The 72,089-nt window shown below is 45.3% G+C and overlaps 1 protein-coding gene across 12 annotated transcripts; it reads right to left on the bottom strand.

Moving 5' to 3' along the window:
- Positions 1-33,773: 33,773 nt before the first annotated feature.
- Positions 33,774-57,997, bottom strand: macroh2a1 (macroH2A.1 histone). 12 transcript variants are annotated; one of them, XM_014198265.2, is made up of 9 exons: positions 57,708-57,997; positions 55,763-55,957; positions 54,454-54,560; positions 53,986-54,180; positions 51,357-51,467; positions 43,821-43,920; positions 41,724-41,813; positions 35,946-36,120; positions 33,774-35,445 (listed from the first exon to the last, which is right to left on the bottom strand). In XM_014198265.2, exons 2-9 carry the CDS (start codon positions 55,932-55,934, stop codon positions 35,280-35,282), a joined length of 1,116 nt encoding a protein of 371 aa, XP_014053740.1. In that variant the 5' UTR covers positions 55,935-55,957; positions 57,708-57,997; the 3' UTR covers positions 33,774-35,279. The 12 variants fall into 12 exon arrangements, 8 of the variants coding, with proteins under 8 accessions (XP_014053740.1, XP_014053746.1, XP_014053741.1 ...); XM_014198271.2 differs by lacking the exon at positions 43,821-43,920 and adding an exon at positions 43,285-43,375 and having other exon boundaries at positions 51,357-51,464; XM_014198266.2 differs by having other exon boundaries at positions 55,763-55,960; positions 57,708-57,871.
- Positions 57,998-72,089: the final 14,092 nt, after the last annotated feature.

The raw sequence follows: 72,089 nt of genomic DNA, 5'->3' as shown, positions 1-72,089 counted from the left end.
TACACTCTAACCACTAGGCTACCTACCCCCCCACACTCTAACCACTAGACTACCTACCCCCCTACACTCTAACCACTAGGCTACCTACCCCCCCTACACTCTAACCACTAGACTACCTACCACCCCTACACTCTAACCACTAGGCTACCTACACTCTAACCACTAGACTACCTACCCCCCCTACACTCTAACCACTAGGCTACCTCCACACTCTAACCACTAGACTACCTGCCCCCCCTACACTCTAACCACTAGGCTACCTGCCCCCCTACACTCTAACCACTAGGCTACCTACCCCCCCTACACTCTAACCACTAGACTACCTACCCCCCCCACACTCTAACCACTAGACTACCTACCCCCCCTACACTCTAACCACTAGACTACCTGCCCCCCCTACACTCTAACCACTAGACTACCTGCCCCCCCTACACTCTAACCACTAGACTACCTGCCCCCTACACTCTAACCAGTAGACTACCTACCCCCCCTACACTCTAACCACTAGACTACCTGCCCCCCATACACTCTAACCACTAGGCTACCTACCCCCCTACACTCTAACCACTAGACTACCTGCCCCCCCTACACTCTAACCACTAGACTACCTACACTCTAACCACTAGACTACCTACCACCCCTACACTCTAACCACTAGACTACCTACCCCCCTACACTCTAACCACTAGACTACCTACCCCCCCTACACTCTAACCACTAGGCTACCCACCCCCCCCTACACTCTAACCACTAGACTACCTACCCCCCCTACACTCTAACCACTAGACTACCTGACCCCCCTACACTCTAACCACTAGGCTACCTACACTCTAACCACTAGACTACCTACCCCCCCTACACTCTAACCACTAGACTACCTGCCCCCCTACACTCTAACCAATAGGCTACCTACCCCCCCCAACACTCTAACCACTAGACTACCTACCACCCCCCCCTACACTCTAACCACTAGGCTACCTAGCCCCCCTACACTCTAACCACTAGACTACCTACACCCCTACACTCTAACCAATAGACTACCTGCCACCTCTACACTCTAACCAATAGACTACCTGCCACCCCTACACTCTAACCACTAGGCTACCCACCCCCCCTACACTCTAACCACTAGACTACCTACCACCCCTACACTCTAACCACTAGGCTACCCCTACACTCTAACCACTAGACTACCTACCGCCCCCCCCCTACACTCTAACCACTAGGCTACCTACACTCTAACCACTAGACTACCTGCCCCCCCTACACTCTAACCACTAGGCTACCTTCCCCCCTACACTCTAACCACTAGACTACCTACCCCCCCCTACACTCTAACCACTAGACTACCTCCGCCCCCTACACTCTAACCACTAGACTACCTACCCCCCTACACTCTAACCACTAGACTACCTGCCCCCCGCACACCCTAACCACTAGACTACCTACTGCCCCTACACTCTAACCACTAGACTACCTACTGCCCCCTACACTCTAACCACTAGACTACCTACCCCCCCTACACTCTAACCACTAGACTACCTGCCCCCCCTACACTCTAACCACTAGGCTACCTACACTCTAACCACTAGGCTACCTACCCCCCCTACACTCTAACCACTAGACTACCTACCACCCCTACACTCTAACCACTAGGCTACCTCCACACTCTAACCACTAGGCTACCTGCCCCCCCTACACTCTAACCACTAGACTACCTACCCCCTACACTCTAACCACTAGACTACCTACCCCCCCTACACTCTAACCACTAGGCTACCTGCCACACTCTAACCACTAGACTACCTACCGCCCCCCTACACTCTAACCACTAGACTACCTACTGCCCCTACACTCTAACCACTAGGCTACCTACCCCCCCCTACACTCTAACCACTAGACTACCTACCACCCCTACACTCTAACCACTAGGCTACCTACACTCTAACCACTAGACTACCTACCCCCCTACACTCTAACCACTAGACTACCTACCCCCCTACACTCTAACCACTAGGCTACCTCCCCCCCCTACACTCTAACCACTAGACTACCACCCCCCCTACACTCTAACCACTAGGCTACCTACCCCCCCTACACTCTAACCACTAGGCTACCTACCCCCCCTACACTCTAACCACTAGACTACCTGCCCCCCCACACTCTAACCACTAGACTACCTGCCCCCCCTACACTCTAACCACTAGGCTACCTGCCCCCCCTACACTCTAACCACTAGACTACCCCCCCTACACTCTAACCACTAGGCTACCTGCCCCCCCACCCTCTAACCACTAGACTACCTACCCCCTACACTCTAACCACTAGGCTACCTACCCCCCCTACACTCTAACCACTAGGCTACCTACCCCCCCTACACTCTAACCACTAGACTACCTGCCCCCCCTACACTCTAACCACTAGGCTACCTACCACCCCTACACTCTAACTAACCACTAGACTACCTACCCCCCTACACTCTAACCACTAGACTACCTACCCCCCTACACTCTAACAACTAGGCTACCTGCCCCCTACACTCTAACCACTAGACTAGCTACCCCCCCTACACTCTAACCACTAGGCTACCTACCCCCCCTACACTCTAACCACTAGGCTACCTACCCCCCCTACACTCTAACCACTAGACTACCTACCCCCCCACACTCTAACCACTAGACTACCTACCCCCCCTACACTCTAACCACTAGACTACCTGCCACCCCTACACTCTAACCACTAGACTACCTGCCCCCCCCTACACTCTAACCACTAGACTACCTACCCCCCCTACACTCTAACCACTAGGCTACCTACCCCCCCTACACTCTAACCACTAGACTATCTACACTCTAACCACTAGACTACCTACCCCCCTACACTCTAACCACTAGACTACCTACCACCCCTACACTCTAACCACTAGACTACCTACCCCCCACACTCTAACCACTAGACTACCTACCCCCCTACACTCTAACCACTAGGCTACCTCCCCCCCTACACTCTAACCACTAGACTACCTACCCCCCCTACACTCTAACCACTAGACTACCTACCCCCCTACGCTCTAACCACTAGACTACCTGCCCCCCTACACTCTAACCACTAGGCTACCTACCCCCCCACACTCTAACCACTAGACTACCTGCCCCCCCTACACTCTAACCACTAGACTACCCCCCTACACTCTAACCACTAGGCTACCTGCCCCCCCACCCTCTAACCACTAGACTACCTGCCCCCCTACACTAAACCACTAGGCTACCTGCCCCCCTACACTCTAACCACTAGACTACCCCCCTACACTCTAACCACTAGGCTACCTGCCCCCCCACCCTCCAACCACTAGACTACCTACCCCCCTACACTCTAACCACTAGGCTACCTACCCCCCCTACACTCTAACCACTAGGCTACCTACCCCCCCTACACTCTAACCACTAGGCTACCTACCCCCCTACACTCTAACCACTAGACTACCTGCCCCCCCTACACTCTAACCACTAGGCTACCTACCACCCCCTACACTCTAACCCTACACTCTAACCACTAGACTACCTACCCCCCTACACTCTAACCACTAGACTACCTACCACCCCTACACTCTAACCACTAGGCTACCTACACTCTAACCACTAGACTACCTACCGCCCCCCCCCTACACTCTAACCACTAGACTACCTACTGCCCCTACACTCTAACCACTAGGCTACCTACCCCCCCTACACTCTAACCACTAGACTACCTACCACCCCTACACTCTAACCACTAGGCTACCTACACTCTAACCACTAGGCTACCTACCCCCCCCCCCTACACTCTAACCACTAGACTACCTGCCCCCCCTACACTCTAACCACTAGGCTACCTGCCCCCCCTACACTCTAAACACTAGGCTACCTGCCCCCCCCTACACTCTAACCACTGGACTACCTGCCCCCCCATATACTCTAACCACTAGACTACTTACCCCCCCTACACTCTAACCACTAGGCAACCTACCCCCTACACTCTAACCACTAGACTATCTACACTCTAACCACTAGACTACCTACCCCCCCTACACTCTAACCACTAGACTACCTACCACCCCTACACTCTAACCACTAGACTACCTACCCCCCTACACTCTAACCACTAGACTACCTACCCCCCTACACTCTAACCACTAGGCTACCACCACCCCCCCATACACTCTAACCACTAGACTACCTACCCCCCCTACACTCTAACCACTAGGCTACCTACCCCCCCAAACTCTAACCACTAGGCTACCTACCCCCCTACACTCTAACCACTAGACTACCTGCCCCCCCCTACACTCTAACCACTAGACTACCCCCCTACACTCTAACCACTAGGCTACCTGCCCCCCACCCTCTAACCACTAGACTACCTGCCCCCCTACACTCTAACCACTAGGCTACCTACCCCCTACACTCTAACCACTAGACTATCTACACTCTAACCACTAGACTACCTACCCCCCCTACACTCTAACCACTAGGCTACCTACCCCCCCTACACTCTAACCACTAGGCTACCTACCCCCCTACACTCTAACCACTAGGCTACCCCCCTACACTCTAACCACTAGGCTACCTGCCCCCCCACACTCTAACCACTAGACTACCTACCCCCCTACACTCTAACCACTAGGCTACCTACCCCCCTACACTCTAACCACTAGACTACCTACCCCCCCTACACTCTAACCACTAGGCTACCTACCACCCCACACTCTAACCTACACTCTAACCACTAGACTACCTACCCCCCCTACACTCTAACCACTAGACTACCTACCCCCCTACACTCTAACCACTAGGCTACCTACCCCCCCTACACTCTAACCACTAGACTAGCTACCCCCCCTACACTCTAACCACTAGGCTACCTACCCCCCTACACTCTAACCACTAGACTACCTGCCCCCCTACACTCTAACCACTAGGCTACATACCCCCCCTACACTCTAACCCTACACTCTAACCACTAGACTACCTACCCCCCTACACTCTAACCACTAGACTACCTACCCCCCTACACTCTAACCACTAGGCTACCCCTACACTCTAACCACTAGACTACCTACCGCCCCCACACTCTAACCACTAGACTACCTACCCCCCTACACTCTAACCACTAGGCTACCTACCCCCCCTACACTCTAACCACTAGACTACCTACCCCCCTACACTCTAACCACTAGGCTACCTACACTCTAACCACTAGACTACCTACCGCCCCCCTACACTCTAACCACTAGGCTACCTACCCCCCCTACACTCTAACCACTAGGCTACCTACCCCCCCCTACACTCTAACCACTAGACTACCTGCCCCCCCTACACTCTAACCACTAGGCTACCTGCCCCCCCTACACTCTAACCACTAGACTACCTACCCCCCCTATACTCTAACCACTAGACTACCTGCCCCCCCTACACTCCAACCACTAGGCTACCTGCCCCCCTACACTCTAACCACTAGGCTACCTACCCCCCCTACACTCTAACCACTAGGCTACCTACCACCCCCTACACTCTAACCACTAGGCTACCTGCCCCCCTACACTCTAAACACTAGGCTACCTGCCCCCCCCTACACTCTAACCACTAGACTACCTGCCCCCCCCTACACTCTAACCACTAGACTACCTACCCCCCCCTACACTCTAACCACTAGGCTACCTACCCCCCCTACACTCTAACCACTAGGCTACCCCTACACTCAAACCACTAGACTACCTACCCCCCCTACACTCTAACCACTAGACTACCTACCACCCCTACACTCTAACCACTAGGCTACCTCCCCCTACACTCTAACCACTAGACTACCTACCCCCCTACACTCTAACCACTAGGCTACCCGCCCCCCCATACACTCTAACCACTAGGCTACCTACCCACACTCAAACCACTAGACTACCTGCCCCCCTACACTCTAACCACTAGGCTACCTGCCCCCCTACACTCTAACCACTAGGCTACCCCCCCCTACACTCTAACCACTAGGCTACCTGCCCCCCCACACTCTAACCACTAGACTACCTACCCCCCCTACACTCTAACCACTAGGCTACCTACCCCCCCTACACTCTAACCACTAGGCTACCTACCCCCCCTACACTCTAACCACTAGACTACCTGCCCCCCTACACTCTAACCACTAGGCTACCTACCACCCCTACACTCTAACCACTAGACTACCTACACCCTACCACTCTACCCTCCCCCTACACTCTAACCACTAGACTACCTACCCCCCCTACACTCTAACCACTAGACTACCTACCCCCCCAACACTCTAACCACTAGGCTACCACTACACTCTAACCACTAGGCTACCTACCCCCCTACACTCTAACCACTAGACTACCTACCCCCCTACACTCTAACCACTAGGCTACCTACCCCCCCTACACTCTAACCACTAGGCTACCACCCCCCCTACACTCTAACCACTAGACTACCTGCCCCCCCTACACTCTAACCACTAGACTACCTGCCCCTACACTCTAACCACTAGGCTACCTACCCCCCCCATACACTCTAACCACTAGACTACCTACCCCCTACACTCTAACCACTAGGCTACCTACCCCCCCTACACTCTAACCACTAGGCTACCTACCCCCCTACACTCTAACCACTAGACTACCTGCCCCCCTACACTCTAACCACTAGACTACCCCCCCTACACTCTAACCACTAGGCTACCTGCCCCCCCCACACTCTAACCACTAGACTACCTGCCCCCCCCTACACTCTAACCACTAGGCTACCTACCCCCCTACACTCTAACCACTAGACTATCTACACTCTAACCACTAGACTACCTGCCCCCCTACACTCTAACCAATAGGCTACCTACCCCCTACACTCTAACCACTAGGCTACCTACCCCCCCTACACTCTAACCACTAGACTACCTGCCCCCCCCTACACTCTAACCAATAGGCTACCTACCCCCCCTACACTCTAACCACTAGGCTACCTACCCCCCCTACACTCTAACCACTAGACTACCTACCCCCCCCTACACTCTAACCACTAGACTACCTACCCCCCCTACACTCTAACCACTAGGCTACCTACCCCCCTACACTCTAACCACTAGGCTACCTACCCCCCCTACACTCTAACCACTAGACTACCTGCCCCCCCCACACTCTAACCACTAGACTACCTGCCCCCCCTACACTCTAACCACTAGGCTACCTGCCCCCCTACACTCTAACCACTAGACTACCCCCCCCTACACTCTAACCACTAGGCTACCTGCCCCCCCACACCCTCTAACCACTAGACTACCTACCCCCCCCTACACTCTAACCACTAGGCTACCTACCCCCCCTACACTCTAACCACTAGGCTACCTACCCCCCCTACACTCTAACCACTAGACTACCTGCCCCCCCTACACTCTAACCACTAGGCTACCCTACCCCCCCTACACTCTAACCACTAGACTACCTACCCCCCTACACTCTAACCACTAGACTACCTACCCCCCTACACTCTAACCACTAGACTAGCTACCCCCCCTACACTCTAACCACTAGACTAGCTACCCCCTACACTCTAACCACTAGGCTACCTACCCCCCCCTACACTCTAACCACTAGAGTACCTGCCCCCCCTACACTCTAACCACTAGGCTACCTACCACCCCTCTCTCTAACCCTACACTCTAACCACTAGACTACCTACCCCCCTACACTCTAACCACTAGACTACCTACCACCCCCTACACTCTAACCACTAGGCTACCTCCCCCTACACTCTAACCACTAGACTACCTACCCCCCCCTACACTCTAACCACTAGGCTACCTACCCCCCCTACACTCTAACCACTAGGCTACCTACCCCCCCTACACTCTAACCACTAGACTACCTACCCCCCCTACACTCTAACCACTAGACTACCACCCCCCTACACTCTAACCACTAGACTAGCTACCCCCCTACACTCTAACCACTAGGCTAGCTACCCCCCCTACACTCTAACCACTAGGCTACCTACCCCCCCTACACTCTAACCACTAGGCTACCTACCCCCCCCTACACTCTAACCACTAGACTACCTACCCCCCCCACACTCTAACCACTAGACTATCCTGCCCCCCTACACTCTAACCACTAGGCTACCTACCACCCCCTACACTCTAACCACTAGGCTACCTACCCCCCCCTACACTCTAACCACTAGACTACCTGCCCCCCTACACTCTAACCACTAGGCTACCTACCCCCCTACACTCTAACCACTAGACTACCTGCCCCCCCCTACACTCTAACCACTAGGCTAGCTACCCCCCTACACTCTAACCACTAGGCTACCTACCCCCCCCACACTCTAACCACTAGAGTACCTGCCCCCCTACACTCTAACCACTAGGCTACCTACCACCCCTCTCTCTAACCCCTACACTCTAACCACTAGACTACCTACCCCCCTACACTCTAACCACTAGGCTACCTACCCCCCCTACACTCTAACCACTAGACTACCTACCCCCCTACACTCTAACCACTAGACTACCTACCCCCCCTACACTCTAACCACTAGGCTACCTACCCCCCCTACACTCTAACCACTAGACTACCTACCCCCCCCTACACTCTAACCACTAGACTACCTACCCCCCCTACACTCTAACCACTAGGCTAGCTACCCCCCCTACACTCTAACCACTAGACTACCTACCCCCCTACACTCTAACCACTAGGCTACCTACCCCCCTACACTCTAACCACTAGGCTACCTACCCCCCCTACACTCTAACCACTAGACTAGCTACCCCCCCCTACACTCTAACCACTAGACTACCTGCCCCCCCTACACTCTAACCACTAGGCTACCTACCACCCCTACACTCTAACCACTAGGCTACCAACCCCCCCCTACACTCTAACCACTAGGCTACCTGCCCCCCCCTACACTCTAACCACTAGACTACCTACCCCCCTACACTCTAACCACTAGACTACCTGCCCCCCCCTACACTCTAACCACTAGGCTACCTACCACCCCCTACACTCTAACCACTAGACTACCTACCCCCCTACACTCTAACCACTAGGCTACCTACCCCCCCCTACACTCTAACCACTAGACTAGCTACCCCCCCTACACTCTAACCACTAGACTAGCTACCACCTCTACACTCTAACCACTAGACTACCTACCACCCCCTACACTCTAACCACTAGACTTCCTACCACCTCTACACTCTAACCACTAGGCTACCTACCCCCCCCTACACTCTAACCACTAGGCTACCTACCCCCCCCTACACTCTAACCACTAGAGTACCTGCCCCCCCTACACTCTAACCACTAGGCTACCTACCACCCCTACACCCTACACTCTAACCACTAGACTACCAACCCCCCCCTACACTCTAACCACTAGACTACCTGCCACCCCCTACACTCTAACCACTAGGCTACCACCCCCTACACTCTAACCACTAGACTACCTGCCCCCCCTACACTCTAACCACTAGGCTACCTACCGCCCCTACACTCAAGTAACCACTAGGCTACCTACCCCCCTACACTCTAACCACTAGACTACCTACCCCCCCTACACTCTAACCACTAGACTAGCTACCCCCCCTACACTCTAACCACTAGACTAGCTACCCCCCCTACACTCTAACCACTAGACTAGCTACCCCCCCCTACACTCTAACCACTAGGCTACCTACCCCCCTACACTCTAACCACTAGGCTACCTACCCCCCCTACACTCTAACCACTAGACTAGCTACCCCCCCCTACACTCTAACCACTAGACTTCCTGCCCCCCCCTACACTCTAACCACTAGGCTACCTACCACCCCTACACTCTAACCACTAGGCTACCAACCCCCCCCCTACACTCTAACCACTAGACTACCTGCCCCCCCTACACTCTAACCACTAGACTACCTACCCCCCTACACTCTAACCACTAGACTACCTGCCCCCCCCTACACTCTAACCACTAGGCTACCTACCACCCCTACACTCTAACCACTAGACTACCTACCCCCCTACACTCTAACCACTAGGCTACCTACCCCCCCCTACACTCTAACCACTAGGCTACCTACCCCCCCCCACACTGTAACCACTAGACTACCTACCACCTCTACACTCTAACCACTAGACTACCTACCACCTCTACACTCTAACCACTAGACTACCTACCACCTCTACACTCTAACCACTACGCTACCTACCCCCCCCCTGCACTCTAACCACTAGGCTACCTACCCCCCCCCTACACTCTAACCACTAGACTACCTACCGCCCCAAAATAAGGACATCATCTAATGTCCTTACAACAAGACCACCTATCACCAAAACCAATTACACTAATGGAGGGAAAGCCTTGCCCTCATCCCAACACTTCCATATATTTCCCTACTTTTCCTTTACCCGAACTGAAATCCCCAACATGTCTTCAGAGGAGTCTTCAGTCAGACAAGATCCATCAGCCCTGTGACAGGCCAGAATCCCCCTAAGCTCCTAATTGCTGTTCATTGTTCTGGTGGACTTTGAACTGTGTTGTAATAAATGACAGCCCTGGCCTGGAGTCTGGGGCCAAGCAGAGAAGCCACCGGGAACTGAGTCTCTGTGGCAACCGGAGAAAAGCCCCAGTTCCTTTTGAAGAAAAGCCCCAGTCCCTTTGTCAGGACTCGTCAGAAAAGGCCCTGGGACCCTTATCCACAGCCCTAACCTACCCTAACGTACCCTTTGATTCAGCCCTACCTCTAACCCATGCCCAGCCCAGCCCAGCCCAGCCCAGCCCAGCCCAGCCCAGCCCAGCCCAGCCCAGCCCAGCCTGGCTCAAGATCAACAGGTTTGATGCACCAGTCTGTCTGTTTGTTCCTCTTTCTGTCTGTGTCTGTCTGTCCGTTTGTTCCTCTGTCTGTCTGTCTGTCTGTCTGCCCTGTCTGTGAAGACAGACCCAGACATAATCTATCTTTTCAGCCCAACGCAGCACTGGCAGCATTTAAGCTATATGATGTCTATCAGATCAGCCTGCACCACACGTCTGTAATCATGGGCGTCAGAACAGACATTTACTGTATGACATGTGTCTGTGTTAAAGGATCAATGGCCCTGTCTTCACCAGGCTTACTTGACAATACATGACTTAAGTGCCATGCAACGTAAAGCCAAGAGACGTGGTTGCTTTATAAAAGGGACTTGGGAGGTACATTTGCTGCTGGGCTTGTGCAGACACAAGCCCTGTTGTTTGTGTGTGTGTGTGTGTGTGTGTGTGTGTGTGTGTGTGTGTGTGTGTGTGTGTGTGTGTGTGTGTGTGTGTGTGTGTGTGTGTGTGTGTGTGTGTGTGTGTGTGTGTGTGTGTGTGTGTGTGTGTGTGTGTGTGTGTGTGTGTGCGGTTGCTCAGCACAGTTTATCCCGCTGTACCATGAGGGGGTATGTGTGTAATAAATAAACACTATGATGTAAGAACAGTTCACCCATTATAGGCAGACATGTAAGCAAAATGTGTGCGTTTGCTTGGCTGGACCCTCAGATCACACACATGTTTTATTGAACCTTTATTTAACCAGGCAAGTCCGTTAAGAACAAATTCTTATTTACAATGACGACCTACCCCCGCGTGCCAAACCCGGACAATGCTGGGCCAATTCAAATCAAATCAAAGTTTATTTGTCACAGTGCGTCGAATACAACAGGTGTAGGTAGACCTTGCAGTGAAATTCTTACTTACAGGCTCTAACCAATAGTGCAAAAAAGGTGTTAGGTGAACAATAGGTAAGTAAAGAAATAAAAAAACTGTAAAAAGACAGTGAAAAACAGTAGCGAGGTTATATACAGTAGCGGGACTATATACAGTAGAGAGGCTATATACAGGAGTGAGGCTATAACAGTAGCGAGGCTATAACAGTAGCGAGGCTATATACAGTAGAGAGGCTATAACAGTAGAGATGCTATATACAGTAGTGAGGCTATAACAGTAGCGAGGCTATATACAGTAGAGAGGCTATAACAGTAGAGATGCTATATACAGTAGTGAGGCTATAACAGTAGCGAGGCTATATACAGTAGAGAGGCTATAACATTAGAGAGGCTATATACAGTAGTGAGGCTATAACAGTAGCGAGGCTATATACAGTAGAGAGGCTATAACAGTAGAGATGCTATATACAGTAGTGAGGCTATAACAGTAGAGAGGCTATAACAGTAGAGAGGATATATATACAGGAGAGGCTATATACAGTAGAGAGGCTATAACAGTAGAGAGGCTATAACAGTAGAGAGGCTATATACAGTAGAGAGGCTATAAACAGTAGAGAGGATATATACAGGAGAGGCTATAACAGTAGAGAGGCTATATACAGTAGAGAGGCTATATACAGTAGAGAGGCTATAACAGTAGAGAGGCTATAACAGTAGCGAGGCTATAACAGTAGAGAGGCTACATACAGTAGAGAGGCTACATACAGTAGAGAGGCTATAACAGTAGAGAGGCTATATACAGTAGAGAGGCTTTATACAGTAGAGAGGCTATAACAGTAGCGAGGCTATATACAGTAGAGAGGCTATAACAGTAGCGAGGCTACATACAGTAGAGAGGCTATATACAGTAGCGAGGCTACATACAGTAGCGAGGCTACATACAGTAGAGAGGCTATAACAGTAGCGAGGCTATATACAGTAGAGAGGCTATATACAGTAGAGAGGCTATATACAGTAGAGAGGCTATAACAGTAGCGAGGCTATAACAGTAGAGAGGCTACATACAGTAGAGAGGCTATAACAGTAGAGAGGATATATACAGTAGAGAGGCTATAACAGTAGAGAGGCTATATACAGTAGAGAGGCTATAACAGTAGCGAGGCTATAACAGTAGCGAGGCTATAACAGTAGAGAGGCTACATACAGTAGAGAGGCTATAACAGTAGAGAGGCTATATACAGTAGAGGGGATATATACAGTAGAGAGGCTATAACAGTAGAGAGGCTATAACAGTAGCGAGGCTATAACAGTAGCGAGGCTACATACAGTAGCGAGGCTATAACAGTAGCGAGGCTATAACAGTAGCAAAGCTACATTCAGTAGCGAGGCTATAACAGTAGCGAGGCTATAACAGTAGCGAGGCTACATACAGTAGAGAGGATATATACAGTAGAGAGGATATATACAGTAGAGGCTATATACAGTAGAGAGACTATATACAGTAGAGAGGATATATACAGTAGTGAGGCTACATACAGTAGAGAGGCTATAACAGTAGAGAGGATATATACAGTAGAGAGGCTATAACAGTAGAGAGGATATATACAGTAGAGATGCTATATACAGTAGAGGCTATATACAGTAGAGAGGCTATATACAGTAGAGAGGATATATACAGTAGTGAGGCTACATACAGTAGAGAGGCTATAACAGTAGAGAGGCTATATACAGTAGAGAGGCTATATACAGTAGAGAGGCTATAACAGTAGCGAGGCTATAACAGTAGAGAGGCTATAACAGTAGCGAGGATATATACAGTAGAGAGGCTACATACAGTAGAGAGGCTATATACAGTAGAGAGGCTATATACAGTAGAGAGGCTATAAACAGTAGAGAGGCTATATGCAGTAGAGAGGCTATATACAGTAGAGAGGCTATAAACAGTAGAGAGGCTATATACAGTAGAGAGGCTATATACAGTAGCGAGGCTATAACAGTAGCGAGGCTACATACAGTAGAGAGGCTATAACAGTAGCGAGGCTATATACAGTAGCGAGGCTACATACAGTAGAGGCTATAACAGTAGCGAGGCTACATACAGTAGCGAGGCTATATACAGTAGCGAGGCTATATACAGTAGCGGGACTATATACAGTAGCGAGGCTATAACAGTAGCGAGGCTATAACAGTAGAGGCTATAACAGTAGCGAGGCTACATACAGTAGCGAGGCTATAACAGTAGAGGCTATAACAGTAGCGAGGCTACATACAGTAGCGAGGCTATATACAATAGCGAGGCTCTAACAGTAGCGAGGCTATATACAGTAGCGAGGCTATAACAGTAGCGAGGCTATATACAATAGCGAGGCTATAAAAAGTAGCGAGGCTACATACAGTAGCGAGGCTATATACAGTAGTGAGGATATAACAGTAGGGAGGCTATATACAGACACCGGTTAGTCAGGCTGATTGAGGTAGTATGTACATGTAGATATGGTTAAAGTGACTATGCATATATGATAAACAGAGAGTAGCAGTAGCGTAAAAGAGGGGTTGGCGGGTGGTGGGCGGCAGGACACAAAGCAGATAGCCGGGTTAGCCAATGTGCGGGAGCACTGGTTGGTCGTGCCAATTGAGGTAGTATGTACATGAATGTATAGTTAAAGTGACTGTGCATATATGATAAACAGAGAGTAGCAGCAGCGTAAAAGAGGGGTTGGGTGGGGGGGCATATAATGCAAATAGTCCGGGTAGCCATTTGATTACCTGTTCAGGAGGCTTATGGCTTTGGGGTAAGAAATGTTGAGAAGCCTTTTTATCCTAGACTTGGCACTCCAGTACCGCTCTTGGCACTCTGTGCCTCGCACAATGGGACTCCCAATCACGGCCGGATGTGATACAGCCTGGATTCAAACCAGGAACTGTAGTGACGCCTCTTGCACTGAGATGCAGTGCCTTAGACCACTGCGCCACTCTGGAGCCCAATATCCCTTAGATAGTACTGTATGGATGTTGTGAATCAAACATCTCCCGTGTGATTCTCAGTCTGATCTCTGGTTCATTCTGAAGGCACAGTTCACCATTGATCCACTGTGTCAAATATATATATAAATATATATTTTTTTTTAAGAAAGGCAGGATTGAGACCACTGTTGATTTAAGATTTAATTTGCCCACTGCGTCACCGAGTCAATCTTTCAACAAATATCCTCAGCATCCTTTTTGGAATCCCTTCATATTGGCTGTGGGTGTATGAGAAGATTGGCTCTGGATAAGCCTCTGAGAATGTTAACTCTTTGCAGGTGCTCCTGTTTCATGAAGTACGTAGTACAGGTCCTATGGGACGTGGTCAAAGTACTGCACTATAATAGAATAAAGTATCATTTGTGATGCGGTTTTCTCATCATCCAGATGGTTCTCCTTACGTTGATACCGGACTCCCATCCATGGATGATGTATGGAACTTAGTGATGTTGTATGGAGTGTGGTGATGTTGTATGGAGTGTAGTGATGTTGTATGGAGTGTAGTGATGTTGTATGGAACTTAGTGATGTTGTATGGAACTTAGTGATGTTGTATGGAGTGTAGTGATGTTGTATGGAGTGTAGTGATGTTGTATGGAACTTAGTGATGTTGTATGGAACTTAGTGATGTTGTTTGGAGTGTAGTGATGTTGTATGGAACTTAGTGATGTTGTATAGAACTTAGTGATGTTGTATGGAGTGTAGTGATGTTGTATGGAACTTAGTGATGTTGTATGGAGTGTAGTGATGTTGTATGGAGTGTAGTGATGTTGTATGGAGTGTAGTGATGTTGTATGGAGTGTAGTGATGTTGTATGGAACTTAGTGATGTTGTATGGAGTGTGGTGATGTTGTATGGAGTGTAGTGATGTTGTATGGAGTGTAGTGATGTTGTATGGAACTTAGTGATGTTGTATAGAACTTAGTGATGTTGTATGGAGTGTAGTGATGTTGTATGGAACTTAGTGATGTTGTATGGAACTTAGTGATGTTGTATGGAACTTAGTGATGTTGTATGGAGTGTAGTGATGTTGTATGGAGTGTAGTGATGTTGTATGGAACTTAGTGATGTTGTATGGAACTTAGTGATGTTGTATGGAGTGTGGTGATGTTGTATGGAGTGTAGTGATGTTGTATGGAGTGTAGTGATGTTGTATGGAGTGTAGTGATGTTGTATGGAACTTAGTGATGTTGTATGGAACTTAGTGATGTTGTATGGAGTGTAGTGATGTTGTATGGAGTGTAGTGATGTTGTATGGAGTGTAGTGATGTTGTATGGAACTTAGTGATGTTGTATGGAACTTAGTGATGTTGTATGGAACTTAGTGATGTTGTATGGAACTTAGTGATGTTGTATGGAGTGTAGTGATGTTGTATGGAGTGTAGTGATGTTGTATGGAACTTAGTGATGTTGTATGGAACTTAGTGATGTTGTTTGGAGTGTAGTGATGTTGTATGGAACTTAGTGATGTTGTATGGAACTTAGTGATGTTGTATGGAGTGTAGTGATGTTGTATGGAGTGTAGTGATGTTGTATGGAACTTAGTGATGTTGTATGGAACTTAGTGATGTTGTATGGAACTTAGTGATGTTGTATGGAGTGTAGTGATGTTGTATGGAACTTAGTGATGTTGTATAGAACTTAGTGATGTTGTATGGAGTGTAGTGATGTTGTATGGAACTTAGTGATGTTGTATGGAGTGTAGTGATGTTGTATGGAGTGTAGTGATGTTGTATGGAGTGTAGTGATGTTGTATGGAGTGTAGTGATGTTGTATGGAACTTAGTGATGTTGTATGGAGTGTAGTGATGTTGTATGGAGTGTAGTGATGTTGTATGGAGTGTAGTGATGTTGTATGGAGTGTAGTGATGTTGTATGGAGTGTAGTGATGTTGTATGGAGTGTAGTGATGTTGTATGGAACTTAGTGATGTTGTATGGAGTGTAGTGATGTTATATGGAGTGTAGTGATGTTGTATGGAGTGTAGTGATGTTGTATAGAACTTAGTGATGTTGTATGGAGTGTAGTGATGTATGGAGTGTAGTGATGTTGTATGGAGTGTAGTGATGTTATATGGAGTGTAGTGATGTTGTATGGAACTTAGTGATGTTGTATGGAGTGTAGTGATGTATGGAGTGTAGTGATGTTGTATGGAGTGTAGTGATGTATGGAGTGTAGTGATGTTGTATGGAACTTAGTGGTGTTGTATGGAACTTAGTGATGTTGTATGGAGTGTAGTGATGTTGTATGGAGTGTATTGATGTTGTATGGAACTTAGTGATGTTGTATAGAACTTAGTGATGTTGTATAGAACTTAGTGATGTTGTATGGAGTGTAGTGATGTTGTATGGAACTTAGTGATGTTGTATGGAGTGTAGTGATGTTGTATGGAACTTAGTGATGTTGTATGGAACTTAGTGATGTTGTATGGAACTTAGTGATGTTGTATGGAGTGTAGTGATGTTGTATGGAACTTAGTGATGTTGTATGGAGTGTAGTGATGTTGTATGGAACTTAGTGATGTTGTATGGAGTGTAGTGATGTTGTATGGAGTGTAGTGATGTTGTATGGAGTGTAGTGATGTTGTATGGAACTTAGTGATGTTGTATGGAGTGTAGTGATGTTGTATGGAACTTAGTGATGTTGTATGGAGTGTAGTGATGTTGTATGGAGTGTAGTGATGTTGTATGGAGTGTAGTGATGTTGTATGGAGTGTAGTGATGTTGTATGGAGTGTAGTGATGTTGTATGGAGTGTAGTGATGTTGTATGGAGTGTAGTGATGTTGTATGAAGTGTAGTGATGTTGTATGGAGTGTAGTGATGTTGTATGGAACTTAGTGATGTTGTATGTAGTGTAGTGATGTTGTATGGAGTGTAGTGATGTTGTATGGAGTGTATTGATGTTGTATGGAACTTAGTGATGTTGTATGGAACTTAGTGATGTTGTATGGAGTGTATTGATGTTGTATGGAGTGTAGTGATGTTGTATGGAACTTAGTGATGTTGTATGGAGTGTAGTGATGTTGTATGGAGTGTAGTGATGTTGTATGGAGTGTAGTGATGTTGTATGGAACTTAGTGATGTTGTATGGAGTGTAGTGATGTTGTATGGAACTTAGTGATGTTGTATGGAGTGTAGTGATGTTGTATGGAGTGTAGTGATGTTGTATGGAGTGTAGTGATGTTGTATGGAGTGTAGTGATGTTGTATGGAGTGTAGTGATGTTGTATGGAGTGTAGTGATGTTGTATGGAGTGTAGTGATGTTGTATGAAGTGTAGTGATGTTGTATGGAGTGTAGTGATGTTGTATGGAACTTAGTGATGTTGTATGTAGTGTAGTGATGTTGTATGGAGTGTAGTGATGTTGTATGGAGTGTATTGATGTTGTATGGAACTTAGTGATGTTGTATGGAGTGTAGTGATGTTGTATGGAGTGTAGTGATGTTGTATGGAACTTAGTGATGTTGTATGGAGTGTAGTGATGTTGTATGGAACTTAGTGATGTTGTATGGAGTGTAGTGATGTTGTATAGAACTTAGTGATGTTGTATGGAACTTAGTGATGTTGTATGGAACTTAGTGATGTTGTATGGAGTGTAGTGATGTATGGAGTGTAGTGATGTTGTATGGAGTGTAGTGATGTTATATGGAGTGTAGTGATGTTGTATGGAGTGTAGTGATGTATGGAGTGTAGTGATGTTATATGGAGTGTAGTGATGTTGTATGGAACTTAGTGATGTTGTATGGAGTGTAGTGATGTATGGAGTGTAGTGATGTTGTATGGAGTGTAGTGATGTATGGAGTGTAGTGATGTTGTATGGAGTGTAGTGATGTTGTATGGAACTTAGTGATGTTGTATAGAACTTAGTGATGTTGTATGGAGTGTAGTGATGTTGTATGGAGTGTAGTGATGTTGTATAGAACTTAGTGATGTTGTATGGAGTGTATTGATGTTGTATAGAACTTAGTGATGTTGTATGGAGTGTAGTGATGTTGTATGGAGTGTAGTGATGTTGTATAGAACTTAGTGATGTTGTATGGAGTGTAGTGATGTTGTATAGAACTTAGTGATGTTGTATGGAACTTAGTGATGTTGTATGGAGTGTATTGATGTTGTATAGAACTTAGTGATGTTGTATGGAGTGTAGTGATGTTGTATGGAACTTGGTGATGTTGTATGGAGTGTAGTGATGTTGTATGGAACTTAGTGATGTTGTATGGAACTTAGTGATGTTGTATAGAACTTAGTGATGTTGTATAGAAATTAGTGATGTTGTATGGAGTGTAGTGATGTTGTATGGAGTGTAGTGATGTTGTATAGAACTTAGTGATGTTGTATAGAACTTAGTGATGTTGTATGGAACTTAGTGATGTTGTATGGAGTGTATTGATGTTGTATAGAACTTAGTGATGTTGTATAGAACTTAGTGATGTTGTATGGAGTGTAGTGATGTTGTATAGAACTTAGTGATGTTGTATGGAGTGTAGTGATGTTGTATGGAGTGTAGTGATGTTGTATGGAACTTAGTGATGTTGTATGGAGTGTATTGATGTTGTATAGAACTTAGTGATGTTGTATGGAACTTAGTGATGTTGTATGGAGTGTAGTGTTGTTGTATGGAGACCCCCCTACTAGCGTTTAGGTTGTGTGTAGTGCGTAGGCGGTGGCTGACTCCTCTAAGGAAAGGTGAGCTCACAATTAACTCAGGGGCATTCTCTCCCCCCTCTCCTCGGTCCCAGCATACACCTTAAACACAGGCACACAGATACACAGGTATCACCACGCATGGAGATAAATAATTTCATTCACTGACAATGATCCAAGAAGTTCAAGGGTGAGTCCCTTTTCAGTGTGTTCAATAGAAACAGCATATTTGCGGCCTACTTGTGTAAAGGGTGTTCAGCTGTCTGCTTCTTTCCCAGCAAGAGGACTGTTTTTTTTCTCTTCATGCCTACCTTCCATGCTTTGATACCCTTCATTTAGCTTGTCAACAACGATGACACGTGCAATTTATCAGTTCCTCCATATATTGTGTGAGGCGAGTTTTCCAAATCGAACAAGAACAAGCAGGTTTGTTTCGCTCATTTAAACATTTGCTGCTCGATAAAGCATAGCCATTCTTCTGCCTACTGAATATGTCAGCCTTTTGACAGTCAAAATATTATTTTTGAATCTACAAAGGTCGGAATAATCATTTGGTAGTCATAAGGCAGCAGTCCAGACCCCTTCCTGTCAGTCAGAGTACTCTTGTTATTTATCAGCCAGAGTACTCTTGTTATTTATCAGCCAGAGTACTCTTGTTATTTTATCAGCCAGAGTACTCTTGTTATTTATCAGCCAGAGTACTCTTGTTATTTATCAGCCAGAGTACTCTTGTTATTTATCAGCTAGAGTACTCTTGTTATTTATCAGTCAGAGTACTCTTGTTATTTATCAGCCAGAGTACTCTTGTTATTTTATCAGCCAGAGTACTCTTGTTATTTATCAGCCAGAGTACTCTTGTTATTTATCAGCCAGAGTACTCTTGTTATTTATCAGCCAGAGTACTCTTGTTATTTATCAGCCAGAGTACTCTTGTTATTTATCAGCCAGAGTACTCTTGTTATTTATCAGCCAGAGTACTCTTGTTATTTATCAGCCAGAGTACTCTTGTTATTTTATCAGCCAGAGTACTCTTGTTATTTATCAGCCAGAGTACTCTTGTTATTTATCAGTCAGAGTACTCTTGTTATTTATCAGCCAGAGTACTCTTGTTATTTATCAGCCAGAGTACTCTTGTTATTTATCAGCCAGAGTACTCTTGTTATTTATCAGCCAGAGTACTCTTGTTATTTATCAGCCAGAGTACTCTTGTTATTATTTATCAGCCAGAGTACTCTTGTTATTTATCAGCCAGAGTACTCTTGTTATTTATCAGCCAGGGTACTCTTGTTATTTATCAGCCAGAGTACTCGTGTTATTTATCAGCCAGAGTACTCGTGTTATTTTATCAGCCAGAGTACTCTTGTTATTTATCAGCCAGAGTACTCTTGTTATTTATCAGCCAGAGTACTCTTGTTATTTTATCAGCCAGAGTACTCTTGTTATTTATCAGCCAGAGTACTCTTGTTATTTTATCAGCCAGAGTACTCTTGTTATTTATCAGCCAGAGTACTCTTGTTATTTATCAGCCAGAGTACTCTTGTTATTTATCAGCCAGAGTACTCTTGTTATTTATCAGCCAGAGTACTCTTGTTATTTATCAGCCAGAGTACTCGTGTTATTTATCAGCCAGAGTACTCTTGTTATTTTATCAGCCAGAGTACTCTTGTTATTTATCAGCCAGAGTACTCGTGTTATTTTATCCCCTGGGTCTCCAAGTGGGACTTATTTCTGCGCTGGTGCATAGATCAGCTCCAAAGGGAGTGACAGAATAACTGTGTCTATCTGTAACTCCATCTCTGGGTGAATGACAATGAGGTTGATAGCGACGGTTTGAACAAATCCTCCCTGTCGGCTGTTGGAATCCTCTCTGGCTCCTTTGCTCTGCTACAGCCATATTGCCCCATGAATCACCTTGAGTTTAATCATCTGCAGATACGAGAGAAGAAGAAACCTCAAGGGCTGGAGTTTATCTGTGGTCCTGACCCTTTGATCTGGCCTATAGATTAACCTCAGAGACAAAGACAGGTTGGAGATAGACCGGTGAGGGTGGGGTGGAGGGGGGGGGGGGGAGAGCTCAGGAACCACAGCCTAACCCCTAAGACCCTGGCAAGTCCAATAAAAGTCCACTGGTAAACAATTTACTACCCAGCAGTGATACATTACTTGACCCGTCGTGATATTCCCATGAGGTTGAGAGAGGTGCCTGGGCTTTTTCTGTTATTTAGTAGCCAGGTACTACTGAGATCTGCTAAAACAAGCAGGGAGAGCTTTACCTTAGTCATAGGGCAAAGCTCACTAAGGCGGCGTGATGATTAAAATAAATCTCTTTTTAACTATCTTGAGAAAACATTTTTATAGCTATATAAGTTAATGGCTTTTCAGTCTTATCTGGAAAGAGATTCAAATAAACTTCAATAGACATTACACTACCTTCATAAAAAGAAACGCTGGATTTTGAGATCAACGAGTTACTGAGACACAACCCTGGTTGGTGAGATCAATACGGTACTGAGACACAACCCTGGACGGTGAGATCAACGAGTTACTGAGACACAACCCTGGACGGTGAGATCAATACGGTACTGAGACACAACCCTGGACGGTGAGATCAATACGAGTTACTGAGACACAACCCTGGACGGTGAGATCAACGAGTTACTGAGACACAACCCTGGACGGTGAGATCAATACGGTACTGAGACACAACCCTGGATGGTGAGATCAACGAGTTACTGAGACACAACCCTGGACGGTGAGATCAATACGGTACTGAGACACAACCCTGGACGGTGAGATCAAACGAGTTACTGAGACACAACCCTGGACGGTGAGATCAACTACGTTACTGAGACACAACCCTGGACGGTGAGATCAACGAGTTACTGAGACACAACCCTGGACGGTGAGATCAACGAGTTACTGAGACACAACCCTGGACGGTGAGATCAACGAGTTACTGAGACACAACCCTGGACGGTGAGATCAATACGGTACTGAGACACAACCCTGGATGGTGAGATCAACGAGTTACTGAGACACAACCCTGGACGGTGAGATCAATACCGTACTGAGACACAACCCTGGACGGTGAGATCAACGAGTTACTGAGACACAACCCTGGACGGTGAGATCAACGAGTTACTGAGACACAACCCTGGACGGTGAGATCAACGAGTTACTGAGACACAACCCTGGACGGTGAGATCAATACGGTACTGAGACAACCCTGGTTGGTGAGATCAATACGGTACTGAGACACAACCCTGGATGGTGAGATCAACGAGTTACTGAGACACAACCCTGGACGGTGAGATCAATACGGTACTGAGACACAACCCTGGACGGTGAGATCAACGAGTTACTGAGACACAACCCTGGACGGTGAGATCAACGAGTTACTGAGACACAACCCTGGACGGTGAGATCAACGAGTTACTGAGACACAACCCTGGACGGTGAGATCAACGAGTTACTGAGACACAACCCTGGACGGTGAGATCAACGAGTTACTGAGACACAACCCTGGACGGTGAGATCAACGAGTTACTGAGACACAACCCTGGACGGTGAGATCAATACGGTACTGAGACACAACCCTGGACGGTGAGATCAACGAGTTACTGAGACACAACCCTGGACGGTGAGATCAACGAGTTACTGAGACACAACCCTGGATGGTGAGATCAACGAGTTACTGAGACACAACCCTGGATGGTGAGATCAACGAGTTACTGAGACGCAACCCTGGACGGTGAGATCAACGAGTTACTGAGACACAACCCTGGACGGTGAGATCAATACGGTACTGAGACACAACCCTGGACGGTGAGATCAATACGCTACTGAGACACTACCCTGGATGGTGAGATCAACGAGTTACTGAGACACAACCCTGGACGGTGAGATCAACGAGTTACTGAGACACAACCCTGGATGGTGAGATCAACGAGTTACTGAGACACAACCCTGGATGGTGAGATCAACGAGTTACTGAGACACAACCCTGGACGGTGAGATCAATACGGTACTGAGACACTACCCTGGCCACTTAAAGTACTGCTTTATAGATATCACACTACCTTTGGAAAAAAACTTTCGAAGGTGACTCTTAATTACAATTCTTTGCAAAAGGTTGTTTGCTTACTTCAACGATTCCTATAAAAGATTCCTGAGACACAACGATGCCAATGGAATCCAACAAAACACACAAACTAAAAACAAGAGGTATATTGCCAGCTCTGCAACTCCAGAAAGACAGACACTAAATGAGGCCTAGTGTCCCTAATAAACTACGCCTGGGTAGCTTTATCTTCTGCAAATGACCAAACCCTGGATGGTGGCGCAGCGTATGGCCCCCCACCTCTGTTCATGCATTATTCACTGAGTGTGCCGTCGAGACAGACAGGGAGACAACAACACTAACAGTACTGTAACAGACAGACAGGGAGACAGCAACACTAACAGTACTGTAACAGACAGACAGGGAGACAGCAACACTAACAGTACTGTAACAGACAGGGAGACAGCAACACTAACAGTACTGTAACAGACCAGGGAGACAGCAACACTAACAGTACTGTAACAGACAGACAGGGAGACAGCAACACTAACAGTACTGTAACAGACAGACAGGGAGACAGCAACACTAACAGTACTGTAACAGACAGACAGGGAGACAGCAACACTAACAGTACTGTAACAGAGAGGGAGACAGCATCACTAACAGTACTGTAACAGACAGACAGGGAGACAGCACCACTAACAGTACTGTAACAGACAGGGAGACAGCAACACTAACAGTACTGTAACAGAGAGGGAGACAGCAACACTAACAGTACTGTAACAGACAGACAGGGAGACAGCAACACTAACAGTACTGTAACAGACAGGGAGACAGCACCACTAACAGTACTGTAACAGACAGACAGGGAGACAGCAACACTAACAGTACTGTAACAGACAGACAGGGAGACAGCAACACTAACAGTACTGTAACAGAGAGGGAGACAGCAACACTAACAGTACTGTAACAGACAGAAAGGGAGACAGCACCACTAACAGTACTGTAACAGAGAGGGAGACAGCATCACTAACAGTACTGTAACAGACAGACAGGGAGACAGCACCACTAACAGTACTGTAACAGAGAGGGAGACAGCACCACTAACAGTACTGTAACAGAGAGGGAGACAGCAACACTAACAGTACTGTAAAAGACAGACAGGGAGACAGCACCAACAACAGTACTGTAACAGACAGACAGGGAGACAGCAACACCAACAGTAGTGTAACAGACAGACGGGGAGACAGCACCACTAACAGTACTGTAACAGACAGACGGGGAGACAGCACCACTAGCAGTACTGTAACAGACAGACAGGGAGACAGCAGCACTAACAGTACTGTAACAGAGAGGGAGACAGCACTCTAACAGCACTGTAACAGACAGACAGGGAGACAGCAGCACTAACAGTACTGTAACAGACAGACAGGGAGACAGCAACACTAACAGTACTGTAACAGACAGGGAGACAGCACCACTAGCAGTACTGTAACAGACAGACAGGGAGACAGCAGCACTAACAGTACTGTAACAGAGAGGGAGACAGCACCACTAACAGTGCTGTAACAGACAGACAGGGAGACAGCACCACTAACAGTACTGTAACAGACAGACAGGGAGACAGCACCACTAACAGTACTGTAACAGACAGAGAGGGAGACAGCACCACTAACAGTACTGTAACAGACAGACAGGGAGACAGCACCAACAACAGTACTGTAACAGACAGACAGGGAGACAGCACCACTAACAGTGCTGTAACAGACAGACAGGGAGACAGCACCACTAACAGTACTGTAACAGACAGACAGGGAGACAGCACCACTAACAGTACTGTAACAGACAGAGAGGGAGACAGCACCACTAACAGTACTGTAACAGACAGACAGGGAGACAGCAACACTAACAGTGCTGTAACAGACAGACAGGGAGACAGCAACACTAACAGTACTGTAACAGACAGACGGGGAGACAGCACCACTAACAGTACTGTAACAGACAGGGAGACAGCAACACTAACAGTACTGTAACAGACAGACAGGGAGACAGCAACACTAACAGTGCTGTAACAGAAAGCCGTAAAGCCATAAAGCCGTTAAGCCGTAAACACGGGCACCCTCATCGATATCATCCTAACCAACTTGCCCTCTAAATACACCTCTGCTGTTTTCAACCAAGATCTCAGCGATCACTGCCTCATTGCCTGCATCCGTAATGGGTCAGCGGTCAAACGACCTCCACTCATCACTGTCAAACGCTCCCTGAAACACTTCAGCGAGCAGGCCTTTCTAATCGACCTGGCCCGGGTATCCTGGAAGGACATTGACCTCGTCCCTTCAGTAGAGGATGCCTGTTTTTTTTTTTTAAATGCCTTCCTCACCATCTTAAATAAGCACGCCCCATTCAAGAAATTTAGAACCAGGAACAGATATAGCCCTTGGTTCTCTCCAGACCTGACTGCCCTTAACCAACACAAAAACATCCTGTGGTGTTCTGCATTAGCATCGAACAGCCCCCGTGATATGCAACTTTTCAGGGAAGTTAGAAACCAATATACACAGGCAGTTAGAAAAGCCAAGGCTAGCTTTTTCAAGCAGAAATTTGCTTCCTGCAACACAAACTCAAAAAAGTTTGGGACACTGTAAAGTCCTTGGAGAATAAGAGCACCTCCTCCCAGCTGCCCACTGCACTGAGGATAGGAAACTGTCACCACCGATAAATCCACTATAATTAAGAATTTCAATAAGCTTTTTTCTACGGCTGGCCATGCTTTCCACCTGGCTACTCCTACCCCGGTCAACAGCACTGCACCCCCCACAGCTACTCGCCCAAGCCTTCCCCATTTCTCCTTCTCCCAAATCCAGTCAGCTGATGTTCTGAAAGAGCTGCAAAATCTGGACCCCTACAAATCAGCCGGGATAGACAATCTGGACCCTTTCTTTCTAAAATTATCTGCCGAAATTGTTGCAACCCCTATTACTAGCCTGTTCAACCTCTCTTTCGTGTCGTCTGAGATTCCCAAAGACTGGAAAGCAGCTGCGGTCATCCCCCTCTTCAAAGGGGGGGACACTCTTGACCCAAACTGCTACAGACCTGTATCTATCCTACCCTGCCTCTCTAAAGTCTTAGAAAGCCAAGTCAACAAACAGATTACCACCGCAGCCGTATTCATTGACCTGGCCAAGGCTTTTGACTCTGTCAATCACCACATCCTCATCGGCAGACTCAACAGCCTTGGTTTCTCAAATGATTGCCTCACCTGGTTCACCAACTACTTCTCTGATAGAGTTCAGTGTGTCAAATCGGAGGGCCTGTTGTCCGGGCCTCTGGCAGTCTATGGGGGTGCCACAGGGTTAAATTCTTGGGCCGACTCTTTTCTCTGTTTACATCAATGATGTCACTCTTGCTGCTGGTGAGTCTCTGATCCACCTCTACGCAGACGATACCATTCTGTATACTTCTGGCCCTTCTTTGGACACTGTGTTAACTACCCTCCAGACGAGCTTCAATGCCATACAACTCTCCTTCCGTGGCCTCCAACTGCTCTTAAATACAAGTAAAACTAAATGCATGCTCTTCAACCGATCGCTGCCTGCACCTGCCCGCCCGTCCAGCATCACTACTCTGGACGGTTCTGACTTAGAATATGTGGACAACTACAAATACCTAGGTGTCTGGTTAGACTGTAAACTCTCCTTCCAGACTCACATCAAACATCTCCAATCCAAAGTTAAATATAGAATTGGCTTCCTATTTCGCAACAAAGCATCTTTCACTCATGCTGCCAAACATACCCTCGTAAAACTGACCATCCCACCGATCCTCGACTTCGGCGATGTCATTTACAAAATAGCCTCCAATACCCTACTCAATAAATTGGATGCAGTCTATCACAGTGCCATCCGTTTTGTCACCAAAGCCCCATATACTACCCACCACTGCGACCTGTGCGCTCTCGTTGGCTGGCCCTCGCTTCATACACGTCGCCACTCCCACTGGCTCCAGGTCATCTACAAGACCCTGCTAGGTAAAGTTCCCCCTTATCTCAGCTCGCTGGTCACCATAGCAGCACCCACCTGCAGCACGCGCTCCAGCAGGTATATCTCTCTGGTCATCCCCAAAGCCAATTCCTCCTTCGGCCGCCTCTCCTTCCAGTTCTCTGCTGCCAATGACTGGAACGAACTACAAAAATCTCTAAAACTGGAAACACTTATCTCCCTCACTAGCTTTAAGCACCAGCTGTCAGAGCAGCTCACATATTACTACACCTGTACATAGCCCATCTATAATTTAGCCCAAACAACTACCACTTCCCCTACTGTATTTATTTATTTATTTATTTTGCTCCTTTGCACCCTATTATTTCTATTTCTACTTTGCACTTTCTTCCACTGCAAATCTACCATTCCAGTGTTTTACTTGCTATATTGTATTTACTTTGCCACCATGGCCTTTGTTGCCTTTACCTCCCTTATCTCACCTCATTTGCTCACTTTGTATATAGACTTATTTTTCTACTATATTATTGACTGTATGTTTGTATTACTCCATGTGTAACTCTGTGTTGTTGTATGTGTCAAACTGCTTGCTTTATCTTGGCCAGGTTGCAATTGTAAATGAGAACTTGTTCTCAACTTGCCTACCTGGTTAAATAAAGGTGAAATAAATACAATTTAATAAAACAGAGAGGGAGACAGCACCACTAGCAGTACTGTAACAGAGAGGGAGACAGCAACACTAGCAGTACTGTAACAGAGAGGGAGACAGCAACACTAGCAGTACTGTAACAGACAGACAGGGAGACAGCACCACTAACAGTACTGTAACAGACAGACAGGGAGACAGCACCACTAACAGTACTGTAACAGAGAGGGAGACAGCACCACTAACAGTACTGTAACAGAGAGGGAGACAGCAACACTAGCAGTACTGTAACAGACAGACAGGAAGACAGCAACACTAACAGTACTGTAACAGAGAGGGAGACAGCACCACTAACAGTATTCTCCCCTAGCATTAGACTGGTGCTGTTATTCTCCCCTAGCATTAGACTGGTGCTGTTATTCTCCACCTAGCATTAGACTGGTGCTGTTACTCTCCCCTAGCATTAAACCAGTGCTGTTATTCTCCCCTAGCATTAAACCGGTGCTGTTATTCTCCACCTAGCATTAAACTGGTGCTGTTATTCTCCACCTAGAATTAAACCGGTGCTGTTATTCTCCCCTAGCATTAAACCGGTGCTGTTATTCTCCCCTAGCATTAAACCGGTGCTGTTATTCTCCACCTAGAATTAAACTTGTGCTGTTATTCTCCCCTAGCATTAAACCGGTGCTGTTATTCTCCCCTAGCATTAAACCGGTGCTGTTATTCTCCCCTAGCATTAAACTGGTGCTGTTATTCTCCCCTAGCATTAAACTGGTGCTGTTATTCTCCACCTAGACATTAAACTGGTGCTGTTATTCTCCCCTAGCATTAAACCAGTGCTGTTATTCTCCCCTAGCATTAAACCGGTGCTGTTATTCTCCCCTAGCATTAAACTGGTGCTGTTATTCTCCCCTAGCATTAAACCGGTGCTGTTATTCTCCACCTAGAATTAAACTTGTGCTGTTATTCTCCCCTAGCATTAAACCAGTGCTGTTATTCTCCCCTAGCATTAAACCGGTGCTGTTATTCTCCACCTAGCATTAAACTGGTGCTGTTATTCTCCACCTAGAATTAAACCGGTGCTGTTATTCTCCCCTAGCATTAAACCGGTGCTGTTATTCTCCCCTAGCATTAGACTGGTGCTGTTATTCTCCACCTAGCATTAAACTGGTGCTGTTATTCTCCCCTAGCATTAGACTGGTGCTGTTATTCTCCCCTAGCATTAAACCGGTGCTGTTATTCTCCCCTAGAATTAAACTGGTGCTGTTATTCTCCACCTAGCATTAAACTGGTGCTGTTATTCTCACCTGGCATTAAACTGGTGCTGTTATTCTCCCCTAGCATTAGACTGGTGCTGTTATTCTCCACCTAGCATTAAACTGGTGCTGTTATTCTCCACCTAGCATTAGACTGGTGCTGTTATTCTCACCTAGCATTAAACTGGTGCTGTTATTCTCCACTAGCATTAAACTGGTGCTGTTATTCTCCACCTAGCAGATGCTGTTATTCTCCAATGGCATTAAACTGGTGCTGTTATTCTCCCCTAGCATTAAACTGGTGCTGTTATTCTCCACCTAGCATTAAACCGGTGCTGTTATTCTCCCCTAGCATTAAACTGGTGCTGTTATTCTCCCCTAGCATTAAACCGGTGCTGTTATTCTCCCCTAGCATTAAACTGGTGCTGTTATTCTCCACCTAGCATTAAACTGGTGCTGTTATTCTCCCCTAGCATTAAACCGGTGCTGTTATTCTCCCCTAGCATTAAACCGGTGCTGTTATTCTCCCCTAGCATTAAACTGGTGCTGTTATTCTCCACCTAGCATTAGACAGTTCTGTAACAGTACTGTAACAGACAGACAGGGAGACAGCAACACTAACAGTACTGTAACAGACAGGGAGACAGCATCACTAACAGTACTGTAACAGAGAGGGAGACAGCAACACCAACAGTACTGTAACAGACAGGGAGACAGCACCACTAAACAGTACTGTAACAGACAGACAGGGAGACAGCACCACTAACAGTACTGTAACAGACAGACAGGGAGACAGCACCACTAACAGTACTGTAACAGAGAGGGAGACAGCACCACTAACAGTACTGTAACAGAGAGGGAGACAGCAGCACTAACAGTACTGTAACAGACAGACAGGGAGACAGCAACACTAACAGTACTGTAACAGACAGGAAGACAGCAACACTAACAGTACTGTAACAGACAGACAGCAACACTGATGTGGAGTGGGAGTTTCTCTCCAACACAGGGAACCCAAGTGCTTGTTGTTCTGGAGCAGTTTGTTATTCTCCCAACGCCGCTCTACAAAACACACAGGCCGTGGTCAGCAACATACTAAGATATGCAGTCTAAACACATTTTACAGGGCTGTTATTCTCCCCTAGCATTAGACCGGTGCTGTTCTTCTCCCCTAGCATTAAACTGGTGCTGTTCTTCTCCCCTAGCATTAGACCGGTGCTGTTCTTCTCCCCTAGCATTAAACTGGTTCTGTTCTTCTCCCCTAGCATTAGACTGGTGCTGTTCTTCTCCCCTAGCATTAAACTGGTGCTGTTCTTCTCCCCTAGCATATGACTGGTGCTGTTCTTCTCCCCTAGCATTAAACTGGTGCTGTTATTCTCCCCTAGCATTAGACTGGTGCTGTTATTCTCCCCTAGCATTAGACCGGTGCTGTTATTCTCCCCTAGCATTAAACTGGTGCTGTTATTCTCCCCTAGCATTAAACCAGTGCTGTTATTCTCCCCTAGCATTAGACTGGTGCTGTTATTCTCCCCTAGCATTAAACTGGTGCTGTTCTTCTCCCCTAGCATTAAACCGGTGCTGTTATTCTCCCCTAGCATTAAACTGGTGCTGTTCTTCTCCCCTAGCATTAAACCGGTGCTGTTATTCTCCACCTAGCATTAAACCGGTGCTGTTATTCTCCCCTAGCATTAGACTGGTGCTGTTATTCTCCCCTAGCATTAAACTGGTGCTGTTCTTCTCCCCTAGCATTAAACCGGTGCTGTTATTCTCCACCTAGCATTAAACCGGTGCTGTTATTCTCCCCTAGCATTAGACTGGTGCTGTTATTCTCCCCTAGCATTAAACTGGTGCTGTTCTTCTCCCCTAGCATTAGACTGGTGCTGTTATTCTCCCCTAGCATTAAACTGGTGCTGTTATTCTCCCCTAGCATTAAACCAGTGCTGTTATTCTCCCCTAGCATTAAACTGGTGCTGTTACTCTCCCCTAGCATTAAACCAGTGCTGTTATTCTCCCCTAGCATTAAACCGGTGCTGTTATTCTCCCCTAGCATTAAACCGGTGCTGTTATTCTCCCCTAGCATTAAAATGGTGCTGTTATTCTCCCCTAGCATTAAACCGGTGCTGTTATTCTCCACCTAGCATTAAACCAGTGCTGTTATTCTCCCCTAGCATTAAACCAGTGCTGTTATTCTCCCCTAGCATTAGACTGGTGCTGTTATTCTCCCCTAGCATTAGACTGGTGCTGTTATTCTCCCCTAGCATTAGACTGGTGCTGTTATTCTCCCCTAGCATTAAACCGGTGCTGTTATTCTCCCCTAGCATTAAACCGGTGCTGTTATTCTCCCCTAGCATTAAACTGGTGCTGTTATTCTCCCCTAGCATTAAACCGGTGCTGTTATTCTCCCCTAGCATTAGACTGGTGCTGTTATTCTCCACCTAGCATTAAACTGGTGCTGTTATTCTCCCCTAGCATTAAACCAGTGCTGTTATTCTCCCCTAGCATTAAACTGGTGCTGTTATTCTCCCCTAGCATTAAACTGGTGCTGTTATTCTCCCCTAGCATTAAACTGGTGCTGTTATTCTCCCCTAGCATTAAACTGGTGCTGTTATTCTCCCCTAGCATTAAACCGGTGCTGTTATTCTCCCATAGCATTAAACTGGTGCTGTTATTCTCCACCTAGCATTAAACCGGTGCTGTTATTCTCCCCTAGCATTAAACCGGTGGCTCTCTCTGGGCCTTTTGCACGGTTTAACCAGATTAGGGCTGCATATTCCCAATCTCCTTTTGGTTGGCTGTGGGGTCAGCGTGGGGGAGAGGTTGGCTTTAAACTCCCCAGATGAAGAAAATAAAGCAGTATGCCCCTCCATTGCAGCTGAGGCCTAGCTGGGATTGCATTTAATTTATTCTTGTAAGCCAGGGAATCAGGCCATCAAAACGAACAAAACTATCAGGTTTCCTGTGCTAACGGGTCCACAGTGCGACGTGGCGAAGACTTTGGATCCGCCTTAACCCTTTGCTGGTACTTGGAGACGGGCGGCAACACCCTGGCTTTTCCTTCTAATTCATAGACTGACGCTCGGAGACCGCAGGCCCAGAAACACAAGCAAAACACAGGCAGGCATGGCAGAGTGACAGTTGCTAAGAAGTGCCACTCCCTCCTTCACTGCTTTCGTGTAACTTTCGCTTCGGCCCATCGTATTGGCTGTGGATGGAACTGGAGTTCCCAGTTCCGTGAGTTCCATTGAAGCTTAGTAAAGTCAGTTATGTTCTCAACAGTAGTGAAAGAAGGTACTGTATCTATGTAAGTAGGGCGGCCATATTGGATAGGAAAACTAGTACCACTGCTACTTAGCCACTGACTGTTCTACTTAGCACTACCACTAAAAGGTAGGAATTCCTTTTCAATACATTCATGTGATTGAAGAGTCAGGAAGAACTGGTTCTCCATTCATATTGCCATTTGGCACAGAACAACTCCAAGTCCTTACATGACAGACCACAGGAGACTAAGTCATGACATAGGATCAACTCAGACTTTGCTGCCAGGCGACACAACCTTCGCCGCATTCACTGAATATTCAGCTCTTTTCAAATGACTGACGCTTACATACATTGACAGAAAACAAACCAGTGGAACCCAAACACTTTAGCAGGACGATGAGTAATTAAGATAATCACCAGTGGTTTGAACGGGGCTGGTGTATGCATCTGAGAGAACTACTACATTCCTTTCATGATGAACACTGGCAAGATCATTGATGAACAACTTCTTACCGTCCTTGATCTGCAAGGGACTCTGGGAACACGGCCCTGATCACAGTGTGGAGGACTGGCCCTGTCCTTGATCTTCGCCAGTGTTTGTTTTACTTTATTTAGTTTTTTCCCCTCTCTCTCTCTCTGTGTAATTTTATTCCTCGCAAAGAATACAATTTCATCTGCAAGGGACTCTGGGAACGAGGCCCTGTACAGTGGAGAAGGACTGGCCCCGGCCTTGTACAGATGCTTTGAATTTACGGAGCTTTCCCTGCGAGAGGAGGGGGGGACCTGCGTGTATTTCCTGGGGATTAGTCGTCAGATGGGCGCCCTTCGAGGAGGTCCTGGGTCTCTGCCTCCCTCTCTCGCGCTGGGAAAGTGACCCCCATCTGACTCCTGGTCCTCAGAGCGCCCTGCCAACATAGCCCCAGGATGAGACAGAGGGTCTCTGCACCCACCACCTACACACTACCTAAAATGTTAGTAGGCTACAACAACTATCCCTCCATGTTCGCTCAGTCACAGACAGGTAGACACACACACAGACAGGTAGACACACACACACACAGGTAGACACACACACAGACAGGTAGACACACACACACACAGGTAGACACACACACACACACACACACACACTTTCTGATATGATTACATTAGTTACTAGAGAGTATAAACATGTTTTCAATATACTTTATTGGATAGTCCTGTATTCTCATGTTTAGCAATATTAAGAAGGCTTTTCTTCTTCAAGTCATCATTAGAAAGATATGGAAAACTCCAAAACACAGTGCTTACAGCAATTAGTTAGTGCAACGTCCATTCTGATCCACCCATTGTATCAGACACTTCATTTTAGACATCTTAATGAAAAAGAGGTCTTTCCAGCACAAAATGGCTCAGTGAAAGACCTCACTCCTGACGATAGGGAGCCATCTACTGGTGAGAGAGGACTAATTACCTGTGAGCAGAGAGGGGACTAATTGCCTGTGAGCAGAGGGGGGACTAATTGCCTGTGAGCAGAGAGGGGACTAATTGCCTGTGAGCAGAGAGGGGACTAATTGCCTGTGAGCAGAGAGGGGACTAATTGCCTGTGAGCAGAGAGGGGACTAATTGCCTGTGAGCAGAGAGGGGACTAATTGCCTGTGAGCAGAGAGGGGACTAATTGCCTGTGAGCAGAGAGGGGACTAATTGCCTGTGAGCAGAGAGGGGACTAATTGCCTGTGAGCAGAGAGGGGACTAATTGCCTGTGAGCAGAGAGGGGACTAATTGCCTGTGAGCAGAGAGGGGACTAATTGCCTGTGAGCAGAGAGGGGACTAATTGCCTGTAAGCAGAGAGGGGACTAATTGCCTGTGAACAAAAGCCTGTACAACTTCTTTCAACTCCTCAAAACAAAAAATGCTACACACTGTCAATAGCTTTATAAGTGAATAAAAACACAAATCACTTTTCTTTTCAAATACGTTTCTTTTAGAGTTGGCAAAGTGAAAATCAGAATAAAAACAAAACATTAAAAAAAAAATAAGGAAAAACCTTGTCACGGTCTAATATTTTACTAAAACATTTCACTCCATCTAGTATATACCACTGATAATACACCATCAACATAAAAAGGTTCTGTTCTCATTAAAAAAAAGACAAATTGAGACAGATCTCACAAAGACCACAGTACTGCAACACTTGGAATGCAACCCTTTCAGTTTTAGCACACAGAACTTAAGAAATAATTACCACATTGAACTTCAGTTTTAGCACAAGGAACTTAAGTACCACCATCCTGATGGACCAGGGCCTTGCTCAGCGGGGTGCAACATTAAGGAAACATTCAACCAGGGCCTTGCTCAGTGGAAACACAACAGAACAGACTGTGTCATGTACAATTAGGGAATCATGTCAGAGAGAAGAAGACAACATTCAGAACGTTTCGGCCCTTCTGAGCGGGACCCCAGGTCTGACGCCACCAGGGACACATTACGATCTGAACTCTCAACTTCAACGATTCATCTCAACAAATAAAACATAACGTAAAACAATTCCTCTCAATATTTCTTTTTTTTTGTGTGTTTTTTTTTAATATATATATTTTTTTACAAAATCACTGGTAAACATCTTTCATTTTTTCTCTCTAAATAAAATTCTAAACAAGCCTGTAGTAATGCAATGGGTGAGGGGGGCCGGGGGCTTAGTTTGTGTCAAGCTTGGCCATTTCCTGCACATAGATCCCTATGCTCTCGCTGTCGAACAGCACGAAGTAGACCGTCTTGATGGAAGAAGACATGGTGTCAACAAAGTAGCTGGATATGGCTTTCAAAATGAGCTGGGCAGCCGTCTGCTTCGGGAAGCCATTCCTGAGGGAACAAATAATAATAATAATTTAATTCACTTTTATAGCGCTTTTCATTACATAAAGAATATCAAAGCACTTTAAAAATCAAGGGAGGGGGGGAAAGAGACAAGCCATTTTGAAAGATCAGGATAAAACATTTAAAAAAAGGTTAAAAAACTGATTATGACGACAGAAACACGGTGAGAATGTCAGTTGTAAAGATTTTTTTCCCCTCAAGTGAACAAGAGGAATAGGACTGTTAGGACTCGTGGTTAGACATCAGAGCGATACAGTCATTTTCAATACATCACAGCACGCTATATTACATACTACTACGCTAACTTATGCATCATATCTTAATGTGACAACCGTTACTTCCAGCAAAAACAAATTATGTAGCATGCTTTTCCTCCACAAGAAAAGCACCATGGTGATAACCATGTGGATGGATACCACGGGAGACACAAAGGCCTTGGGAGCGTGATGAGGCTTGTTGCTAGGGGACGGGAGGTTGTATAGTACCTTCCACTACCAATCGAAGGGAAGGCCACAGACTTGAGCTTCTTCTCGTCAGCCAGGGCCAGGCAGTTCTTCACGGTCTTATCCAGCAGCTCCTCACACTTGTCCGAACCCCAGCCTGGACTGTTGCAGTGGATCACAAACTTGGCAGGAAGCCCATAGCCAGAAGACAGCACCGCTAACAGTGGAAAGCAGAGAGGCAGAAGAGAGAGAAGAGCGAAAGTGAGACAGAAATTAGCATTAGAGACTTTCTTCCGCATGTGTTGAATCTTCCCCTAAGTGTGAAGACAACTGACAAGACTAATCCAATAATTCCAAAATACTGACATACTGCAAATTCACACTCGTGATACACAAATACATGAGCACAACATTCATGTCAAACGAAAATAGAAGGGGAATGCTCCAATAATTTAACGCTGTTGATAACAGGGAATTAGACGAGAAGGGTTGGAGAAATCACTTCTCCAGAGAGACTGAGCTCTTGGAAGCCACATGAAAGGTGGGCCGCCAGAGAGAGACTCCCCCCCCTTAGGGCTGGAGGTAATTGAGTGACTGTTCATCTCTGGAGCACATAGCATCAGGCAAGCCCCCCCACACACACACACACACAGTAACTCAGCTAAAAGCATGCTGTGAAGTGAAATACACTCCAGTTGGACTTCATTAGGCCTCTCTCTCTGTGAGTGTGTGACTGGCTTAAGACTCAAAGTGAACCCAAAACGTTGATCTCCAGATGAAGGCAGAGAACCAGAGACATGAATTACTGACTGACTGTATAGAGGGGGAGTGAATTACTGACTGACTGTATAGAGGGGGAGTGAATTACTGACTGACTGTATAGACGGGGGAGTGAATGACTGACTGACTGTATAGAGGGGCGAGTGAATGACTGACTGACTGTATAGACGGGGGAGTGAATGACTGACTGACTGTATAGACGGGGGAGTGAATGACTGACTGACTGTATAGACGGGGAGTGAATGACTGACTGTATAGAGGGGGAGTGAATTACTGACTGACTGACTGTATAGAGGGGGAGTGAATTACTGACTGTATAGGTTAATGACTGACTGTATAGAGGGGGAGTGAATGACTGACTGACTGTATAGACGGGGAGTGAATGACTGACTGTATAGAGGGGGAGTGAATTACTGACTGACTGACTGTATAGAGGGGGAGTGAATGACTGACTGACTGTATAGAGGGGGAGTGAATTACTGACTGTATAGGTTAATGACTGACTGTATAGAGGGGGAGTGAATGACTGACTGACTGTATAGAGGGAGAGTGAATGACTGACTGACTGTATAGAGGGGGAGTGAATGACTGACTGACTGTATAGACGGGGGAGTGAATTACTGACTGAATGTATAGACGGGGGAGTGAATTACTGACTGACTGTATAGACGGGGGAGTGAATTACTGACTGACTGTATAGACGGGGGAGTGAATTACTGACTGACTGTATAGACGGGGGAGTGAATTACTGACTGACTGTATAGAGGGGGAGTGAATGACTGACGGACTGTATAGACGGGGGAGTGACTTACTGACTGACTGTATAGAGGGGGAGTGAATTACTGACAGAGACTGTATAGAGGGGGAGTGAATTACTGACAGAGACTGTATAGATGGGGGAGTGAATGACTGACTGACTGTATAGAGGGGGAGTGAATGACTGACTGACTGTATAGAGGGGGAGTGAATTACTGACTGTATAGACGGGGAGTGAATTACTGACTGTATAGACGGGGGAGTGAATTACTGACAGAGACTGTATAGACGGGGAGTGAATTACTGACAGAGACTGTATAGACGGGGAGTGAATTACTGACAGAGACTGTATAGACGGGGGAGTGAATGACTGACTGACTGACTGTATAGAGGGGGAGTGAATGACTGACTGACTGTATAGAGGGGGAGTGAATGACTGACTGACTGTATAGAGGGGGAGTGAATGACTGACTGACTGTATAGAGGGGGAGTGAATGACTGACTGACTGTATAGAGGGGGAGTGAATGACTGACTGACTGTATAGAGGGGGAGTGAATGACTGACTGACTGTATAGAGGGGGAGTGAATGACTGACTGACTGTATAGAGGGGGGAGTGAATGACTGACTGACTGTATAGAGGGGGGAGTGAATGACTGACTGACTGTATAGAGGGGAGAGTGAATGACTGACTGACTGTATAGAGGGAGAGTGAATGACTGACTGACTGTATAGAGGGGGAGTGAATGACTGACTGACTGTATAGAGGGGGAGTGAATGAGTGACTGACTGTATAGAGGGAGAGTGAATGACTGACTGACTGTATAGAGGGAGAGTGAATGACTGACTGACTGTATAGAGGGGGGAGTGAATGACTGACTGACTGTATAGAGGGGGAGTGAATGACTGACTGACTGTATAGAGGGGGGAGTGAATTGCTGATAGAGACTGTATAGAGGGGGAGTGAATGATGACAGAGACTGTATAGACGGGGAGTGAATGACTGACTGACTGACTGTATAGAGGGGGAGTGAATGACTGACTGACTGACTGTATAGAGGGGGAGTGAATGACTGACTGTATAGAGGGGGAGTGAATGACTGACTGTATAGAGGGGGAGTGACTGACTGACTGTATAGAGGGGGGAGTGACTGACTGACTGTATAGAGGGGGGAGTGAATGACTGACTGACTGACTGTATAGAGGGGGAGTGAATGACTGACTGTATAGAGGGGGAGTGAATGACTGACTGACTGTATAGAGGGGGAGTGAATGACTGACTGACTGTATAGAGGGGGAGTGAATGACTGACTGACTGTATAGAGGGGGAGTGAATTACTGACTGACTGTATAGAGGGGGAGTGAATGATGACAGAGACTGTATAGACGGGGGAGTGAATTACTGACTGACTGTATAGAGGGGGAGTGAATTACTGACAGAGACTGTATAGAGGGGGAGTGAATTACTGATAGAGACTGTATAGAGGGGGAGTGAATGACTGACTGACTGTATAGAGGGGGAGTGAATGACTGACTGACTGTATAGAGGGGGAGTGAATTACTGACTGTATAGACGGGGGAGTGAATTACTGACAGAGACTGTATAGACGGGGAGTGAATTACTGACAGAGACTGTATAGACGGGGAGTGAATTACTGACAGAGACTGTATAGACGGGGGAGTGAATTACTGACTGACTGACTGACTGTATAGAGGGGGAGTGAATGACTGACTGACTGACTGTATAGAGGGGGAGTGAATGACTGACTGACTGTATAGAGGGGGAGTGAATGACTGACTGACTGTATAGAGGGGGAGTGAATGACTGACTGACTGTATAGAGGGGGAGTGAATGACTGACTGACTGTATAGAGGGGGAGTGAATGACTGACTGACTGTATAGAGGGGGGAGTGAATGACTGACTGACTGTATAGAGGGGGAGTGAATGACTGACTGACTGTATAGAGGGGGGAGTGAATGACTGACTGACTGTATAGAGGGGGGAGTGAATGACTGACTGACTGTATAGAGGGAGAGTGAATGACTGACTGACTGTATAGAGGGAGAGTGAATGACTGACTGACTGTATAGAGGGAGAGTGAATGACTGACTGACTGTATAGAGGGGGAGTGAATGACTGACTGACTGTATAGAGGGGGAGTGAATGACTGACTGACTGTATAGAGGGAGAGTGAATGACTGACTGACTGTATAGAGGGAGAGTGAATGACTGACTGACTGTATAGAGGGGGAGTGAATGACTGACTGACTGTATAGAGGGGGAGTGAATGACTGACTGACTGTATAGAGGGGGAGTGAATGAGTGACTGACTGTATAGAGGGGGAGTGAATGACTGACTGACTGTATAGAGGGGGAGTGAATTACTGACTGACTGACTGTATAGAGGGGGAGTGAATGACTGACTGACTGTATAGAGGGGGAGTGAATTGCTGATAGAGACTGTATAGAGGGGGAGTGAATGATGACAGAGACTGTATAGAGGGGGAGTGAATGACTGACTGACTGACTGTATAGAGGGGGAGTGAATGACTGACTGTATAGAGGGGGAGTGAATGACTGACTGTATAGAGGGGGAGTGAATGACTGACTGTATAGAGGGGGAGTGACTGACTGACTGTATAGAGGGGGAGTGACTGACTGACTGTATAGAGGGGGAGTGACTGACTGACTGTATAGAGGGGGAGTGATGACTGACTGACTGACTGTATAGAGGGGGAGTGAATGACTGACTGTATAGAGGGGGAGTGAATGACTGACTGTATAGAGGGGGAGTGAATGACTGACTGACTGTATAGAGGGGGAGTGAATGACTGACTGACTGTATAGAGGGGGAGTGAATTACTGACTGACTGTATAGAGGGGGAGTGAATGATGACAGAGACTGTATAGACGGGGGAGTGAATTACTGACTGACTGTATAGAGGGGGAGTGAATTACTGACAGAGACTGTATAGAGGGGGAGTGAATTACTGATAGAGACTGTATAGAGGGGGAGTGAATTACTGACTGACTGTATAGAGGGGGAGTGAATGATGACAGACAGACTGCACCGGGGATTAAAGGGATAATTCACCCAATTCCCAAAATGCCATTGGTTTCCTTACCCTGTAAAGAATCTGTGGACAACAAAGAAAACAGAGGTTTTGAAGTCATTAAAGGGATGTTATGATCACAAAGCTAGATCTTACCTAAACCACAGGCTATTGGGTCAAATGTCTCGACGAATAAGATGCTCATCGGGTTGGTGCAACGTTGATTACAAAATCAGACCATAAAATCTTCATGTAATTAGGTTGTGACGTAGTAACCCTACAGGAGTTTAAGAACATCCCATGCCGTGCAGGTCCAGCCTCGCCTGTTAGCCATCACATGTTCATGGTTTGAGTTGAAACTTCTACCTGTGCTAATCCCATCACTGGACAGTGGACACATGGACAATCATTTCTGAAAGTTTTATAACAAGTGTTTGTCGATTAATCCTGGTAAAGGAAAATACCTACAATAATGATCGTTAGCCACGCACTAGATCACCTGCTGGGTGTCCACGAACGGTTGTGTTTCAACATGTTTAATTGTTGGCGAAATTAAAAGAAAATGAGGGTTGATGTCAGAGGAGATCAAAGCAGAGGGTAGCCATCCTAAGTGTTGGTCTTGCTTTCTCCCTGGGGAGGCAGGTAGCCTAGTGGTTAGAGCGTTGGGTTGCTAGATCGAATCCCCGAGCTGACAAGGTAAAAATCTGTCATTATGCCCCTGAACAAGGCAGTTAACCCACTGTTCCTAGGCCATCATTGAAAATAAGAAAGTGTTCTTAACTGAGTTGCCTAGTTAAATAAATAAAAAATAAATAAAAAACCTCCAGGGGTTTTTGCTTTCTCCCTACCTCCAGCCACCTCCAGGGGGCTGGTATCGCTTTGTCCCTACCTCCAGCCACCTCCAGGGGGCTGGTATAGCCTTCTCCCTACCTCCAGCCACCTCCAGGGGCTGGTATAGCTTTCTCCCTACCTCCAGCCACCTCCAGGGGGCTGGTATAGCTTTCTCCCTACCTCCAGCCACCTCCAGGGGGCTGGTATCGCTTTCTCCCTACCTCCAGGGGGCTGGTATCGCTTTCTCCCTACCTCCAGCCACCTCCAGGGGGCTGGTATGCTTCCCACCCAGGGGGCTGGTATAGCTTTCTCCCTACCTCCAGCCACCCCCAGGGGGCTGGTATAGCTTTCTCCCTACCTCCAGCCACCTCCAGGGGGCTGGTATTGCTTTCTCCCTACCTCCAGCCACCTCCAGGGGACCGTTCTTCTTCCGTAACTCCAACATGGCATCCACAAACTCCTCCCCTCCCTTCTTCTCCAGAGCACCACCTGTAGGGAAACAGTCTGGGGTTTTTATTGTCCTGTTGTTGTTGCTGTGGTGAGTGCAGACAGACAGACATACTGAGGGAGAGGGACGGACAAGCGGACAGACAGCAGACATGCATCTGGGTCTGAGCTGAGTGAGAGCTGTGTGAGAGAGAGGCAAGACTGTTCTTTCATTTGACCTCTCTGAATCTCTTTGCCCACTCACTGTACACCACAGTTCCCGTGTACACTGAGTGGACAAAACATTAAGAACTCGTTCCATGACAGACTGACCAAGTGAAGCCAGGTGGAAGCCATGATCCTTTATTGATGTCCCTTGTTAAATCGAATTCAAAAATCAGTGTAGATGAAGTGGAAGAGACGGGTTAAATAATCATTTTTAAGCCTTGAGACAATTGATTCATGGATTGTGTATGTGTGCTATTCAGAGAGTTAAAAATGGGGCAAGACAAAAGATTGAAGTGCCTTTGAACAGGGGTATGGTAGTGGCTTCCAGGCATATGTGTCAAGAACTGCAAAGCTGTTGGGTATCAAGAATGGTCCACCACCTTGACACAACTGTGGGAAGTATTGGAGTCAACATGGGCCAGCATCCCTGTGGAACGCTTTCAACACCTTGTAGTCCATTCCCTGACGAATTGAGGCTGTTATGAGGGCAAAAAGGGGGGATTCACTATTAGGAAGGTGTTCTTAATGTTTTGTACTCTGTGTATAAAGCAACTAAATATTACTACTAGTTATTAAAATAGTCCTTATCTAGCTACTACTACTGTAGTAGGCCTTTCCTTTCCACTTGATCAAATGGTGACATTTTAGACACTTCCTAGGTGTTAAATTTCAGATTTAGCCTTGATTCCATTCTGGTCAGTCCTTAGAGTGGGAAGCGATGCAGGCAGATAAATCAGAGAGGAGAGGAAGTGTAATGTAAGAGTGTTCACAAAAAAACATCCACACAAAACAAATACAGGGAAATACAGGCAGATGTAAGAAAATCCATTTTTGTTGTAAAAGAAAGAAAAAAAAAGAGGAATTGAGGCGTTTTAGAGGTTATGAAAACACAAAGCATTGGTGCATGTTCTTCCAACTTCTCATACAATAGGTGACAACAGAGCCTCTACCAAAAAACACTGACAACATGAAGTTTGCTCTTTTTAAAAGTTATTAGTTACACAGTAATTGGTGGTTCAATAAAAAGGTTTACTTTCATAAAACATAGTATGGTTAAGCAACCAAACTTCAGATCCAGAAACATAAAAACAGACAGACAATCTCTCATATGTTGACGTCAATCTCTTATTGATCAATGCATGTTTTAACACAGGAAAAAGTCTGAATTACATCTAAAAAGTTAGAGAAATTTTGTTCTCAGGGTGAAATTCTAAGAGGAGGAAGAAGATGCATTATGGGATGCTTTGCTACAGGTGTCGGCATGGTAACACGTTGTACCCATGGTGATGAGGGAGGGTTCTATTACCTACTTCACCACCAGTGTAGAGGGTGGAATTGGTCGGGTGAACAACAGCCTCGCTGTCAATGGTGGAAATGTCGGCTTGCACAACTTGCAACTACAAACAATGACAACAGGCAATCAACATGGGAGGTAAAACACAGTGAGTGGGGAAGGGGGATGGGGGGAAAATGAGGAACATAAAAACATAAAGAAAGGGATCGGGGGAGAAAGAACGAGAGGTGAGAGTGCTGTGCTCCTTATTTCAGGAACACAGGAGACTGACTGACTGACCAATCCAGAGAGACAGACACAACAAGAACATCCATGACAGGCAGAGAGGAGGGGGAGGACAACTGCTCTGCAGAGATTTGACAAAATCCTAGAATTTCAACTGAGGGGATAAGCCTGAGATCCAATGTGTGTATTAATTTTTCCAGGAAAAAAAAAATATATATATATAAACACATTTGTTTCTAATAAACCAGTCAATTTGGGGATGGTGTCCCATTTAAGTTCAGCATTCAAGGATCTTTCAAACCGCAGAGTGAAAGGGAGCTCACCTAGATCATCTTTAAGGTCAATGTCTGCATTGGTGGGGTTGATGACCCCCTCCACGTCAAAGCCAGCCAAGTTACTGACCTCGCTGTGAACCAGGTTTAGCTGGGGGGGGAGAGCACGCCGCCAGCAAGCGGGGGGGGCAAAGCCGTTAGATCGATCAAACCACACCTTAGCGCAGGACTGATTTGGTACAAGCAGAACTTAGAAGAGTGCAGGATTCAGAAAGCAAGCATCACAGAAAGGAACATGAAATGGTTATCCTGTTTGAGACACTGAAGAAGAAAAAAGATAAGAGCTTCTAGAAAAACAACATTGTTACTGAGTATTGAGCCAGGTGATCAGATTTTAGGCAACTGGCAGCGAGGTACATAAAATTGCCCATATTATTTGGAAGCAGAGAAAGATAGAACAAACTGTTTCAGTCAAAAACAATCCCAAACCAGAATGACACCATCAGAGAGTAGATATCAAACTAATTAATAAATGTTTACAATAGCCCAGAAAATGACTTGATATGCATGAATGAATACATGCTGGTTCATTTCTACTGTGAAATCTCCAAAAAGACAAAACTATTTTTAAAAAGAAGGAAGAGATAATAAACTAAATAATTCCATAAACTAAATGATTTAGGCTACGTCCCAAATGGCACCCTGTACGTCAAAGTACCATTTTTTTATTTCACCTTTATTTAACCAGGTAGTTGTCATTTACAAATGCGACCTGACCAAGATAAAGCAAAGCAGTAAGACAAACACAGAGTTACACGTGGGATAAACAAACGTACCGTCAATAACACAATAGAAAGAACTGTATACAGTGTGTGCAAATGAAGTAAGGCAATAAATAGGCCAATAGTATGTATGTAGGGATGCAGACTTATAGTCAAGTCTCTTCCCGCAAACATTGTGTCTGACAACACAGAGCCAGGAAACGATCAAAGTGAGATGACTTGTACATACAGTTGAAGGGGGAAGTTTACATACACTTTAGCCAAATACATTAAAACTCAGTTTTTCACAATTCCTGACATTTAATCCTTGTAAAAATCCCCTGTCTTAGGTCAGTTAGGATCACCACTTTATTTTAAGAATGACATTTACACAGAATAATAGTAGAGAGAATGATTTATTTCAGCTTTTATTTCTTTTATCACATTTCCAGTGGGTCAGAAGTTTACATACACTCAATTAGTATTTGGTATCATTGCCTTTAAAGTTGTTTAACTTGGGTCAAACGTTCCGGGTAGCCTTCCACAAGCTTCCCACAATAAGTTGGGTGAATTCTGACCCATTCCTCCTGACAGAGCTGGTGTAACTGAGTCAAGTTTGTAGGCCTCCTTGCTCGCACACGCTTTTTCAGTTTTGCCCACTAATTTACTATAGGATTGAGGTCAGGGATTTGCACTTGTCGTACCAAAGTACGTTCATCTCTAGGAGACAGAACGCGTCTCCTTCCTGAGCGGTATGACGGCTGCGTGGTCCCATGGTGTTTATACTTGCGTACTATTGTTTGTACAGATGAATGTGGTACCTTCAGGTGTTTGGAAATTGCTACCAAGGATGAACCAGACTTGTGGAGGTCTACAATTTATTTTCTGAGGTCTTGGCTGATTTATTTAGATTTTCCCATGATGTCAAGCAGAGGCACTGAGTTTGAAGGCAGGCCTTGAAATACATCCCACAGGTACACCTCCAATTGACTCAAATGAAGTCAATTAGCCTATCAGAAGCTTGTAAAGCCATGACAATTTTCTGGAATTTTCTAAGCTGTTTAAAGGCACAGTCAACTTAGTGTATGTAAACTTCTGACCCACGGGAATTGTGATACAGTGAATTATAAGTTAAATAATCTGTCTATAAACAATTGTTGGAAAAATTACTTGTGTCATGCACAAAGTAGATATCCTAGCCGACTTGCCAAAACTATAGTCTGTTAACAAGAAATTTGTGGAGTGGTTGAAAAACGAGTTTTAATGATTCCAACCTAATTTTATGTAAACTTCGACTGTATATCTGAATGGATAAAGTCTGCTTTCAGTCAGAAGAACCCACCACCAGTGAATGGTAAATTAGGTTAATGATATTCATTATTACATTTTCCATTGATTTCAATGAAATGCAGCAATCTGTGATTAGCTCCTTCATCAACTGCACTACCCCTAACAGTAGAACATCTACAGTGGGGGAAAAAAGTATTTGATCCCCTGCTGATTTTGTACGTTTGCCCACTGATAAAGAAAGGATCAGTCTATAATTTTAATGGTAGGTTTATTTGAACAGTGAGAGACAGAATAACAACAAAAATATCCAGAAAAACATATGTCAAAAATGTTTTAAATTGATTTGCATTTTAATGAGGGAAATAAGTACACTGCTCAAAAAAATAAAGGGAACACTAAAATAACACATCCTAGATCTGAATGAATGAAATAATCTTATTAAATACTTTTCTTTACATTGTTGAATGTGCTGACGACAAAAATCACACAAAAATAATCAATGGAAATCCAATTTATCAACCCATGGAGGTCTGGATTTGGAGTCACACTCAAAATTAAAGTGGAAAACCACACTACAGGCTGATCCAACTTTGATGTAATGTCCTTAAAACAAGTCAAAATGAGGCTCAGTAGTGTGTGTGGCCTCCACGTGCCTGTATGACCTCCCTACAACGCCTGGGCATGCTCCTGATGAGGTGGCGGATGGTCTCCTGAGGGATCTCCTCCCAGACCTGGACTAAAGCATCCGCCAACTCCTGGACAGTCTGTGGTGCAACGTGGCGTTGGTGGATGGAGCGAGACATGATGTCCCAGATGTGCTCAATTGGATTCAGGTCTGGGGAACGGGCGGGCCAGTCCATAGCATCAATGCCTTCCTCTTGCAGGAACTGCTGACACACTTCAGCCACATGAGGTCTAGCATTGTCTTGCATTAGGAGGAACCCAGGGCCAACCGCACCAGCATATGGTCTCACAAGGGGTCTGAGGATCTCATCTCGGTACCTAATGGTAGTTAGGCTACCTCTGGTGAGCACATGGAGGGCTGTGCGGCCCCCCAAAGAAATGACTGACCCACCGCCAAACCGGTCATGCTGGAGGATGTTGCAAGCAGCAGAACGTTCTCCACGGCGTCTCCAGACTCTGTCACGTCTGTCACATGTGCTCAGTGTGAACCTGCTTTCATCTGTGAAGAGCACAGGGCGCCAGTGGCGAATTTGCCAATCTTGGTGTTCTCTGGCTAATGCCAAACGTCCTGAACGGTGTTGGGCTGTAAGCACAACCCCCACCTGTGGACGTCGGGCCCTCATACCACCCTCATGGAGTCTGTTTCTGACCGTTTGAGCAGACACATGCACATTTGTGGCCTGCTGGAGGTCATTTTGCATGGCTCTGGCAGTCCTCCTGCTTCTCCTTGCACAAAGGCGGAGGTAGCGGTCCTGCTGCTGGGTTGTTGCCCTCCTACGGCCTCCTCCACGTCTCCTGATGTACTGGCCTGTCTCCTGGTAGCGCCTCCATGCTCTGGACACTACGCTGACAGACACAGCAAACCTTCTTGCCACAGCTCGCATTGATGTGCCATCCTGGATGAGCTGCACTACCTGAGCCACTTGTGTGGGTTGTAGACTCCGTCTCATGCTACCACTAGAGTGAAAGCACCGCCAGCATTCAAAAGTGACCAAAACATCAACCAGGAAGCATAGGAACTGAGAAGTGGTCTGTGGTCACCACCTGCAGAACCACTCCTTTATTGGGGGTGTCTTGCTAATTGCCTATAATTTCCACCTGTTGTCTATTCCATTTGCACAACAGCATGTGAAATGTATTGTCAATCAGTGTTGCTTCCTAAGTGGACAGTTGGATTTCACAGAAGTGTGATTGACTTGGAGTTACATTGTGTTGTTTAAGTGTTCCCTTTATTTTTTTGAGCAGTGTATTTGACCCCCCTCTCAATCAGAAAGATTTCTGGCTCCCAGGTGTCTTTTATACAGGTAACGAGCTGAGATTAGGAGCACAATGTTAAAGGAAATGCTCCTAACCACAGCTTGTTACCTGTAAAAAAGATACCTGTCCACAGAAGCAATCAATCAGATTCCAAACTCTCCACCATGGCCAAGACCAAAGAGCTCTCCAAGGATGTTAGGGACAAGATTGTAGACCTACACAAGGCTGGAATGGGCTACAAGACCATCGCCAAGCAGCTTGGTGACAAGGTGACAACATTTGGTGCGATTATTCGTAAATGGAAGACACACAAAAGAACTGTCAATATCCCTCAGCCTGGGGCTCCATGCAAGATCTCACCTCGTGGGGTTGCAATGATCATGAGAACGGTGAGGAATCAGCCCAGAACTACACAGGAGGATCTTGTCAATGATCTCAAGGCAGCTGGGACCACAGTCACCAAGAAAACAATTGGTAACACACTACGCCGTGAAGGACTGAAATCCTGCAGCGCCCGCAAGGTCTCCCTGCTCAAGAATACATATACATGCCCGTCTGACGTTTGCCAATGAACATCTGAATGATTCAGAGGACAACTGGTGAAAGTGTTGTGGTCAGATGAGACAAAAATTTTGCTCTTTGGCATCAACTCAACGTGTTTGGAGGAGGAGGAATGCTGCCTGTGACCACAAGAACACCATATCCACCGTCAAACATGGAGGTGGAAACATTATGGTTTGGGGGTGTTTTTCTGCTAAGGGGACAGGACAACTTCACCGCATCAAAGGGCCGGTGGACGGGGCCATGTACCGTGAAATCTTGGGTGAGAACATCCTTCCCTCAGCCAGGGCATTGAAAATGGGTCGTGGATGGGTATTCCAGCATGACAATGACCCAAAACACACGGCCAAGGCAAAAAAGGAGTGGCTCAGGAAGAAGCACATTAAGGTCCTGGAGTGGCCTAGTCAGTCTCCAGACCTTAATCCCATAGAAAATCTGTGGAGGGAGCTGAAGGTTCGAGTTGCCAAACGTCAGCCTCGAAACCTTAATGACTTGGAGAAGATCTACAAAGAGGAGTGGGACAAAATCCCTCCTGAGATGTGTGCAAACCTGGTGGCCAACTACAAGAAACGTCTGACCTCTGTAATTGCCCACAAGGGTTTTGCCACCAAGTACTAAGTCATGTTTTGCAGAGGGGTCAAATACTTATTTCCCCTCATTAAAATGCAAATCCTTTTATAATATTTTTGACATGTGTTTTTCTGGATATTTTTGTTGTTATTCTGTCTCTCACTGTTCAAATAAACCTACCATTAAAATTATAGACTGATCATTTCTTTGTAAGTGGGCAAACGTACAAAATCAGCAGGGGATCAAATACTTTTTTCCCCCAACTGTAACTGCCAACCACATACTCAAGCTAAATGACTTGAATTCCATTGATTTAAATGTAGATTTCTTTCCATAAAATCTAACTAAAACATATTTTAAAAAAAGGTCATAAATGTTTTATAGAATTGGGCATAAAAATCATTGGACAGAAAACACAGAAATCGACTAATGATGTTTTCCAAAAACGTTCTTTCAACAAGGGGCACTTCACTGCAAAAATAGTCTCAACGAGCAAATTGACGTTGAGCCTGATGAACCACAAACCACAAACACCTTCTCACTCACACCACCCTAGCTGCCAGCTATGGCAGCACCCACTCTACAGCAGATAAACTGGTTAGTTTAGTGCGGCAGCCTGGTTTGTTAGCGAGGCCAAAGTACGAGGTGACATCAGTAAGTGAACAAAGAAAATAAAGCACTCGATTGTCTTCATAGCAGGGGAGCAGCAGCCGAGGAGGGAGGAGGGGGAACACTTTTCCGATACACAGTAACCAATCATGTAGCAGTAACCAATCACGTGTCTGAAATGGCACCATAGTCCCTATATAGTGCACTACATTTGACCACAACCCTATGTGCCTTGGTCAAAAGTAATGCACTGTAGAGGCAATAGGGTGCCCTTTTTGGGCAATAGGGTGCCATAAGTTGCCATTTGGAACGTAGCCCATGGGATTCACTGGGTGTTACTGGTCTAGCAGTCTACACTGGAAGGATATCCTTTTACAAATGCCTTGAGAAAGCATCACTTCTTCCACATTTTGTTGCGTTACAGCCGGAATTTAAAATGAATTACATTGATATTTTTGCATCACTGGCCTACACAAAATACCCCATAATATCAAAGTGGAGTCATGTTTTTAGAAATGTTTACAAATTATTATTTTATTTAAATTGAAAGATGAAATGTCTCGAGTCAATAAGCAAAGAAGGTCACCCATTGGCAGATGGGTAAAAGTTTTTTTTAAAGCAGACAATGAATATCCCTTTGAGCATGGTGAGGTTATTAAATACACTTTGGATGGTGTATCAATATACTCAGCCACTACAAAGACACAGGCATCCTTCCTAACTCAGTTGCTGGAAAGGAAGGAAACCACTCAGGGAGTTCACCATGAGGCCAATGGTGACTTTAAAACAGTTAAGAGTTTAATGGCTGTGATAGGAGAAAACTGAGGATGAATCAACACCTTTGTAGTTACACCACAATACTAACCTAACTGGCAGAGGGAAAAGAAGGAAGCCTGTACAGAATAAAAAAATATTCCAAAACGTGCATCCTGTTGGCAATAAGGCACTAAATAAAACTGCAAAAAAATGTGGCAAAGGAATTAACTTTGCTTTGCTATGGTTTTGCTGTGTGTCCAACCAACACATCACAGAGTACCACTCTTCATATTTTTAAGCATGGTGGTGGCTGCATCATGTTATGGGTATGCTTGTCATCGGCAAGTACTAGGGAGTTTTTTTAGGATAAAAAGAAACGGAAGAGCTACGTAAGCACAGGCAAAATCCTAGAGCAAACCCTGGTTGTCTGCTTTCCAACAGACACATTCACCTTTCAGCAGGACAGGCTCTTAGAGACTTAACCAGAAAGACTCACAGCTGTAATCACTGCCAAAGGTGATTTCAACATGTATTGACTCAGAAGTGTGAATATATTTCTGTATTTCATTTTTCAATACATTTGCAAAAATGTCTAAAAACATGTCTTCACTTTGTCATTATGGGGTATTGTGTGTGGATGGGTGAAAAAAATTAAAGTTTTATACATTTTTGAATTCAGGCTCTAACACAACAAAATATGGAATAAGTCAAGAGGTATGAATACTTTATGAAGATTTCCCTACAGGAAACTCATGCCGGTTGACCATGGAGAAACATACTTTTATGCGAAAGGTTGATCCGTAAAAAACTGTTATACATTTTGCTCCCATAGTCAAAGACTCAGAACAATTCATCTATATACAAACAACAACAAAAAAGGAATGTTTAGGAAATGAGAAAACAATGTTAAGTAAAGCAGTTAATGTCTTGGTTCCTGTGAGTGCGCATATGAATATCCTGTCATATTTCCCCCTCAATATACACCATCTATTATCAGCAACGTCACTCTGAATGCATGGAACCCTTCGTTTATCTCAATGAGGAAAAGCTGCGAGGCCTCTATGGGAAGTGACGTGGCAGTAGTGGCGGACGAACCTACCTTCTGACCCAGGAAAAGACTCTTGGTGGAGAGGACAGTGAATGCATCCGTAGGTGTTCCTTCTGTGGTGCTGTCTGCCGAGGCAGCTTTGCTCACCTCTCCCTGTTTCTGCTGGGCCAGAGAGACACATATGAGAAACATCAGGTGATATTATGTAGGCCTAGATAACACTGTCCAAAACATTCAGTGACATTAGGACATTTGAGTAAGGGAGTTTACCATAATAAAAGTTGAGGTGCGCTGAGATGGGACAACCTCAATTGTATTATCATGTTGATATTTATGGGATCTTGTATTTAAAGTCTCCACCTGAACCAACTTGCCTGTATAACATATTGTATACCTTAGCCTTAAGTTATATTATAAACTGGATGGTTCAAGGCCAGAATGCAGATGGTCTGAAAGCCGTGGTATATCAGACCGTATACCACGGGTATGACATTTTTTATTAAGCCGTTTATAATAGCAATAAGGCACCTTAGCCATTTGGCATGGCTAAGGGCTGGATGCAGGCATTTGTCAGGGCTAAGGGCTGGATGCAGGCATTTGGCAGGGCTAAGGGCTGGATCCAGGCATTTGGCATGGCTAAGGGCTGGATCCAGGCATTTGGCATGGCTAAGGGCTGTATCCAGGCATTTGGCATGGCTAAGGGCTGTATCCAGGCATTTGGCATGGCTAAGGGCTGTATCCAGGCATTTGGCAGGGCTAAGGGCTGTATCCAGGCATTTGGCAGGGCTAAGGGCTGTATCCAGGCATTTGGCAGGGCTAAGGGCTGTATCCAGGCATTTGGCAGGGCTAAGGGCTGTATCCAGGCATTTGGCAGGGCTAAGGGCTGTATCCAGGCATTTGGCAGGGCTAAGGGCTGTATCCAGGCATTTGGCAGGGCTAAGGGCTGTATCCAGGCATTTGGCAGGGCTAAGGGCTGTATCCAGGCATTTGGCAGGGCTAAGGGCTGTATCCAGGCATTTGGCATGGCTAAGGGCTGTATCCAGGCATTAGTTTGGTAATAACAGTAGGGTAAATACACATGTCGGTAGAGCCCATTCTAATTTTTTCTCCTTTTCTTTTAAGAGCTTTGTCCAAACGGACCAGTCAGTCAATACTCACAAGTACATAGTGAGAAATAATCGGTAGACTTAATATTACATGATTAAATCTGTGAAATTATTTCCCTCATCAAGCGGTTTACAGAAATGTAACACCATTCTGCATTTTTGTCATCTATTTTCCCAACTTAATCATTTAAATCACTTTTTCTTATGTTTTCATTCAGTTACAAAATCAATAGTCCTGGCTGAGCCCCATATGCGAGCGCCATGGCCGCTTCGGCGGTTACAATGTAGCCTAGCTGGGTCTGTATGCACCAAATGAAAAAGCACAGGATATTTATGATAAAACAGCTCAGGGGCCAAAAAGGGGACTTAGCCCCTGAGTTGAAACTTGTGCAGCCTCAGTTTTAGTTTAATGTCCCTATATAAAAATAGCTAAAAAGTTTGAATGATTGAGTGACAGGTTGGAGAGAAATCTGTACTGTATCGGAGCGCGTTGTGGAGTGTTTGTGTTTGTGTGTAGGGGGCTATGTGAAGACACAGGTGGTTAGGTATGACTCCTCTGGGTTTCCATAACAAGTGGTAGGCTACGGGGTTAAGTTTACAGTTAAAGCTGCTTCACGCAACTCTGCCTCACACCCCACCACTACAGAGTTAAGTTAGCTTCTTAGCTAGCTGTAAAAGACGTTAGTGTTATAAGCCTATTTTAGCTCTAACCAGCTAATCTGCCACGGATGATATCATAAATCAAACCGCCGAGGCCGAACCCTGCAGCGATGATGCTTCTGATCTCTAGCTGGCTCTGACCCTGATGATCTCAGAACGGCAGAGAAAGCCCAGGTTAGCCTAGAATCCTACCCTAGTGGGCCTGGCTCCCAAGTGGGTAGACCTACACCCTCCCAGGCCCAACCAATGGCTGCACCCCTGTCCAGACGTGTGAAATCCATAGATTAGGGCCTAATGAATTTCTATCAATTGACTGATTTCCTTCTGTGAACTGTAACTCAGTAAAATCATTGAAATTGTCGCATTTATATTTTTGTTCAGTATATTTACATAACCAACGTCTCTAGTAATACTAGTCCCGTCCAATAGGGCTCTAGCAATACTAGTCCCGTCCAATAGGGCTCTAGCAATACTAGTCCCGTCCAATAGGGCTCTAGCAATACTAGTCCCGTCCAATAGGGCTCTAGCAATACTAGTCCCGTCCAATAGGACTATAACACGGCAAAGAATAGTGCGCTGCATCATCAGACGGGATCGGTCAAGGCGGTGCACAGCGGATATATCACCGAAATATTCTAGTCCCTAAACATCACCTTCTACACTCAAACAACATAGGCCTTTTATAGGCTAAATTGATGAGCAAATGCAAAGCTTCATGCGCGTCCTTTCTGGTATGCAATAGTAGTCTCCCTAGTAGGATTCTGCCGTAATGAGGTGGTGTGTACATAGCCGTTTCAGCGTGTTTTGGGAGTCGAGCTCCAACTACAAAAACATTATTATTATTTAATCACAGGATCCTGGAGTCGTTCACCCCTACACAGAATGTTTGCATTTATCCCTCACATATTGTATACCTTAGCTTTGGCCCTTTTCCCTGCAGCTGCCTTTTTGGCTGATTTCTTAGTGGCGGACATCTTGGATTTCTTGATGGCGGGAGGAGGCGTGATGACAGCCTCCAGCTTGCCCTTTGACCCTCTCTTCTTAGCTAGCAGCTCAGGGTGGATGTTAGGTAAGACTCCGCCCGCTGCGATGGTCACACCTTTCAGCAGCTGCAGCGAGACAGTGGGTGAAATCATGTGGTCTGCAGTGGACTGCACCCCTCTCGAACCAACGGATGACCTCACAAAGATGGGGCATGTATTTAAACTAAGGTTGCAAAATGCTGGTAACTTCCCCAAACTACCAAGGTTTATACAGAAATCCCGGTTCGGAGGATTCCCAGATTTCCTGTTTATTCCCCTCCGGATTCCAGGAATCTTCCAACCAGTATTTCTGGAAAACCTGGGAATTTTTTGGGGAAAGTTACCAGAATAACAGCTGACCTGGTTGAGCTCCTCATCGTTGGCGATGGCTAGAAGGATGTGTCGTGGTGTGACACGTCCTTTCTTATTGTCCCTGGCTGCATTGCCCGCCAGCTCCAGGATTTCAGCTAGAACACAAGAATAGAGATAGTTCCTTTAGTTAACACAGCTTGACCTGGTGCAGAGGTCTGACAATGTAACTCAAAAGCATCCGCTGGGCAGAGGACAAATAAACCCAAGACCAGCAGCATTGGAGATAAGTCAGAATTAAGCTGCTTTCAGAAGTGGAAGAACAGTGTAGGGCACTGGGAATGCAGGTCCACAGGAGGGATTAAGAATAAATCGATATCTTTAAGGAGCAGCGCAGTTAAAAACAGGATTTTCCTGGGTTTTTTTTAAAATGGCACTTCCACACTATGAGGTCAAAATAACAATGATTGTGAAAATTATAATGCCCTTTTTGTGTAAGAGCTGTTTAAAAAAAAATGCCTGGCTCCAGCAGATACCTTCTCACGCAACAGACGCTGTGAGACACAAAATGAGACAGGATGTCGAATGGTGCCAGAGGATGGCGCGTTACTGCCACCAACAGCACGGGTGGTGAAATTACATTTAGAATTATAAACTAGGTACAAGCTAGTGTACTAGATAGCCAGCTAGCGTGTACTAGCCAGCTGCACAAGCAACAGGGGTTAACATAACGCCCTGGACATGTGCTAGTGCGCCGACTGGTATGTGCGTAGCACACTGACGCCCTGGACCAGAGCTACTGACTGACACCAAACTGACTGGAGATCAACAAATGTCACCAGGTTGCACGCCCACATACCGTTTGAGATGCAAAAATACCATCTGAGATGCAAGCGCATACGCTTTGCAGACCACACGGCGTCAGGGGGAGAAAAAAAAAAAAAACTATTTTTTTTGTTATTTTCATTAAATAAAACAGTGATGTATCAGACAAAGTGATGTTTAAAAAATATATATTATTACAAAGACTGCATGGGGCTTTAACATATCTTCTCACTGATCAGTTAATCTCCCAACACGGTAGGGTTGAGCAGCAAACTTTATTTTGCTGAATAACCAACGTGAACAGTTTGACTGATTTAAAAGTTAACTACTGTACTGTACAACACTGCACTGTTGCGCTCTCACCAGTGAGATAATTGTTCTGGAGTATGACCAAAAACATTCAAAAGCATTTGGATGTATCCCAAATAACACCCTTTTCCCCCCCCTATATAGTATACTACTTCTGACCAGGGCCCAAAAGGGGGTAATTTGGGATAGATCCGCTGTCTTCATATTATTTGTTTTGCTTCCTCACCAGTGAGGTACTCCAGAACAGCGGCCATGTAGACTGGAGCGCCCACACCGACCCTGTACTTGGGCAGACCCTTCTTGATGTAGCGCAGCATTCGCCCCACAGGGAAGATGACTCCGGCCTTCGTCGACCTGGACATCTTGGTGGTCTTCTTTTTTCCTCCTCGGCTGGACATGGTGTCGCTACCCGTGTGAGGTTCTGCTTTTACAGGACAGATTCATATCCGTTTTAATCACAATCGAGTTGTTGTGAGAAGTATACCAATCAAACAAAATCAAACAAAGGCCTATAAAATACTGTGTTAGAAAAGTACCCGATTTTCTATAATGTGTAATACATCAAGTCACACTACCAGAATATAAATATGATTTTTTTTATTTTATTAGGTCATTATTTGCAGAGGAAATGCCTAAATTCCAAATTAACATGTTTTTTCAAGACACTCAAAATCTTGAGACAATATGTTTCTCTTTTTGTGAACGATACATTTATATTATATCAATTATATTATTATTTGAAAGAATGATGTGAGAGTTGTAAGTGTATTACAACTACCTAGGGAATGCCAAGTTGGCAATTCATCAGCACTGGGCTATTATTCATGAAAACATATAATTTCCCGTCACAGGCCTAGTACAGGCTAGCTACAGATGGTTACACACCAGATAAAGGGATTTAACCAAAGATTGTTGATTAAATCCCATTACTTGGAGTAACAAGTTTGTCTATAGAAAACGTTGCCAGAGATTTTTCAACTAACCTGGTATTGGCGATGCTATTTTCGTTCTCGATTTGGCCAAACATGTATCTTGTAAAATGTTTGTGTCCAGTTGTAGGTGGTGCGTTAGAAGTAAAAAAAAAAAGATCTCCATTACTAAAATAAATAGAAATGTGTAAGCCGCCATCTTGTACATTTCAAATCTTCTGTCATTGGTTGAACAGGTGGGTCCACCAGAACGTGCCGCATGTCATGATGACACTCACCTGTCTTGATCAATGACAGAAGATTTGAAATATACAAGATGGCGGCTTACACATTGTTGGATTACTTCATGGAGGAAAAATGTTTTTTGTTTGTTATTGAAATAATGGATCATTTTCTAACATACCACCTGTAACTGGACAAAAGACATTTTAGAAGATACATGTTTGGCTGAATCGAGAACGAAGATCGTATCGCCAATACCAGGGTCAAATCTCTGGCGACGTTTTGTATAGGCAAACCTGTAACTCCCAGTACTATTATAGATACTAAAAATCTTTGTTTAAAAATCACATTATCTGATGTAACACATCTTTGGTTAAATCACATTCTGGTGTAACAATCTGTAGCTAAGAACAGGCCTACTTTCTATAAAGTAGCCTACCTACTTCAAGCTCAGTTATACGCAATAAAGGATACATTGATACGTTATAATACAATGGGCCTAAAACAAATAAATATCATGCCGCTACAAAAAGGGTAAAGATTTATTTCTGAAGAATAAACATATATACAAATTTGTCAGGACCAGATTGAGACGTAAATGCACTCCAATTGACTGAGAAATGAACACAGCGACATCTGTCAGAAAGTCAGAGTCATCCGGGTGCACAAGACAGCTATTTAAGAGTTATTTTTGTTGTTGTTGTCGCGGGGTCTGTCAAGAGACCGATTTCCCGGTGTAAACGGTCCATTTGATCTGGTCCACAGGAAGGCCTACAGAGTGTTTACAAAACGGAATTGAATTAAATGGCACATTCGCTTGTTCACGTCGCGGGTTTGAGTTGCAAATCCTAACGTCACATTTCCAGTTAGCCCTCATAGCTTTAAAATAGCCTACAATTTCGCCTTTACTTCCAAGATAAAGACAAAATAGCAACTGTGAAGGATAACTGTGACATATCCGGAAGCATCTGACTCAACGATGTAAATGTTATTGTTAACCAAAAGAGGTTTATTACTTACAGAAATGTGTCTTCTGTCAACACCCGGTAGCCTACAACAAGCTTGGACAGTGTCCTCAACTCCCAGAATCCACAGCGACAGAATATATTGAACTGGGCCAGCGCTGTATCCTGTTCTGGAATGAATAGATTTTACACTGCAAGAAACTCCACTCTCCGTATGCGCGCTGTGAACTTTAACCTACCCTGTACGCTATGCCCACTATTGACAACCCCTTATTCCTAAGCACATGATTGGTAATACATATATAAATATCCCTAAACACAATGACTGTTCTAGCTTGTATGGCTCCCTGGGTGACCCCCCCACCCCCCCCTAAAAAAAAACACCATTCTGCACTAACTCATTTTTTATTCAGACATTTGGAACAACACAAATAAATAATAATGTACATTTAAAACTATAAATATATATATAAAAATAAGACTAGATCCATGTCAAAAAGAAGACAAATGTTGATTTGGCACTCGAGCATTAATACATTACCCATGCCCCAACACTGTCAACCAAGAATCCAGACTAAACCAATTCACCTTGGTGGTGTGCAGACTGATTTTATATTATTCTTAACAATTTCGCACAAACCGGAAAAACAATGCAACAATATGTCTGTGAAATTATATATTCCCAGTATTATGAATGAATTGTGGTTTATTTGGTAGCGTTTCGTAGCGTGACTGATTTTACTAATTGCATTAGTACTGTACAAAGTTAGAGGTGCGCTATTTGATAGATTCCCCCGCTCCCCCTACCTCGGGCTTCCAGTGGGGAGACCTGAGGTCAACCTACCCCCGCTCCCCTTCCCATCTCATACTTCTGAGTGGGAGACCTTCTCAGGCAGTAGCCTACCTAGCTCACAATCTAGAACCAGGGCGTCCACTCCGACAAGGTTAATTGACCCACAGTCCCACACGGTGACATGATATCATTGATGTGACGTGAAAATGAATGATAGAAAACCGATTGTGCAAATGTCACCATTCCAAAAAAAATTGCGGGCGCCCCATGCCGCCCCCCTGCAAGATGCCCGTCCCGGGCGGCTGTCCATGTCGCTTATACCTAAATCCGCCACTGTCTGAATATCACACTAAAAGTCAAACATTTCACATAACACCAGTCAAACAGACGTGTGCTGAATTCCACACCGGCTTATTAACATTTAAAAAAATAATGGAATGCGAGAACATTTTGTTCCAGGCTTGAATAAATAATGTCAATCATGTGGATATCAGTGACTGGGTTAGTGCTTTTTTAAAACACCACACTGATCATGTCGCTTTCTTAGATCAGTACTCATGAAACCCATCTCCAATGGGGATATGATATTGTCATTCATAAAATCATGTTATTCACTTTCGATATAATTGAAGTGATTTGATTCATGCATGTCTGAGTATATGGAACTCAGTAACTCATATGTAAGCAGACTGTGCTAATTATGTTTGTTTTTTTACGCAGCATTCAATTAGTATCCTATCAAGCACTTTTTAATATCAAAGATCTTGACAGAGATTGAATGTTATGTCTATGTGTAAAGCAGTGGAGGCTGCTGAGGGGAGGACGGCTACTAATAATGGCTGGAATGGAATCAACGGAATGGAGTCAATGGAGTGGAATCAACCACATGGAAACCAGGTGTTTGGTGTGTTTTATACCATTCCATTAACTCCATTCCAGCCATTATTATGAGATGTCCGTCCTTCAGCAGCTTCCACTGGTATAAAGAACTTCAGGCTGGCTGCCTTGCGAGTACCGCTTTCTCCTGATTCAGCTCATACCTCGAACCCAGGACCTATGCCTCGCAAACACACGTGACGGCCTTCCTGAAGAGTCTTACCCATTTGCACCATAGATATTTGCCAGTGGAAGTGGAGACACATTGGGCTGAATGAGTTTCACAGATACCCATCTGCTACATATGAACATGTGTAGTGAGGCTGTTACCACACTAGAGGTCATGAGAGAGAGAGAGAGAGAGAGAGAGAGAGAGAGAGAGAGAGAGAGAGAGAGAGAGACTACCAGAACCCACTGGATTATCCAATTGCCTAGAATGAACTACAGGGCAAAATAAAAACCCTTCAACCCAAAAAGGCCTGTGGTGTTGATGGTATCCTCAATGAAATTATAAAATATACAGAAAACAAATTCCAATTGGCTATACATAAACTCTTTAACATCATCCTTAGCTCTGGCATCTTCCCCAATATTTGGAACCAAGGACTTATCACCCCAATCCACAAAAGTGGAGACAAATTTGATTAGCTACCGTGGTATATGCGTCAACAGCAACCTTCGGAAAATCCTCTGCACTATCATTAACAGCAGACTCATACATTTTCTAAGTGAAAACAATGTACTGAGCAAATGTCAAATTGGCTCTTTACCAAATGATCGTATGACTTCCGGTGCCGACAAAGATGGCCGCCTTGCTTCGCGTTCCTAGGAAACTATGCAGTATTTTGCTTTTTTATGTGTTATTTCTTACATTGTTACCCCAGGTAATCTTAGGTTTTACTACATACAGTCGGGAGGAACTATTGGATATAAGGGCAACATCAACTCACCAACATTACGACCAGGAATACGACTTTCCCGAAGCAGATCCTCTGTTTGGTCCACCACCCAGGACAATGGATCAGATCCCATGCAAGGGTAGCATTCCAGAGAGACATCTGAGACTGTAACGTTCTTTGTTTCACGGAAACATGGCTCACTCGAGACACGCTATCTGAGTCGGTACAGCCACCTGGTTTCTTTTCGCATCGCGCAGACAGAAACAAACATCTCTCTGGTAAGAAGAAGGGTGGGGGTGTATGCCTTATGATTAACGAGACGTGGTGTGATCATAACAACATACAGGAACTCAAGTCATTTTGTTCACCTGGCTTAGAATTCCTCACTATCAAATGCCGACCGCATTATCTACCAAGAGAATTAGTTGTGATTATAATCACAGCCGTGTATATCCCCCCCAAGCAGACACATCGACGGCCCTGAAAGAACTACATTTGACTCTATGTAAACTGGAAACCACATATCCTGAGGCTGCATTTATTGTAGCCGGGGATTTTAACAAGGCTAATCTGAAAACAAGGCTCCCCAAATTTTATCAGCATATCAAATGCGTGACCTGGGCTGGCAAAACCCTAGACCAATGTTATTCTAACTTCCGCGACGTAAATAAGGCCCTCCCCCGCCTTCCCTTTGGAAAAGCTGACTACGACTCCATTTTGTTGCTCCCAGCCTATAGACAGAAGCTAAAACAGGAAGCTCCCGCCCTCAGGTCTGTTCAACGCTGGTCCAATCAATCGGATTCCACGCTTCAAGATTGCTTGGACTGGGATATGTTCCGCATTGCTGCGAACAACAACATTGACGAATACGCTGACTCGGTGTGCGAGTTCATTAACAAGTGCATAGGTGATGTAGTACCAACAGCGTCTATTAAAACATTCCCCAACCAGAAACCGTGGATTGATGGCAGCATTTGCGCAAAACTGAACGCGCGAACCACTGCTTTTAATCAGGGCAAAGTGACCGGAAACATGACCGAATATAAAGAGTGTAGCTATTCCCTCCGCAAGGCAATCAAACAAGCTAAGCGTCAGTACAGAGACAAAGTGGAGTCGCAATTCAACGGCTCAGACACGAGAGGTATGTGGCAGGGTCTACAGTCAATCACGGACTACAAAAGAAAAATCAGCCCCGTCGCGGATCACGATGCCTTGCTCCTAGACAAACTAAACAAGTTTTTTGCTCGCTTTGAGGACAATACAGTGCCACTGACACGGCCCGCTACCAAAACCTGCGGGCTCTCCTTCACTGCAGCCAACGTGAGTAAAACATTTAAACGTGTTAACCCTCGCAAGGCTGCAGGCCCAGACGGCATCCCCAGCCGCGTCCTCAGAGCATGCGCAGCCCAGCTGGCTGGTGTGTTTACAGACATGTTCAATCCATCCTTATCCCAGTCTGTTGTCCCCACATGCTTCAAGAGGGCCACCATTGTTCCTGTTCCCAAGAAAGCTAAGGTAACTGAGCTAAATAACTACCACCCTGTAGCACTCACTTCCATCATCATGAAGTGCTTTGAGAGACTAGTCAAGGACCATATCACCTCCACCCTACCTGACACCCTAGACCCACTCCAATTTGCTTACCGACCCAATAGGTCCACAGACGACGCAATCGCCATCACACTGCACATTGCCCTAACCCATCTGGACAAGAGGAATTGCTATGTAAGAATGCTGTTCATCGATTACAGCTCAGCATTTAACACCATAGTACCCTCCAAACTCGTCATTAAGCTCGGGACCCTGGGTCTCGACCCCGCCCTGTGCAACTGGGTCCTGGACTTCCTGACCGGCCACCCCCAGGTGGTGAGGGTAGGTAACAACATCTCCACCCCGCTGATCCTCAACACTGGGGCCCCACAAGGGTGTGTTCTCAGCCCTCTCCTGTACTCCCTGTTCACCCACGACTGCGTGGCCATGCATGCATCCAACTCAATCATCAAGTTTGCAGACGACACTACAGTGGTAGGCTTGATTACCAACAACGACGAGACGGTCTACAGGGAGGAGGTGAGGGCCCTCGGAGTGTGGTGTCAGAAAAATAACCTCGCACTCAATGTCAACAAAACAAAAGAGATGATCGTGGACTTCAGGAAGCAGCAGAGGGAGCAGCCCCTCTATACATTGACGGGACAGTAGTGGAGAGGGTGGAGAGTTTTAAGCTCCTCAGCGTACACATCACGGACAAACTGAAATGGTCCACCCACACAGACAGCGTGGTGAAGAAGGCGCAGCAGCACCTCTTCAACCTCAGGAGGCTGAAGAAATTTGGCTTGTCACCAAAAACACTCACAAACTTTTACAGATGCACAATCGAGAGCATCCTGTCGGGCTGTATCACCGCCTGGTACGGCAGCTGCTCCGCCCATAACCGGAAGGCTCTCCAGAGGGTAATGAGGTCTGCACAACGCATCACCGGGTGCAAACTACATGCCCTCCAGGACACCTACACCACCCGATGTCACAGGAGGCCAAAAAGATCATCAAGGACAGCAACCACCCGAGCCACTGCCTGTTCACCCCGCTATCATCCAGAAGGCAAGGTCAGTACAGGTGCATCAAAGCTGGGACCGAGAGACTGAAAAACAGCTTCTATCTCAAGGCCATCAGACTGTTAAACAGCCATCACTAACATTGAGTGGCTGCTGCCAACATACTGACCCAACTCAAGCCACTTTAATAATGGGAAAATTGATGTAATCAATTTATCACTTGCCACTTTATATTATTTATATTAGATCATGTTTACATAACCTACATTATTCATCTCATATTTATATACTGTACGCCATACCATCTACTGCATCTTGCCATCTTGATGTAATTAGATGTATCACTAGCCACTTTAAACAATGCCACTTTATATGTTTTCATACCCTACAATACTCATCTCATATGTATATACTGTACTCCATACCATCTATTACATCTTGCCTATGCCGTTCGGCCATCACTCATTTATATATTTTTATGTACATATTCGTATTCATTCCTTTACACTTGTGTGTACAAGGTAGTTTACTTGTTCGATATTACTGCATGGTCGGAACTAGAAGCACAAGCATTTCGCTACACTTGCATTAACACCTGCTAACCATGTGTATGTGACAAATAAATTTGATTTGATTTGTATTCACCCTGCACACCCTAATTGACAAACAAACAAACCAAAACAAAGGCAAAGTCTTCTCATGCTTTGCAGATTTCAAAAAAGCCTTTGACTCAATTTGAAATGAGGGTCGGCTTTACAAATTGATGGAAAGTGGGGTTGGGGGAAAAACATATGACATTATGAAATCCATGTACACAAACAAGTGTGAGGTTAAAATTGGCAAAAAACACACATTTCTATTCAAGGGCCGTGGGGTGAGACAGGGATGCAGCTTAAGCCCCACCCTCTTTAACATATATATCCACAAATTGGCGAGGGCACTAGAACAGTCTGCATCACCCGGCCTCACCCTACTAGAATCTAAAGTCAAATGTCTACTGTTTGCTGATGATCTGGTGCTTCTGTCACCAACCAAGGAGGGCCTACAGCAGCACCTAGATCTTCTGCACAGATTCTGCCAGACCTGGCGTAGGCTACCTGTATTAGAAGCAGTTGGCTTCTCAAATAATTACCTGCTAATAATCGGTATTTTACGCCTCCATTAGGACCTCCATTAGGACCTCTATTAGGACCTCCATTAGGGCCTCCATTATGGCTCCATTAGGACATCCATTAGGGCCTCCATTAGGACCTCAAATTAGGGCTTCTATTAGGGCCTCCATTAGGATCTCTATTAGGGCCTCTATTAGGGCCTCTATTAGGACCTCCATTAGGGCCTCCATTAGGGCCTCCATTAGGACCTCAAATTAGGGCCTCTATTAGGGTCTCTATTAGGGCCTCTATTAGGGCCTCCATTAGGGGTTCCATTAGGGCCTCAATTAGGACCTTCATTAGGGCTTCCATTAGGGCCTCCATTAGGACATCCATTAGGATCTCTATTAGGACCTCTATTAGGGCCTTCATTAGGACCTCCATTAGGGTCTCCATTAGGATCTCTATTAGGACATCCATTAGGGCCTTCATTAGGACCTCAAATTAGGGCCTCTATTAGGACATCCTTTAGGTCCTCTATTAGGACATCCATTAGTCTCCATTAGGACCTCTATTAGGACCTCTATTAGGATCTCCATTAGGGCCTCTATTAGGACATCCATTAGTCTCCATTAGGACCTCTATTAGGACCTCTATTAGGATCTCCATTAGGGCCTCTATTAGGACATCCATTAGGGGCTCTATTAGGGCCTCTATTAGGACCTCTATTAGAACATCCATTAGGATCTCCATTAGCACCTCTATTAGGACCTCCATTAGGACCTCCATTAGGGCCTCTATTAGGGCCTCTATTAGGACCTCCATTATGACCTCCATTAGGGCCTCCATTAGGACCTCCATTAGGGCCTCTATTAGGGTCTCTATTAGGACCTCCATTATGACTTCCATTAGGGCCTCCATTAGGGCCTCTATTACGGCCTCTATTAGGGCAAGGCAAGAGTGCATGAAACTGTAGTATAGAATGGCATTTGATTTCACACTGGAAGCAAACAGGGTAAGCAACAACTTCAACAACAAAAAGTATTAAAGTGTTTTGTTTTCCATTGGCTCATTTTCACAGTGGTTTCAGAGTCCCACAATGTGAGCTACTCCGCTTTGATTTGTGTAATCTCTTCACAGTTGTGTTCTGTGTCACTGAGTAGACTGATACCCCACTTCATTGATCCACAACCCATAATTAAGTCTGTATAGTAAAATATAAGTGTTCCCACAATGCAATTCTGAAGTCTAATACACCCACAGTGCGATTTCAACTCATTTGTACTTTTTTTTAAAATCAAATTAACTAATTATTGTCTTTTGTTGAATTTATCTAACAACATTCCAACCTTGTTTAGCATGATCTAGTCCAAATACGACCACTGTTTGGACCCATTTCCGGCATTTTCAATGGGGGACTTTTATTTCGAAGGCGATCCGCACATTCCACTATTGTTGCTAATCCTTATTGTGGCTAGCTGCACATTACTGGAATCTCGCAGATGGTGATTGACCAAGGAAACTACAGCAGTAAGGAACGGCTATTGCTCTCATCACCTTCTGTTCTACACTGTATTCTACACTCCATTCTACACTGTATTCTACACTCCATTCTACACTCCATTCTACACTGTATTTTACACTCCATTCTACACTGTATTCTACACTCCATTCTACACTGTATTCTACACTCCATTCTACACTCCATTCTACACTGTATTCTACACTCCATTCTACAATGTATTCTACACTCCATTCTACAATGTATTCTACACTGTATTCTACACTCCATTCTACACTGTATTCTACACTCCATTCTACACTGTATTCTACACTCCATTCTACACTGTATTCTACACTCCATTCTACACTGTATTCTACACTCTATTCTACACTGTATTCTACACTCCATTCTACACTGTATTCTACACTCCATTCTACACTGTATTCTACACTCTATTCTACACTGTATTCTACACTCCATTCTACACTGTATTCTACACTCCATTCTACACTGTATTCTACACTCCATTCTACACTGTATTCTACACTCTATTCTACACTGTATTCTACACTCCATTCTACACTGTATTCTACACTGTATTCTACACTCCATTCTACACTGTATATCCATTTCACTGAGCCTTATGCATTCTGTAAAAATAATAGTTTTCTGTCAAGTAGGGCAGGGTTTTTCCACCTCAAAAAGCACAAGACATCCATCATCATAGATTGTTCTGAAATCGTTTATGTTGTTAGAAACAGATAAGATTAGCATTCCTGCAATATAATTGTTTTGAAATATAATTTGATCTCTGACAATCTTAGCTAATTGATTGCATCCAAATTGGACATTTTCATTTATAGGATTCATATAATATTCAATATATATATAGTACGATATCCAAACCTTTTTTTTTCTTCCAACAATGAGTTACACACGAGGAATCATGATAAATGGTCTTTCTAACTTACTGGGACCATTCCAGAACTGCCTGAGATGACAGTCGTCATGGCTTGATGAAATGACATGGAACGACCCGTTCACTGCAAGCTTCTGTTAAAGAGCACGTTGTCTTTTAAGAAAGCAGAGACGTTGGCAGACAGTTTGCTTTACAGGTCAGCTGTTTAGGCAGTGCGCCGATTGCTTTGAATTTGATGTTGTCATTTGAACTCGGCTTTGTAAGCCTCGCCTGGCTAGCTGGTTTATTCACTAGTTGCTTTCACATTGCTGTCGGCATAAGCGGCACATCCAATAAGGGATGGATTGAAATTTACATTATGGGTACCTAGACATGTTCTCTGCTATCCACTTTATGTTTTAATTAATTACTATGTTGCTTATAGGGGAGAGTCACTTGTTTTTTTTTAAATTATTTTTTTTTTTTTTTTATTCTGGGAGGGTTTAGGTAAAAAATATATTTTCTGAAGGGAGGGCCATCCACTCCCTAAGCTAGAGGAAGATAAACTTCCCCTAAAATAAATTGAATTAAATTTGGCAAAATTTGCTATATAATTACTCAGGCCTATAAATAAATACATCAAATTATTCGAAATACTACACCAGAGAACATGATTTGACCACAGAGATCCCATTAGCTACTTTAAAAAAAAATTGCTATATAATTACTCGTGCCTATAAATAAATAAATCCAATTATTCGAAATACTACACCAGAGAACATGATTTGACCACAGAGATCCCATTAGCTACTTAAAAAAAAAAATGCTATATAATTACTCATGCCTATAAATAAATAAATCCAATTATTCGAAATACTACACCAGAGAACATGATTTGACCACAGAGATCCCATTAGCTACTTTAAAAAAAAATTGCTATATAATTACTCGTGCCTATAAATAAATACATCCAATTATTCGAAATACTACACCAGAGAACATGATTTGACCACAGAGATCCCATTAGCTACTTTAAAAAAAAATGGCTATATAATTACTCGTGCCTATAAATAAATACATCAAATTATTCGAAATACTACACCAGAGAACATGATTTGACCACAGAGATCCCATTAGCTACTTTTTAAAAAATGAGCGGTGGAATGCGGAAGACACATTTCAGTTAAAGACATTCATTTGTACGACTGAGTAGGTATCTCCCCTTTCCCGAAGAAGACGTTAAACTTCTTCTTCGGGATCAGTGTCCCTTCCACGGGACGATTGAGCTAACGTAGGCTAATGCGATTAGCATGAGGTTATAAGTAACAAGAAAATTTCCCAGGACAAACGTTGATTATTGTGCACTGTCCCTGTAAAAATAAAATAAACTCAAACATAGACATATCTGATATTGGCAGAAAGCTTAAATTCTTGTTAATCTAACTGCATTGTCCAATTTACATTAGATATTACAGTGAAATAATACCATGCTATTGTTTGAGGAGAATGCACAATTTTGAACATAAAAAGTTATTAATAAACAAATTAGGCATATTTGGGCAGTCTTGGTACAACATTTTGAACAGAAATGCAATGGTTCATCCCTAACAGCAGACGTCTGAGATTACGTTCTCTCCTGTTCCATCTGTGCATGGGCAAAGAGCCCTTGCCAACTACCTACCGGTAAGCTCAAGCCTTTACCTACACCACACAGACCATGGTCTCACATCGCCATGGATTTCCTCACGGATCTGCCGGACTCTTCGGGCTTCACGACTATTTTAGTTGTAGTGGACCGGTTCTCCAAGCTGTGCCGACTAATCCCCCTTCCGCATCTACCTAATGCCATGGAAATGGCCAAGTGCATGTTCCAACAGGTGTTTCGTCTGTATGGGATCCCGGAAGACATCGTTTCGGATCTGGGACCCTAGTTCGTCTCCAGGCTGTGGCAAGCCTTCTACGACCGACTGGGGGTCTCCATCAGCCTATCCTCTGGAAACCATCAAACTGAATGTCTGAATCAGGAAATAGGGAAGTATATTCGCCAACACTGCACCCACCAACCACACGAGTGGAGTCGCTTTCTAGCCTGGGCCGACTACGGACAGAACTCCCTGGTGCATTCCTCACCACATCTCACTCCTTTTCAGTGTGTTCCCGTGGGAGACAGAGCCCGGAACTGTGCCTGCCGTCGGAGTGGTTTTGATGGAGCGACTGGGGGAGGCCCCCTGCTCAGCTTCTTAGGCCATCAAGAGCTGCCTGTGGAGGGGGGGGTACTGTAACGTCTGCATTCAACTCACACTCCCAAACACTTAGATCCCCGGAACACAGCCCACTTCCCAGCTCACTCTCCAGGTCCCAGTCACCAGAATTCTAATCACCTGTTCACACACCTGCATGTCATCATCCCACATTATTTAGTTCAGTTCCTTGCACCCCATCACTGTGAGGTATTGTTTATTTTTGAGACACACTTATTCGGAGCTCTGTTTTTTTCCCGTCCATGATAGTTTTTGCCTGCCTCACAACGCTATTTTGCCTATTCCCTGCCTGTACTGTTGCCATATTTGACCTACCTTCTATGACCTTCTGCCTGCCCCTGGACCCAGCGACCTGCCTTCACCTATGGTCCCTTTCATTAAACACTCTGTCTCCCTCGTGTTCATTACATTAGGTGTAACGACCCACATACTGAACATTTTAATACTTGTGAGTGAGAGGTCAGGGACGAGAGGTCAGGGACGAGAGTTCAGGGACGAGAGTTCAGGGACGAGAGGTCAGGGACGAGAGGTCAGGGACGAGAGGTCAGGGAATAAGGATTATTGCAGAAGATGACTGGTCCTTGATTAGGTCAATGAGACAACTTGTTCTCGCCTGTGTTTTTGTGGTACCTTCATAAGGGGAAAAAAAGCCTGCAGGAGAGATAGCGAGAGATGGAGTGAAAGAGAGACAAAGTTGGATTGAAAATGTATGCAATGGACAACGTCACACTGAAAACATTTTGTTCAGCTGGTCGATGGTGGGCACTGTTAACATATTTAAGGAGGCTTTGAAAAACCAAGATTAAAGAGTGGCAGGAAGCAAATTGTCAAATTTGGTATTTTATTAGGATGCCCATTAGCTGTTGCAAAAGCCGCAGCTACTCTATCTGGGGTCTACATAACAGAACATTAATAGAGAAGAACAGCTCAAGGATGGAACTACATACATTTAAAAACGGAACTCAGAGCCTACATATCTATTCTACCACGCCCAGAAATCTATTCCTTTTATTCTCTGTTCCCAACTCACTAGACGACCAGTTCTTATAGCCTTTAACCGTGCCCTTATCCTACTCCTCCTCTGGTGATGTAGAGGTTAATCCAGGCCCTGTAGCCCCCAGCACCACACCTATTCCCCAGGCGCTCTCATTTGTTGACTTCTGTAACTGCATGTTAACATCAGAAGCCTTCCTAAATTTGTTTTATTCACTGCTTTAGCACACTCCGCCAACCCTGATGTCCTAGCCCTGTCTGAATCTTGACTTAGGAAGGCCACCAAAAATTCTGAAATTTCCATCCCCAACTATAACATTTTCTGACAAGATAGAACTGCCAAAGGGGGCGGAATTAGCCTGCAGAGTTCTGTCATACTATCCAGGTCTATGCCCAAACAATTCGAGCTTCTAATTTTAAAAATTCACCTTTCCAGAAATAAATCTCTCACCGTTGCCTCTTGTTTATAGACCCCCCTCAGCTCCCAGCTGTGCCCTGGACACCATATGTGAATTGATTGCCCGCACCCCATCTACCTTCAGACTTCGTATTGTTAGGTGACATAAACTGGGATATGCTTAACACCCTGGCCATCCTATAATCTCCGCTAGATGCCCTCAATCTCACACAAATGATCAAGGACCCTAATAGGTACAACCCTAAATCCGTAACCATGGGCACCCTCATAGATATCATCCTGACCAACTTGCCCTCTAAATACACCTCTGCTGTCTTCAACCAGTGATCAGCGATCACTGCCTCATTTCCTGCGTCTGTAATGGGTCCGCGGTCAAACGACCACGCCCTCATCACTGTCAAACGCTCCCTAAAACACTTCTGTGAGCAGGCCTTTCTAATCAACCTGGCCCGGGTATCCTGGAAGGATATTGACCTCATCCAGTCAGTAGAGGATGCCTGGTTGTTCTTTAAAAGTGCTTTCCTCACCATCTTAAATAAGCGTGCCCCATTCCAAAAATGTAGAACTAAGAACAGATATAGCCCGTGGTTCACCCCAGACTTGGATGCCCTTGACCAGCAAAAAAACATCATGAGGCGTACTGCATTAGCATCGAATATCCCCCGCGATATGCAACTTTTCAGGGAAGTCAGGAACCAGTATACACAGTCAGTTAGGGAGGCTAAGGCTAGCTTCTTTAAACAGAAATGTGCATCCTGTGTAGCACTAATTCCAAAATATTTTGGACACTGTAAAGTCCATGGAGAATAAGAGCACCTCCTCCCAGCTGCCCACTGCACTGAGCCTAGGAAACACTGCCACCACCGATAAATTTATGATAATCGATCATTTCAATAAGCATTTTTCTATGGCTGGCCATGCTTTCCACCTCGCTACCCCTACCCCGGCCAAAAGCTCTGCACCCCCCGCAGCAACTTGCCCAAGCCCCCCCCCCGATCTGAAAGAGCAGCAAAATCAGGATCCCTTCAAATCAGCAGGGCTAGACATTCTGGACCCTCTCTTTCTAAAATGATCAGCCGAAATTGTTGCAACCCCTATTACTAACCTGTTCAACCTCTCTTTTGAATCGTTTGAGATCCCCAAAGATTGGAAAGCTGCCGCGGTCGTCCCCCTCTTCAAAGGGGGAGACACTCTAGACCCAAACTGTTATAGACCTATATCCATCCTGTCCTGCCTTTCTAAAATCTTCGCAAGCCAAGTTAACAAACAGATCACCGACCATTTCGAATCCCACCGTACCTTCTCCACAATGCAATCTGGTTTCCGAGCTGTCATGGGTGCACCTCAGCCACGATCAAGGTCCTAAACGATATCATAACCGCCATCGATAAAAGACAGTACTGTGCAGCCGTCTTCATCGACCTGGCCAAGGCTTTCGACTCTGTCAATCACCACATTCTTATCGGCAGTCTCAACAGCCTTGGTTTCTCACCTCGCCTGGTTCACCAACTACTTCTCAGAGTTCAGTGTGTCAAATTGAAGGGCTGTTGTCCGGACCTCTGGCAGTCTCTATGGGGGTGCCACAGGGTTCAATTCTCAGGCCAACTCTTTTCTCTGTATATATCAATGATGTTGCTCTTGCTGCTGGTGATTCTCTGATCCACCTCTACGCAGACAACACCATTCTATATACATCTGGCCCTTCTTTGGACGCTGTGCTAACTAACCTCCAAATGAGTTTCAATGCCATACAACACTCCTTCCGTGGCCTCCAACTGCTCTTAAATGCAAGTAAAATGAAATGCATGGTCTTCAACCGATCACTGCCCGCACCTGCCCGCCCGACTAGCATCACTACTCTGGACTGTTCTGACTTAGAATATGTGGACAACTACAAATACCTAGGTGTCTGGTTAGACTGTAAACTCTCCTTCCAGACTCATATTAAACATCTCCAATTCAAAATTAAATCTAGAATCAGCTTCCTATTTCGCAACAAGCTTCCTTCACTCATGCTGCCAAATATACCCTCATAAAACTGACTATCCTACCGATCCTCGACTTCGGCGATGTCATTTACAAAATAGCCTCCAACACTCTACTCAGCAAATTAGATGCAGTCTATCACAGTGCCATCTTTTTTGTCACCAAA

The sequence above is a fragment of the Salmo salar genome, chromosome ssa04 (assembly GCF_905237065.1).
Source record: "Salmo salar chromosome ssa04, Ssal_v3.1, whole genome shotgun sequence".
Classification (NCBI taxonomy): Eukaryota; Metazoa; Chordata; class Actinopteri; order Salmoniformes; family Salmonidae; genus Salmo; species Salmo salar.
This window is presented reverse-complemented; position numbering and strand designations above follow the sequence as displayed.

Bases quoted from the DNA above. Each gene is read 5' to 3' on its own strand.
- macroh2a1 (XM_014198267.2), bottom strand. From the start codon at position 56,673: ATGTACAAGATGGCGGCTTACACATTTCTATTTATTTTAGTAATGGAG. The intron at 54,561-55,762 runs GTGAGGAAGCAA...CTTGTGTTCTAG, and splicing joins TGTTCTGGAGTACCTCACTG to CTGAAATCCTGGAGCTGGCG. The intron at 36,121-41,723 runs GTAGGGAGAAAG...TTCCACTGTTAG, and splicing joins TCCCCTGGAGGTGGCTGGAG to CGGTGCTGTCTTCTGGCTAT.